This window comes from Camellia sinensis, chromosome 8 (genome assembly GCF_055761805.1).
Source record: "Camellia sinensis isolate YWXY chromosome 8, ASM5576180v1, whole genome shotgun sequence".
Classification (NCBI taxonomy): domain Eukaryota; kingdom Viridiplantae; phylum Streptophyta; class Magnoliopsida; order Ericales; family Theaceae; genus Camellia; species Camellia sinensis.
This window is the reverse complement of record NC_138968.1, coordinates 140,599,599-140,671,687: the sequence shown is the minus strand read 5'-3', so window position 1 is coordinate 140,671,687 and position 72,089 is coordinate 140,599,599. Positions and strand designations below refer to the sequence as shown.

At 37.1% G+C, this 72,089-nt stretch overlaps 2 protein-coding genes and 1 pseudogene across 2 annotated transcripts in view; 2 read left to right on the top strand and 1 right to left on the bottom strand.

The window, feature by feature from the left end:
• The first annotated feature begins 31,067 nt into the window (after positions 1 to 31,067).
• On the top strand, positions 31,068 to 31,946 carry LOC145789086 (disease resistance protein RPV1 pseudogene; annotated as a pseudogene).
• A 334-nt stretch (positions 31,947 to 32,280) lies between these two features.
• On the top strand, positions 32,281 to 33,204 carry LOC145798129 (TMV resistance protein N-like). Its single transcript, XM_082885609.1, has 2 exons — positions 32,281 to 32,578; positions 32,674 to 33,204. The coding sequence occupies exons 1-2, from the start codon at positions 32,384 to 32,386 to the stop codon at positions 33,202 to 33,204; spliced, it is 726 nt and encodes a 241-aa protein (XP_082741735.1). The 5' UTR covers positions 32,281 to 32,383.
• Positions 33,205 to 68,845: 35,641 nt separating this feature from the next.
• LOC145796692 (uncharacterized) overlaps positions 68,846 to 72,089 on the bottom strand; it is a 4,351-nt gene continuing 1,107 nt past the window's right edge. Inside the window, exons 2-4 of the mRNA XM_082881858.1 lie at positions 70,874 to 70,997; positions 70,033 to 70,082; positions 68,846 to 69,112 (exon numbers count right to left, since the gene is read on the bottom strand). Of these exons, the coding sequence (XP_082737984.1) occupies positions 68,993 to 69,112; positions 70,033 to 70,082; positions 70,874 to 70,985 (282 nt within the window). The 5' untranslated portion in view covers positions 70,986 to 70,997 and the 3' untranslated portion in view covers positions 68,846 to 68,992. The remainder of the gene's footprint in view (positions 69,113 to 70,032; positions 70,083 to 70,873; positions 70,998 to 72,089) is intronic.

The following is a 72,089-nucleotide window of genomic DNA, read 5'->3' as shown; positions in this document are numbered from 1 at the left end:
ACTAATGGCAATTTGGTAAATAACTCAAGTTGATGTAATTTAACATAATTTAATCCAATTTAGTCATACCAAATCAAATTTCAATTAAACATACCATAAAATCACATAAATTCTAATTAACATGAAACACTAATCAATTTCAGATTCGGCAGCCGATAAGGCCTTGTGATTGGACACTCTTCAGGACATCTTTATCGTTTATTAATTTTTTTTACTAAATAATTTTAGGAAGCTGATTTGGTGCCAAAGTAAAATATATTGAAATAAAGAGAGAAAAGGTAGGGGGGAAGAAAAAAACACCCATATATGTATCCATATACCTCTCATATCTATGTATCCTAAATTTCTATTAAAAAAAATTGTAAATAAAATATATAAAAAATATATTTATTGTCGTATTCCTGCCGTGTTTGTACCATAATTTTTTGAGAATCATGGTGTCTTGTATCCATGTCTATGCTTTATAGTTTCCGCACATAGTATTGTCACCGGTTTTAGCATTTGTAAAGATCCAAAGAGGCTAGAACTCGAGGCACTTGAATCTTTAGTGTTCATTGGAAATACTAAAATAAAAAATTTTGAAATTGTAAATGTGCTACACTAGTGCATTTAGTAGAATAGAAATAAATTTTCGCTCCTGGGATGCTTATTATTGTGGTGACTATAGTAAATTCTGTTGATGGTTGAATGGTTTATGCATTAATACAAATCATATAGACGACAGAAATTGCCTCAAAATGTGGCCAACACTTTTTACTTCAAAATTTTATGTGGTGGTTGCAGAGGAGGAAGCAAAAAGGAGAGCATGAAGAGCTGCAACAGCAACTCGAAGATGGAGAGAGTACTCAAGAAGGGGTGCTGGTAAACCTCCCACCTTTAAAATTCGAGGCTGTGTCAAACAATGAAAAATAAACAATAAATTCTGATCTTCTTGATTTTCTATTGTTAGATGTAATTCATGTATTCAAAATTTATTTGTTGAAGACATACAATGAATATTTAGATTTTATGTAAGATGTGTAAAATTCATATTGATCACACTGACTGTGTAACTGGGATTAGTTTAAGTGCAATGAAATTAGTAAATAATAAAAAATATGAATTATATAGAACTAGTATGCTATTATGTGGCATGTTCTTGCATGAATGAGCTATATTCATTTGGTTCTTGTTCGACCCTTTGTTTGGTTGTTGACAGAAAACTTTGTTAAAGAAAAGACAACAAAAGTTTACCGCTTTTTAATGTATAATGCTTTCTAAAAAGACGAAATATGAACCCGAGTGAATCAATTCCAAAAACTGTTCCTACTTGGGGACTGTTTTGGCTGTTTTCATTTTTTTTGGTTTTCATATGTCAATGTAGTCTGTCAATAAATAGATGTGGGTAAAACCCTTGTGTACTTTTTAATTTATTTAATTTTAAGATTTAAACCAAGAAAATGATATTTTAAATGCGAGGAAAAAAATGCAGAGTGAAAATGCTAGCAGTTTCAAGTGAAATTATTTATTTTTTAGGATGGAATAATAATTTTCCTTAAATGGGTAAAATGATAACTTAAATGTGAGGAAAAAATGATTTTTGCTTTTCATATTTTTTTTCTTATTTATTAATCATTTTATTGGTGTAAACCTTAAAATTAGGTCAACTAGAAAACAAATGGTAATATATATATTTTCATATTTAATAATGGATTGGACTACATTGACTTAATTATGAAAGTTGGATGGCCTAATAGAAAAAATAATTGTTTGAGGTTTACGCTAAAATGTTCCAAGGTTGCATTGAAAATTAAAACAGAGACAGCTTAAATAGAAGTGCCGGTATTGTTTCTCACATTCAGTGATTCTAATTGATGGTGCATGGAAAACAACTACTACAGATGCAGGTATTGCATGGATATGCCTGAATTCTGGGGGTCACAAACTATATCAACAGGCTTTAGCTGTGCAGCCTCTCCCTACTCCGTTGGCAGCTGAGGCAATCGCACATTGGGAAGCCTTAAGGTGGGCAAAGGATGCAGGGATTGAAGGGTTAACTATCCAAACAGATTGTCAGTATTGGTCACCATGCTTCAGCACAAGAAGGAAGTCCAAGATTGGAAAATTATGTATCTAGTTAGTGATATTATTAATTATAGTAAACAATTTAAATATGTTAGTATTTGTAAGGTCAGAAGGAATGTAATTCAACCAGCACATAAGCTGGCAACTCATGTTATTAAGTTTGGTATCTAATATAATTTGATGATTAGTACTCAAAAAAAAAAAAAAAAAAGTAAACATTGGAGGGTCATATTGAAAATTAAAACAAAGTTGGACTATTTAAATAATAATAATAGCAAAAAAAAGGTTTGGGGGTCACATTAAAAATTTGGTAAAAGTTAAAAGGATTAATTGTTAGTTTACCCCTTATTTTTATTTTTTTTGTTCTATTATGATGTTCGAGACTTGCTTATTATACACTTATTTATCTATCTATATTATTCATGAAGACCAAATTTAGTGTTCTTTGAAATCAAAACCATCGATCGGGTAAAGAAGACCTTTATCACTTGATTGTCATTTTTTTTATCTGATGCGTGTGCCAACTGCTAATTATATATAATATATATTATAAATTTTTGATGATATAAGATTGAAGTTGATATTATATTTTATAAAGGAATAAATTACTTGTGTAAATATAACTGAACCACTATTCTAACCTGAACCAAGGTGAACTACAACAGGTTAGTTTGGTTTGGTTTTGCTTCATATGGTTGGTTTGGCATCTAAAAATTTAGACATTAATAAAATCTAGAATAATATGACTAGTTTTGTTTTGTTTTAGTACTAACTGAATTGACCGTTAGAAGACTCCAACAATGGTTAGATCTCTAACCCATCATTTTTTGTTGATAAAATTGTGAGTAAAAAAATAATAATAATAATTAATTTTAATCCGCTTACTTCTCTTGATATATGGATTATTAAATTTTTTTTGGTCAGGACTATTAAATGAATTTGGCCCAATTAACAAATATTTGAATTTGGACTTTATAGCAAATGTTTGAATTAAATTCTAAAAAAAGAATATGTATATTATTGTTATTTTTTTTAATGTTTTATAATTTACATCTAACCAAATAATATAAAAAGTAGAATAAATTTACAAATGGCCGGACTAGGATAGGTTAGAATTCTATTCCAATCCTAGTTCAAAAATAAATAAGTTCATAATTTCAAGCTAATTCGGTCTTATGGACTAAAATATTTACATCAAGTCTTAATAGTATAAAGCTAGAACGCTTAGATCACCAAGCCAATGACCACCCCTAACCATGGGGTGGTGTTTTACTAATTATTTATTGATATGTAGTGAAGATTTTTGACTTTTTTGGTTTATGTTTTCTATTGTTGAAAAAGACGTGAGAAACATAGTGACAATTTTTCAATCCTTATCTAGTTTAATAGAAAAATAAAGATGTGTATTGCAATAGATAAGGAATATCAAAGCAGTAATGACAATGATAATGGAAATAGTAAAATAGTAATACTGATGATGACTCAATAAGTAGCCTCTAGCATATGAGAATTTTAAATATATATGTTCTTTTCATTGATTAAAAAAAATAATCAACGGAAATAGCAAAGAAACAACAATGAGAGTGGACCATATAGCTATATTATTATTTGGTAAATTACAAGATAATTAGATTGACTTCTCTTGAAATTATCTTTGTATCCAAAACTATTTATCTTCTTGTATCAGATGAAATAGAAATGATCACATAGGTAAAGAGATTATGTAGTCGTATGCGTATCTAATTTTAATTATCCTTATAATTATTATTCTTGTCATTGGTCTGATATATATCAACATGAAATTTTTAAAAGACAAAGACCTTATTGAAGTTATTTTAGCCAAAAAAATTATTAAAAAAGTATTTAACTTATATAAAAAATTAAAAATAAAAAATCCTTCTCCTTCATTCTATTTTTTTAACTCATATTTTAGTCAAAAAATTAAAAAATTACTAAAAATGCCACTTTTCAAACCAACCCAAAAAATAATTAATCAAGACCGTTGTTCTCTAAGAAGAAGAAGAAGAAGAAGAAGAACCAAACAAACTAATTGCACTGACGGTGGTGTGGTTTGTTAGGAAAGGAGAAAAAATTTATTAAACAGATATATGATAATTTTGGATATTTGACGGTGGTGTGTAAGGAAAGGAGAAAAAATTTATTTCAACGGTAATACCACAACAACATCTACATGTGTATATCTATAAACATATTGGATTTTTCACAAGCTGAATCTGATCCATTTAGTTATTTATTTATTTATTTATTTTTCAAACTATGTTTCCTTCATGCAAATTGAGGATTCTAAAAATTATGTTTGTAACCATAATGGAATAGAATTTATAGCGATCCCGGTTATCCCTTTACTGTTCTGTTGTATTCCGGACTCGGTTCCGTGAAGTTGGTAGTGGTATCTATCTTGTTGTGTCCTTTAATTCCACATGATTGAGTTTTAGGATGTTTTGAACAGGGTTGTTATAGGTTGGTTAGGCCTTGGTTTCAATTCCTTGTTGTTCAGTTTTTAGGCGTTCCGCTCGAGCGGGTCTTATTGCGCTCGAGCGGGTATTGCACACCTCCAGTATTTCGGGTTCCTGCAAAACTTCTGCAGATGTGATTTCTGCGCTCGAGCGGGTTTGTTTACGCTCGAGCGGTGGCGCTCGAGCGGGTCGTTTGGCGCTCGAGCGGGTAGTACTTTCTGGGTGTAAGTTCTGGGAGGTGGAAATCTGCGCTCGAGCGGACTGGTTTTCGCGCTCGAGCGGAAGTGCTTTGTTCTTGTGTCTTGGCGCTCGAGCGGGGCTTATTGCGCTCGAGCGTGTCCAGATTTTTGTTCTTGGCGCTCGAGCGTCGTGTTCTCCGCTCGAGCGGGTCATACGTATATGAGTTATCCGCTGGGTGATTTCAAATCACTTTTTACTTTTCTTTCTCTCTCCTACTTTTTCTAAAAACCCTTTTGAGAGCCTCTCTCTCTAGATACTCCCTTCTCTCTAGGGTTTGATCTAGTTAGAGTGTCCTCCTTCTCTTCGGCCTTTGTAAAAGTTGTGTTGATCGTCGAGGGCATCGTTTTAATCTGAAATTTTCAGAATTTGGAGCATTTTGGTTTTGGTCTTCATCTCCATTGGAGCTCAAACTTTGAGGTAGGGATAACCTACTCCTTTCTATGAACTTTGTCTTTAAATTTTGGTATTTTGAGATGTTGGGGTTGGTTTGGTAATTTGGTAAAAATTTGGGGCTTTTGTGTAAATTTACAAAGGTTGGGGTTTTAGCTAAATAAAGCCTAGATGCATGTTTGACATGGAAAAAGTGAAATTAATGTTAAAACATTAATAAAAAAATGGAACCTAAGGGTTGTAATGTTAATCATGGAAAATGCCCTAATTACATTGATTAGTTAATTTGTATAATTAATTGTTGGAAATGAGGAATTGAATTGAGAATGTGGGAATTGGAAAGGGAAGGGGTTAAAGGGTGTAGTTGGATTATTTATCGCTCACCTAGTTGAAATGTTGATTATATATTCATTGTTGCATTTATTTTCTGTATAGAAATAACTGCTTTGGGCTATTGGTGGAGGATAGTCGTGATTGTTGTAGACAATGCATGATGATTAGACAAACTGAAACTAATCGTTAGAATGTGTCATTGAGATTGACGATTGAAAGAATACATTAAATTTATGTATTGTGTGATGATGTGTATAATTGTTGTTTATATGCATTGTGTTGTGTTGGAGGAGATAGGGGATGTACTCCACGGTTTAGGGGAAAATAGGGGATGGACCTCTAAACCGGATGTGTTGGGAGGAGATAGGGGATGGACCCCATAGATAGAGCTCATATGCTTATCTATTAATGTGTTGACAGAGCTCATATGCTTGTCATTGGAAGTGTGATAGTGCTCATATGCATATCTGTGGAAGTGATGATATAGCTTGTATGCTTATCTATTATTGTGTGATATAGCTAGTATGCTTATCTATTATGAAATGGGAAGTGTTTGATATGAGTCACCATCTCATATGAGTTGTTTGGCCAGGTTCTGAGCCATGGTTGTAAATTGAGAATTGAAAGAAATTGGAAAATGGACTGTGATATGGACTTGTATGTCATGAAATCGTAAAGTGTGATAAAGGAAAGTATCTGTGTTGGCCATCTATCAATTGCTAATCTTTTAGTCATTGTTCATATTTGGTTTAGTGTATTTCTACTGGGCTGTGGCTCACCCTATATGGGAATATCATTTTCAGGTACAGGTAGCATGCCACCTCCAAGGACGTAGCTTGGGAGGCTAGAGGCGGACACACTTTTGTTGTCTTATTTTGATGTATTACATGTATATTCAAGCCAAGGGCTTAATGTGTAAATGAGTTAGCACTCCTTTGTTGTAACCAAGTGTTAACTTGGAAAGCTGTAAGCCTCTAGGGCATTTGCTTTTATTGTTAACATGTAATACTTTTTGTAATGAAACTCTGATTAATGGAATAATGTGGAATTTTTGTAAATCAATGCATGTCTATATTAATGGGTTTTATGTTATTTTTTTTGGGGGCGTGACAGAATTTGAGAAAGATTCATCACCAATATTATAACAATATAAATTAAACTAAAAAAAATCATAAATATTTCATAAAAATATATATAATAATTCCAAATTTGGACAGCTTATATTCTAATAATTCCAAAAAAAGTTGATCTTCAACTTTTCAAACAAATTATATATTTCCCTTTTTCTTTTTCTTTTTTTTTTTTATTTCACTTCCTATACAATTTTCACTTTCCAATATCAATTTTCTTTCTAATCAAATAGGCCTTAGGAAGAGTTTGGATATTGAATTTGTAGATGAATTTATGAAGATAAAAAAATGAGAATGGAAAAGAAACAAAATTTTAACTCTTATTTCATTTAAAAAAAATATTATAAAAATTGATAATTGAATTGGAGTTTTGAATATCCGATCCGTTTAATAATTGGATTAAACGGATTCAAATTATCATATTATTGAATCGGATTTTTCTTTAACGAATTTGGATAAAATCCAATTTGTTGACAGACCTATACACCTTGTATTATCATTCAATCATAATCTCCATTGTAAGCATGATAAATTCCACAATATAAATGTGGAATGTTAATGGGATGAGTTGGAAAGATAAAAACAATTACACTATTAAGTGGTGATGTGATATCACGGGTCAATGTAAATGATTGTTTGCTGGTGAAGTGGTGGTGGAGATTTGGATCTGAAGACAATGCTTTATGTAAACATTTGATTTGCAGCATTTACAGAGTTGAGGGAGGTAGATGGTTCCCATCTTATGGACCTTCTGCTTTTTCAAGGATTTGAAGTGGCATTATTTCTATTGCTTTTTCCAATCCTTAGAGTTGGTTTTGCTGATCACATTAGATGGGTTGCCTCATCCTCAGGTCAGTTTATGGTGCATTCAGTCTTTATGTGGTGTGAGTCTGCCCTTGGGCTGAATGTCCCTTACACTATTAAGTCTTCAGAGTTTTTGCAAAAAATTGCTGTGCTGATTTTGAATGCTAACACTTCCTGTGTATTTTGTAATTCCTGATGCTGAAACTCTGAATCATATTCTGCTATTTTGACATTTTGTTTGGAAAGTTTGGTCTTAAATGATGAGTTGGTGGGGGGTTTCAATGGGTAATACCAGGGTCAGTGGAAGGCTTACTACAGTGGTGGCTAAGGTTTAAGTTTAGAAAGTTCGAATTGTAGATTTAGAAAATTGTTCTGTTCCTATAGCGGTACTTTAGTCTGTTTCCGGGTGAACCGTGTGAGCTTGTAAAAGTAAGAGTAGCTTTATGGGTAAAGCTTCATTCATCTGATATGTTCTTCTCGGCGAATGATTTAATCTCGAATTTGGAGCAGGTTACATTTTGTGTGAACGGTGGTAGGTGATGTTGGGGGTTTTATGTCTCACGATGTGGTCAGCTGCTGGTGTTTTTGGCCTAAATTGGTAGCAGTACAGTTTTTGTGTGTGTGCGCGTGTGTTTGGAGTTGGAATCTCTTCAACTCTGTTCTTCGTGTTTTGACAATGATACATTTTTCTTTTGTAGCCTTTGCTTTTTGTATGCTTTTGTTCTTGATGATTAATTAAATTCTCTTCTTTGTTTGCTGATAAAAAAAAAAAAAAAAATGGAAAAAGTAACCTTCTCCCTCCTTTATTATTGAGGGTTATGTTTAAACCAACTGCCTAAGATGTAAATTTTTGCTGACTTCTTATGGTTGGTTTGCTTTTGGTTTTTTGTTTTGAGTGGGTCTGCATTCTGCTGCTTTGCTTTGGTAATCTGGGTGCCTGCTGTTGGGTGATGATCTGTTAATCTGTTGGGTTTAAGCTATCTGCTAGTCTGATATGGTTGGTGCATTCTGTTGCTTTTTGATCTGTTGGTTTTTTCTTTTGTTTTGTTCTTGTTGGTTTCTCACCAACTGGAGCTTCGAGCTTCAGCTAGCTCCGTGCTTCTCTTCATTGATGTACTCTAATCATATTTAGTATGTTTTCATCAATAAAAATTTATTTTACCGATAAAAAAAATAAAAAATAAAAATTTAGATCTCAGGGAAGCAGCACAAATGGCTGCACATGGTAATTGCCTTCAATTCCAATTAAAAAATGTTACTTTGGCCAGTCGATCAATGAGAAACAGCGACAAGACCAGGCATGTTGTGGAATGAGCATGTCAACGGACTTGTTAGGAAAGAAGAATGACCCATGTGCCTCTACCAAGAGTTTACTCTTTCCATGAATCAACATGAGGATGCCTATACCTGTTGAATTAAATTGAAATATTATTATTATTATTATTATTATTATTATGGCAATTTTTTTTTTGAATTTTAATTATTCTTGGATCTTCAGTAATAAATGAGATATAAATTTGATTTGTGGGACTTATTTGATTAACTCATATTTAATCATTTTAGTTCGTATTTAATTACGTGTAGGGTGAGGACCACCTTGAGTCTACTTAAATTATTTTATTATTTAATTTCAGATGGAGATTTATTCTAAATTATTAAATTTCATTCATTTTAGACCCAATTGATTAAATCATGACTTGTTTGTAACCATATATTATTGTTGTTGTTGTTATTGTTATTATTATTTATTTTATAATCTTGAGAGAGTTACAAATTTTTATGGGGTGCACCATCAAACAAAATATATTTTATGGTGTGAAAAGATTATATCATTTTTATTATTTATGCTACTAAATTTATAATGATATTGAAACATACTTTTAATTGATATATATATACATATAGATGTATATATATTGATAGATATTTGTATTGATTTAAAAAAATAAAAAAAAAAAAAAAAAGGGACAAACCCCACGTGGGTTGTCCAACCCTTGTCACTAAAGTCTTTGCATTTTCCAAAGCTACCTAGCTCTCTATCTCCCACTTTCGGTTCTCTCTCTCTCTCTCGGCTCAGTTCTCTCTCCCTCATATTTTTTTTTTTTTTTTGTTTTCTCCTTGGCATTCATCATGTAAAACTTTTGATCCACCAAAATCTATTAGGTTTTAGGTCATAGTTTTTAAGATCAAAGTGAAGAGTTTGGTGAGAACAACGTTTTGACCAGTGGAGATCGAAATCCAACAAAGTCGAAAATTGGGGTTTTTGCTTGTTTTCTCTTCTAGCCTGAGGTAGCGATTTTTCCTATACTTCTTTATACACTTTTACTTGATTATAGAGAGCTTAGAATTGTATATAATTTAATGAGAATTAAATTTTTTTTTGATTTATTTGCTTAAAAGAGAAATTTTGAGAAAAATAAAAAGTTGATGCCGTTTTGATCAGTGTAAACTTGGAATACGTTTGTAAAGTTATGAAAGAGTTATGTTTTAAATTTGAACAAAAACGGACTTCGATTCGATTGATTTAGAAATTTTTACCGGTTTGTGACCAAAAGAGCATTTTTGAAGAAAACAAAGGAATTACGTTTAACTTTTGGGGCTTTCGATCAAAATAGGATGTCATAATTGAATAATGCTTGGAGAATGAGTTTAGAAAGAAAATGATGTTTTCTTGGGCATTAACGATATTATTTTGTTTAATGTATCTGTTGGAATAAAATCGACACGGTTAGAAATGGACCTTGAGAAGTTACCGGATGTGATTGTGATATGAAAACTAGTGCAGTTGTTCATATTTGATGAGATGTGGAATAGATTGCATTTATCGGAATTTTTTTTGGAATTTAATTGTTAAATATCTGTTTAGAAATATCTGTTTTGGGCTATCGGTGGAGGATAACCATGATTGTTGTAGAAATACATGAGACTTAGGTAAATTAAACCACATTCCTCATTTGTTGCATTGGACATTGCCTTACATTCATTTCATTGGAAATGTATCTATTTTTTGAGAAATGATTGAAAATGTATGAATACTTGGTGAATTTGGGTAGGGGGTGTAGAATCGCGCGGTTAGGTATCGAGCCTTCCAGTTTACTGGTAAAAATGACAATGGTAGTGCATTAGGGCTATAGCGACCCCGGTCTTTTCCCATTTGATTATTGTATTCGGACTTAGGTTCCGTAGATTCCGTCATTGTATAATTGTTGTTGTCATTCATTATTTTCTTATTTTGAGTCTTGGGTTGTGTTGGGAAGATTTGGAGCAGGTTGGTTGAGCTTAGGAACCAAGTCTAGTTGCCCAGATTTTGGCTTGTCCGCTCGAGCGGGGGTTTGGACGCTCGAGCGGGGAATACACCTATCCTGTATGTCCTGTGTAGTGTTGGCCGCTCGAGCAGGGTATTGGACGCTCGAGCGGGAAGTCGTGAGTGACGCTCGAGCGGGGAGTTGGGCGCTCGAGCGGGGACCTGTCTGCAAAAACTTCTGGGAGTGTGCAATCGCCGCTCGAGCGGATGTTTGGCCGCTCGAGCGGGAGTCTGTGAGTGCCGCTCGAGCGGGGGTTTCCACGCTCGAGCGGGGCGACTGGTATAAAAATCCGAGATCCGACTTTCTGGATCATTTTTCATCTCCTTTTTGTTTTTAAAACCCTAGAACCGTCTTCTCCCTCTCCCTACACACCTTCTCTCTTAGGTTTGATCTACTTAGAGTGTATTTCTACCCTAAGTCCTTTGTTAAAAAGATAGAGTGGGTCGAGGGCTTCCGTTTAATCTGAACAATCTTGGGTTTGGAGCACTTTGGTTTTCGTCATCTTCTCCATTCGAATTCTTCGCTTCAAGGTAGGGATTTCCTACTCCATTCTATAAGTTTTGTCCTAAGTTTTGGTATTTTGATATGTTGGGAGTACTTAGGTAATTTTGGGAAAAACCCTAGTTGTATTAATGAATTAATTCGTATAATTAATTTAAGGAGATTTGGGAAATTGGTTAAATGCATGAAATTGAGGAATTCAGTGATTAAAAGGTGTAGTTGGATAATTAAAATCACTAGCCTATTGAATTGTTGATATATTTATTTCCAGTCTAGAAATAACTGTTTTGGGCTATCGGTAGAGGATAGTCGTGTTTGTTGTAGACATTGCATGTGGATTAGGAATAACTGAAACTAATCACATTGGTTAAGTCATTAATGTTGACTATTGCATTAATGCAGAAAATACGTGTATTGATTGAGCATTGCATTTGCATATATTGTTTTGTGTGGGAGGAGATAGGGGATGTACTCCACGGTTTAGGGGAAGATAGGGGATGGACCTCTAAACCGGGTTTTGTTTGGGAGGAGATAGGGGATGGACTCCATTAGCATCACTTTTATGTGTGCTTATTTATATTGAAGTGTTTTATTTGATACAGCACTAAAATGTGTATCAAACTGGAAGTATGAAGTGTTTGATTTGAGCCTGAGTCTCATTTGTTTGTTGACATTGGAAGAATGTGAATATAATATATCTAGTTTACTGTTGTAAGTTTGGCCAGGTTCTGAGCCATATTGATAAAGTTGGTAAGTAAAAAGTGTCTTAGACAATATTGTCATGAGACTATAAAATGATGTAATTGATTATCTTGGTTAACCATCTATTGAATGCTAATGCTTTATTCAATGCTTATATTTGGTTTAGTATTTTTCTACTGGGCTGTGGCTCACCCTTTATGGGAACATCATTTTCAGGTTCAGGTGATAAGCTACCTCCAAGGACTTAGCTTGGAAGGATTTAGCTTTTGGATTCTGAAGACCATCTTTAGTCATTTGTTTTTATTTGATTTATAATCAAGCCTAGGGCTTTATTTGTATTTGAGTTAGAACTCATAATTTGTGTCCAAGTGTTGGCTTGGAAAAATGTAAGCCCATAGGGCATTTAATTTGGTATTACATGTAATGTTTTTATTTAATAATACTCTGATGAATGGGATAATGAATTGTTTTCTTTTAATATTGCATGTCAATGATGTAAATATAATGGGTTCATTTTGAGGGCGTTACAACTTGGTATCAGAGCGTACCGGGTTTGAATACTTTGGGTACGTGGGAAGTGATTAGTATCACAATGGGGTCGTCTCGTTTGATAGAGACTTAGTGTAATGTTATATGTTTACATGATAACATGTTTATGTGACTATGTGGGTATGGAATGTAGTTTCTAGGATGTTAATTGGACCCTTGAGTTTCTAGTAGTCTTGTTGGAAAGGCACTTGATCACTGCTGCTTCCAACCGGAACTATAGCAACGCATTGGGACTATCATTATCTAGGAATGAAATTCGTAGGTGCTTATGTGACTATGTGCTTACGTGGAATGAATTATTGTTGTCCAATGTATTAGGACGCGAGTGTTTAGTTTCGGCACATTTATTAATGTGCTAACGTCTTTGTTTCCTTTATTAGGATGTCAGGACGAGGACGAGGACGCGGTAGGCGTGGTAGGCCGAGTAGGCAGGAGGTGCCTGTGCCAGAGGAGATTCCGGCAGTTCAGGAGGGAATTGGCCAGGCCAATGTGGCCGAGCCAGTAGGCCAGCAGGCTATGGGCGCTCTAGCCCGAGAGATAGCAGAGGCATTCAGGGAGTCAGTAGGCATTCTCAGAGCTGAGAATCAAGCTCGGGTTGTTGTTGCGGATGCAGGACCTTCCTTTCTGAAGAGGGAGTTCTTCCAGTCTAACCCGGATGAATTTGTGGGTGATCCTAAAGAGCCGCTTAAGGCAGATGAATGGCTCGAACAGACAACGAAGACGTTTGAGATGCTTGGCATCGAAGACGAGGGGTTGAAAGTGACCTTGGCATCTTTCCAACTGAAGGGAGATGCGGGTCAGTGGTGGAAGTTCACTAAGGGTCGCATAGGAGGTACATGGGAGGCTTTTGTGAATGCTTTTCAGGATAGGTTCTTATCTCCAGCAGTTAGGGAGAAGCTGAGAGACCAGTTCTGCCAGCTTAAGCAGTCGAGTTCTTCAGTGGCCGAGTTTGAGGCTGCATTTACTAGTTTGTCCAGGTTTGCACCTGAGTTGGTGGCGTCTGAGGAACGCCGTTGTATCGAGTTTGAGAAAAAGTTGAGGCGTGGACTCAAGCTGCGAGTTGGGGGAACTATGATTCGGGATTATGGGCGTATGGTTGATGCTGCAGCTCATAGGGAAATCATGATGCAGGAGGAGGAGGAAGGACAGAAGGGCTCCAAGAGGAGTCAGGATGGTCAGGGTGATGGTAGGAGACAGAAGGGTTTTAATCCTCAACAGTCTCAGGGTAGCTTTTCTAGATCGACTTTTCCTGTGCCGAGTGCTAGTTCGGGGAAAGGCAGTCAGGGAGACATTACCTGTTTCAAGTGTGGCCAGATGGGCCACAAGTCTCCAGTTTGTCCTCAGAGGGGAGGAGTGCAGAGAGCAGCAGCATCATCTTCGGCTCGATCTCAGAGCCAGAGTTAGGGTAGAGGCCAGCCACTCTCGTGTTATCAGTGTGGTCAGCCGGGGCATATGAAGAGGTATTGCCCGCAGTTGGGTGGCACACCTGGTGCATCTGGTTTGAGGCCGATTCAGGGTCAGCAGCCAGTTCAGTCGGGTTAGGCCTCGAGGGCCAATCAGGGGGCTTCATCGTCTCAGTTGGTGCAGCAATCTTATGCTCCTAGGGGTGAGCAGGTTGATCAGAGGTCGTCTGGGCGCGTGTATGCTGTTACCGCGCAGGATCTTGTGCCGGCACCATCAGTTGTGAGAGGTACCTTCTTGTTTTGCAACTCGGTTGCTAATGTTTTGATTGATACGGGTGCATCCCATTCCTTTGTGTCTGCTGCATTTGCATCTGTTTTGGAGTTGGAGTTAGCACAGTTAGCATCTCCTATTTGTGTAGTGTCACCTCTTGAGGGTGAATTGATTTTGAAACAAGGTGTTAGGAGTTGTGATATAGAGGTTGATTACCATAGAATCCCATTTTCCTTTGTAGTTATGCCTATGAGGGGTTTTGATGTTATTTTGGGTATGGACTGGTTATCGTCATATCGGGCAGTTATTGATTGCTACCGCCAGAGGGTCACTTGTTGTACCGTGAGTGGAGAGTATTTTCATTTTCTGGGGGATCGGGTTGGTAATGTGTTGCCACCGGGGTATGTTCCGCGAGGACGGAGTGAGCTTAGTGGTCTACTTGCTAACCTTTCGATTAGTGAGGATGATGAGACTCAGATTGTGTTGCCAAGGGTGGTTTGTGAGTACTCGGACGTCTTTCCCGAGGATCTTGTTGGTTTGCCACCGCATCGAGAGATTGAATTCTCTATTGACTTAGTGCCCGGCACGGCGCCGATTTCTATGGCACCTTATCGTTTTGCCCCAGCTGAGTTAGTTGAGTTGAAGATCCAACTCCAGGAGTTACTAGATAAGGGCTTTATACGTCCTAGTGTTTCGCCGTGGGGAGCACCGGCCCTCTTTGTTAAAAAGAAAGGTGGTGCTTTGAGACTTTGTATAGATTATCGGAAGTTAAATCGGGCTACGGTTAAGAATAAGTACCCTATGCCTCGTATAGATGATCTGTTCGATCAGTTGAAGGGTTCCCGTTGTTTCTCGAAGATAGATTTGAGATCGGGTTATCATCAGTTAAGAGTCAGGGAGAAGGATATTCCAAAGACGGCATTCCGTACGCGGTATGGCCACTATGAATTTCTGGTGATGCCATTTGGGCTCACCAATGCACCAGCAGTGTTTATGGATTTGATGAACCGGATATTCCGGGAATTTCTAGACCGTTTTGTAGTCGTCTTCATGGACGACATCCTTATCTATTCACCTTCGGAGGAGAAGCACAAGGAACACTTGAGAGTGGTGCTTGAGTTACTTAGAGCCCATAAGCTTTATGCTAAGTTTGGGAAGTGTGAGTTCTGGCTAGAAGAGGTCAAGTTCTTAGGCCATGTAGTTTCTGGGGAAGGGGTGTCTGTTGATACATCCAAGACTGAGGCAGTGCAAGATTGGGCACAGCCTAAGAGTGTGTTTGAGATCCGTAGTTTTCTGGGGTTAGCTGGGTATTATCGTCGGTTTGTGAAGGATTTCTCCAGGTTAGCTTCGCCTTTGACTAGATTGACTCGGAAGGGAGTCAAATTTGTATGGAGTGAGACTTGTGAAAAGTCGTTCCAGGAGTTGAAAGTTAGACTGACCACTGCCCCGGTCTTGATTATTCCGGAGAGAGGGTTAGGTTATGCAGTCTATTGTGACGCCTCACGAGAGGGTCTGGGTTGTGTGTTAATGCAAGAAGGGAAAGTAGTTGCCTATGGCTCACGACAGTTGAAAATTCACGAGCAGAATTACCCTACGCATGATCTTGAGTTAGCAGTTGTGATATTTGCCTTGAAGATTTGGAGGCATTACCTTTATGGTGAGAGATTTGAGGTATTCTCGGATCATAAGAGTCTGAAATATTTGTTTACACAGAAAGACTTGAACTTGAGGCAGAGGAGGTGGATGGAATTCATTGAGGATTATGACTTTGAGTTACATTATCATCCGGGAAAGGCCAATGTAGTGGCCGATGCCCTTAGCAGGAAACCTGTTGGTGACATAGCTAGTATAGCCATCCGAGAATGGGAGATGTTGGGTGCACTTGGGGAGTTTGATTTACTTCTGGGCGAATCCGTTGAGGCTGCGGCCTTGTTTTCTGTTGTTGTACAGCCTACACTCGTGACACCAGTGTTAGAGGCTCAGAGGGGTGACCTTGAGGTAGAAACCCTCCGTGAGAAAATTTTCGGTGGGAAGGTTGAGAAGGGTTTGACGGAGTATTCCGACCTGAGTGTGAGATACCGAGACCGTCTGTTTGTGCCGGAGTCTTGCCAAGAAGAGGTACTCCGAGAGTTCCATCATTCACGCCTTGCGATGCATCCGGGAGGCACTAAGATGTATCGGGATTTGGGTCGCCAATTCTGGTGGCGGGGTATGAAGAGAGATGTGGCAACTTTCGTATCTAAGTGCCTTACTTGTCAGCAAGTGAAGGCCGAACATCAGAGGCCAGCGGGTTTGTTGCAACCCTTGCCTATTGCCGAGTGGAAGTGGGAACATGTCACTATGGACTTCGTTGTGGGTCTTCCGAGGACACAGCGCGGTAGTGATGCTATTTGGGTGGTTGTAGACCGGTTGACTAAGTCGGCGCACTTCATTCCTATGCGCGTGAGAGATTCGGTAGATCATCTTGCCGACTTGTACATTCAGGACATAGTGAGGTTACACGGGGTTCCAGTGACGATCGTCTCAGATAGAGATCCTCGTTTTACTGCCAGGTTGTGGCAGAGTTTGCAGAGTGCCTTAGGCACTAAGTTGACCTTTAGCATGGCTTATCATCCTCAGACTGACAGGCAGTCCGAGCGTACTATTCAGATCCTTGAGGATATGCTGCGGGGTTGTGTTCTAGACTTTAGTGGGTCGTGGGAGAGGCACTTGCCGTTGGTGGAGTTTTCCTACAACAACAGTTTCCAGTCTAGTATCGGTATGGCACCGTTTGAGGCCTTGTATGGCCGACCGTGTAGATCTCCTGTTTGTTGGGCCGAGGTGGGTGATGCACCTTTGTTGGGTCCGGAGTTGGTGAGGGAAACGACGGAGAAAGTTGAGCTTATCCGTAAGAGACTTGTTACAGCACAGAGTCGTCAGAAATCTTATGCCGACCGTAGGAGGAGATCTTTGGTGTTTGAGGCGGGTGATCATGTCTTTCTGAAGATATCACCTAGACGGGGTTTGATGAGATTTGGGAAGAGCGGGAAGTTGTCCCCTCGGTTCATTGGTCCTTTTGAGATCCTGGAGAGGATTGGCGAGGCTGCCTATCGTCTAGCTTTGCCACCGCAGTTGTCCGGAGTACATGACGTGTTTCATGTGAGTATGTTTCGGAAGTATGAGCCGGATCCATCACATGTGTTGGATTGGACCGATTTAGTGGTTGATGAGGATGTTTCATATGAGGAGAGACCGGTTCGGGTCTTGGATAGGCGGGATCAAGTTTTGCGAGGCAAAACCATCCCTTTGGTCAAAGTTTTGTGGAAACATCACGGAGTGGAGGAAGCTACTTGGGAACGTGAGTTGGAAGTCCGCGAAAAATACCCGGACATGTTTGTCGATTTGTAATCTAGTATTTAGATTCTGTAATATTGTTAAACTTAAGAGCTTTACATATGTCTTAAGTTGTAAAACGTGAGTATGTTTTGATAAATGGGTGTATCTTGAAACTTGCTTCATTGTAGAAGTTTAGTGTAACATTGCATCTGTTGAGTACATCGTTGAATGTGTTGTTTATATCATGCGATTGAATATGATATGGGAATTGTTAACATTAAAAGGAATAATCCATAATAATGATACAGGTTGAAATATATGTTGTTTTATATATATATTGTGAGATACCCCTTGATAAAGAGATGAAGTGACCAGTATTGGGTCAAGATGTTTATTTTTGTTATACAATATCTTTGAGAATTGAGAAAAACTTGTTTTTATTTACAAACTTATGCTTAATTTTGGGGACGAAATTCTTTTAAGGGGGGGAGGTTATAGCGACCCCGGTCTTTTCCCATTTGATTATTGTATCCGGACTTAGGTTCCGTAGATTCCGTCATTGTATAATTGTTGTTGTCATTCATTATTTTCTTATTTTGAGTCTTGGGTTGTGTTGGGAAGATTTGGAGCAGGTTGGTTGAGCTTAGGAACCAAGTCTAGTTGCCCAGATTTTGGCTTGTCCGCTCGAGCGGGGGTTTGGACGCTCGAGCGGGGAATACACCTATCCTGTATGTCCTGTGTAGTGTTGGCCGCTCGAGCGGGGTATTGGACGCTCGAGCGGGAAGTCGTGAGTGACGCTCGAGCGGGGAGTTGGGCGCTCGAGCGGGGACCTGTCTGCAAAAACTTCTGGGAGTGTGCAATCGCCGCTCGAGCGAATGTTTGGCCGCTCGAGCGGGGGTTTCCACGCTCGAGCGGGGCGACTGGTATAAAAATCCGAGATCCGACTTTCTGGATCATTTTTCATCTCCTTTTTGTTTTTAAAACCCTAGAACCGTCTTCTCCCTCTCCCTACACACCTTCTCTCTTAGGTTTGATCTACTTAGAGTGTATTTCTACCCTAAGTCCTTTGTTAAAAAGATAGAGTGGGTCGAGGGCTTCCGTTTAATCTGAACAATCTTGGGTTTGGAGCACTTTGGTTTTCGTCATCTTCTCCATTCGAATTCTTCGCTTCAAGGTAGGGATTTCCTACTCCATTCTATAAGTTTTGTCCTAAGTTTTGGTATTTTGATATGTTGGGAGTACTTAGGTAATTTTGGGAAAAACCCTAGTTGTATTAATGAATTAATTTGTATAATTAATTTAAGGAGATTTGGGAAATTGGTTAAATGCGTGAAATTGAGGAATTCAGTGATTAAAAGGTGTAGTTGGATAATTAAAATCACTAGCCTATTGAATTGTTGATATATTTATTTCCAGTCTAGAAATAACTGTTTTAGGCTATCGGTAGAGGATAGTCGTGTTTGTTGTAGACATTGCATGTGGATTAGGAATAACTGAAACTAATCACATTGGTTAAGTCATTAATGTTGACTATTGCATTAATGCAGAAAATACGTGTATTGATTGAGCATTGCATTTGCATATATTGTTTTGTGTGGGAGGAGATAGGGGATGTACTCCACGGTTTAGGGGAAGATAGGGGATGGACCCCTAAACCGGATTTTGTTTGGGAGGAGATAGGGGATGGACTCCATTAGCATCACTTTTATGTGTGCTTATTTATATTGAAGTGTTTTATTTGATACAGCACTAAAATGTGTATCAAACTGGAAGTATGAAGTGTTTGATTTGAGCCTGAGTCTCATTTGTTTGTTGACATTGGAAGAATGTGAATATAATATATCTAGTTTACTGTTGTAAGTTTGGCCAGGTTCTGAGCCATATTGATAAAGTTGGTAAGTAAAAAGTGTCTTAGACAATATTGTCATGAGACTGTAAAATGATGTAATTGATTATCTTGGTTAACCATCTATTGAATGCTAATGCTTTATTCAATGCTTATATTTGGTTTAGTATTTTTCTACTGGGCTGTGGCTCACCCTTTATGGGAACATCATTTTCAGGTTCAGGTGATAAGCTACCTCCAAGGACTTAGCTTGGAAGGATTTAGCTTTTGGATTCTGAAGACCATCTTTAGTCATTTGTTTTTATTTGATTTATAATCAAGCCTAGGGCTTTATTTGTATTTGAGTTAGAACTCATAATTTGTGTCCAAGTGTTGGCTTGGAAAAATGTAAGCCCATAGGGCATTTAATTTGGTATTACATGTAATGTTTTTATTTAATAATACTCTGATGAATGGGATAATGAATTGTTTTCTTTTAATATTGCATGTCAATGATGTAAATATAATGGGTTCATTTTGATGCGATCTAACAAGACATTCCAGTTTGGTTCCAAATCAGAAAATACACTTTCAACTTCAAATTGGGATACGTGAATGTACCTTTATGAAATTAAAACTTCTTTGTAGACTATATTTTTTGTGCAATTCCTTTGACCTTTTTTTTTCTTTTTTTTTCTGATTCTATTTTAATAAGGATTCTAGTTGTTGCCATTGAAGTTCCATGAGATAATGCGATGTATAGTTGGCCATGAGAGAACACATGAACAAGTAAATATACTCCTACATAGGGTATAATTTGTCCTTCAGCCTTGTTTATCGTCATTGCAAAACACAAACGAATTGGAAATTGTGTACTTTTGAATTGAAAAGGATAAGACTCATTCTCAGCTGGTAAGAGTGGAATTCTGGGGAGTAGAACCTGTTTTCCAGCATGTTGTCCTGAAGTTATTTCTGCATGAATCGTATTTGGCTCAAAACCTTTACATACCATTCTTGTCCCATTACATAGCCCATCTGATGGATTCAGATTTCTCAACAACATTATTGGGCAATTAAGTTTAAGAACTAATTCATGTGGGGAAAGTCCATTTGGAATTAATGTATTAAGGAACTCCTCTGGATAATAATTATGGGTTTATCATCAATTGCCTTGTCATAACTGGAATATCTCCATTCTTTACTTGGGAAGTTTGATACAAGTTTCTCATTGAGCATATCAATTGATTCATTCCTTGTAGCTAGGATAGCACACTTGGTTATGTATTCTACTGAGTAAGCATCTCTTTTGCTGCCTCATACGTACAAATACGACAGAACTCTTCTGGTATAACGGGGCAAAAGATAGAATTGAGCACTTTACTATTCCAACTCGAGTTTTGATAATCAATTGGTTTGGGGATATCAATACCATCAATGGTAACCATAGGTTCACTCCACCCATAGATGACAGAGTGCCAAGCTTTCTCATCAATAGATTTTAAAAATGCCCTCATACTAGCTTTCCAATGAGAATAGTTTGTCCCATCAAGTAAATGGGTTTTTTAGTGTTAAATAAGTAAATAAATGTTGTTAGGTTTTTATTCTTGGCAATCCCGTTTGACAAAACTCTTTTGAGTTGTAATTTTGTTCGCACTTTTATTTCAGTGAGGCTATGAGTTTTTAGATACAAATCCAACCCGAATCGTGCCTTGCAGAGAAGTTTGTGGTGTTTAATTCTTTCAAGATTGCCACTTCGCTGACTATGATGGGGATCTAGCTAACATTCCCCCGTTCGAGCGGAGAATCCTTGGTTCCAAAAGTTTGATCGCCTGTAAAAATACTGGATGTTGTTTTTTCCCGCTCGAGCGGAACTTTTTGCACTCGAGCGTTGGTCCGCTCGAGCGGCCATTCTGACGCTCGAGCGGAGATCGCGGGACGGATTTCTATAAATACGTGTTTCAGTCCAAATCTAGGGTTACTCCTTTAGATCTTCTTCTTGGGTTCTAGGGTTTATATCTGGGGCTATTTTGCTAGTTTTCTTTGATGTTTTGATTGAGCATTCAACTCATGATTTAAGAAGTATACATCAAAGGATTGTTTGTTTATTCTACATAATAGAGAGAGTTGTTCTTCGGTGGATTCTGAAGAATTCGAGCCTGAAGCTTTGGTGGATTATGGAGTGGCTCATCGTCAAGACAATTCCGAGGTGAAGACGGGGTTGGAAGAGGCACATAGGGGTTGGTTTAATTCGGGCGTGGATTCGTTAGGTAATTGAGAGTATACCTGTGTAATTCCTTTATGTCTTTTTAGTGGATTGTTTTATGACTTTTGCCCGTGGTTTTTTTATCACAATTGGAGGTGTCCAATTGTGGTTTTTCCACGTAAAATCGTTGTGTCGATTTGTCTTGATTGTTTGATTGGGATTGTTACATACTGCTTAAAATTGATACATAATCACAAATCAACATCTAGGGGATTTCTAGATTTTTCAAATGTTAATGTTTATGTTAAGAAGCAAAAAAAGGGAAAGAAAATTAGTTTATATAGGACTCTTCATGACTTTTGTACATGATGCAGTGGTTTAATTTAAATCCAAAACCTTTGGGAGGATATTTTTGGAATACGTAAAAAGTAGAAAACACTCAGGCTTATTCAAACTTTTAAAATAGTAGTAGATAGATAGTTGATTTATGTCTAATAAATTATAAGTAAAATCTGCACCAAATAGTCTAACACACAAACTCTTAAAATAAAAAACTATAAGAGCATCTTTATCAAAGTAGTTAATGTTTAGCCAAATTACAGTTTAGATAAATTGCACAAAATGGTGGTCAGGGACCATCCTACCATTGGGTCGTGTGTGGCTGATTATTTGCTAACTAGTGAGACAGTCAAATGCCCATAATGAAAGACTGTTATAAGATGTAAAATCGTTTTTAATTGTAATTGGTTGTTTGATTTGATAAATATTGTTACCAATAAAAGAAAAATTCAAAATTTTTAGACCTTTCTTTATATTTAATAAAAGAAGATGATTGAAATATGTGCATAGTAACATGCTCAACCAAAATAACAATTGTCAATATGTGAACATCATGGACTGTAGTGTGTGCTACATTATATATACAAAAGTTCAAAGTGTAATTTAAGTTCAGTTTAGACAAACAAATATAATCTGAAAACAAATATAATCTATCATGTGCATAGCTGTTGGTGAAAAGAAATATAATCAAAAATAAGATTCTCTTCGAAATGCTTCCCAAGAGTTGCTTCATGAATCACAGGCCCACCATTGCAGTTTATAAGAATTTCTTCATACATATGAAAATTGGATATTTTAAATCAGAGCCGCTTGTATTTATCTTCTTAATGAAATCATTAAGAATAAAAAAAATGTCCATTAATATTTATCATCTTAACTATTGAGAGTCTTTCTTTATTTACCATATGATAAGTTGTTTTGTTTAGAATTGCATGAAGACTTATCTAAAATGGATAAAATAGCCATTAATTTAAGGAGAAAATAAAAATTATACTAAAGAAAAGTAGAGATGTACCTTGGGTTGGGTGGAAGTTGACCAACAATTGTTGAAATTAGGGGCTCTTTCAATGAGAGATACTTTGGCTTCTTCGATTTTCTTCAAATTGGAGCTCTTGAAGTCTGATGCTCAAAAGTAAAAATGTTTATGAGATGGGCTTTTGTCATTTGATGAATATACTTGCGTGTTTCAATAAAAAATTTCAAATAAGTAATCTGCATATATAAATCAATTTCAAATTTTATGTTTCTAAACCGTAAAAGTCACGCAATGTATAAAATAATGAATTAAATGTTCTGGGTTTTTTTAATCTCGAATCCTTACTTTGGAGATAGATTCCAAGTTCTTGCTTTCGTAAGCTCTCAAACCTCAGAGCATCCAAAAACCTATACTTGGGGATTATACAATTGCAACCAATAAAAATTTGGTAATAGTTCTAACATTTTTCGAGAACACGAGATAAAAAAAAAAAAAATGCTCTAAGCTTACTAATTCAAAAAGTGAGCCAAAAGAAATGAAATTAGAAAGCGTCAACCAATATTGGTATAGAAAATTCCAATTTTCAACCATTCAAAAGTGGAAATTAGTAATGCAATGAACTTGACTATAGAGCAGATGCACAAAAGATTTGGGAGGAAGATTATATATAGAGAAAAAGAAAAATGTTAGGGACCCCAAAAGTTTTATCAAATTTTCTACCAAATGTCTCACATGGGTGTGAAACCAACACCATGTGAGTCCCGCGCCCATGTGAGACATTTGAAAAAAAATTTAGTAAAATTTTTGGAGTCTCTATCATTACTCAGAGAAAAATGGCAAATTGTAAAATAGTTTAGGAACAATAAGAAAAACTTGTGTTTAAATTGAAATTGAAATTGGTATGATATTACTACTGAGAATCAACAACAGATTAATATCCCTTTGATTCGCAAGTTTTTGAATGATTAAATAATGGCTAAGATGAGCATCTGTTAAGATAAGATGTTCATAGATTGTGGCTTATTATTCAAGAAAACTAACGATTAATTAGCTCTAAAACATTCATGGCCAACTTTGGATTAGAAAAATAACCACCGGACATAGAATAATGGATGGTTAGCAAGGCTCCTCTTCATTTTCAGCAATACTATAAACCCCACACCTCCCCCCAAACACCATAAAAAAATAAATAAATAAAAGAGAGAGAGAGAGAGAGAGATTACCCATAACCTAAAATCAAAGGCCAACATTCATTCATGATGTGACCCATAACAAGAAGTTTAACTATACATCCTGGTTTGAAATTCTAGGTAATTTCATGATATCATTTTTCTGGGTGCATAAAATTTTCACTTCAAATATATATATATATATATATATATTTAAATAACTTATTTTTCTTAGATTTAGAAATTTTAGATTATCAGATAGAAACAGAGAGTACCTAATATACTTATCCAAAAATTATGTTACCTATTATCTAAACTTTCAAAAGCAACGCCACAATCAAGCAAAAGGAAAGCCAAAAACAAACCCAAAAAAAAAGTAAGAAAGGCAAATTAACTAAGTAGCCATCAATCGCGATTCCATTTCTGATCCAAAAATCGTAACTTCGTTTGAGACTCAATGTTTTCAATAGGGAGCTGAATGGGGTTGAGTTAGTATTCCGTCATTGCTCCGGTTGAAGATCGAAAAATTCTGAAGGGTTTTGAGAGGGAGAATAGAGAAAGCGAAGGAAAGAGAGACTTACAGGGCAAAGCAAGAAATCCGTATAATCCGTAATCCGATACGGTCCGGTCCGGTCCGGTCCAATCCAATCTGGTAGGTTTGGATTGGTTTTTTGAATCCGTGGTTCGGTTCTGGATTGAAAATTTAAAAATTCGTATCAGTCCCGGATTGAACCCCACGGTTCCAGATTATAACCGATCCGGACCGTATACAAATAGTTTATATTTATACTATAGACCCTCCCACATAATATTATTTCTTATTCCATATAAAAGCTAAACTAGTTTCGTTATTACTTTTGTTTGATGTTATGTTTAGTTTTAATACAGAGGAGAACTCTGTTTTGTATAATGTGTACCCAGTTTTATTGCTTTTGTTTGATGCTATGTTTATGTTTTTATGAAATGAAAATGTTATATATATTTTTTTGTTATTTAATTATGTGAATCTGTGGTCCTAAATCGATCCAATTCGTGTTTAAACGGATTAGTTTGGATTGGTTCCACGATTTAAATAGATTGGATTGGTTTCAATTTTTCAGGAACCATAGATAACGGATGGGTCTTGGTTTTACCCCAATCTGGACCATGCTCACCCCTAGAGACTTAGGTAGCATTTGGTAGAGTTTTCTAAATATGATTTGAGAATAGAAGTTGTATTTTGAGTATGTGAGTTTTAGAATTATGATTTGAGGTGTGGAAAATGTGTTTAGTAAATAAGTTTTGAAAAGAGTTTTTGATTGAGTGAGAAATTTTTGATGTGACATGATATTTGATATAAAAACTTACAATTCATAACTAAACACATAACTCAAAATTCTATTCAAAACTTATTAAAAAAAATTTTAAAATTTCGATTTTTTTTATTTAAAATATAAAAAATAACAGGTGCCAATTGTAAATAAAAATAAATAAAAATATTACACTGTACCGGTCAACCGGCCGGACATCCGGGAGGACGACCAGTTAGCCCAAAATTTCTACCTTCAACAGAGTTTTCAAAAGTGGATGTGAAATTAATTTTTGAAAACGGTAACCAAACATCACGCGCAAATTAAGAGGTAGAAATACATTTTTAAAACTCTTCCAAACAGAGCCTTAATAGGGAGCTGTGGCTGGCTGTTATTGGTGAAAACAGTGGGTTTCACTGTTTGTTTATTTTGGAGGCAACAACTGAATACTTATCGAAATATGAATGTGATGGAACAATACTTCTGGGACAATGAATAATTTCTCTTGTGGCTAATTCAATGTAATGAAGAGATAATCCAATGTAAAATTTTCTTCCGAAATTACCCCGCAGTATGTGAACCAGAATTAGCCACGCACTGATGAAGATTGGAAAAATAAGGGTAAAAAGTCATTTTGTCTAATGTTGCCCTGAATTCAGCAGACAACAAAATTACTCTTATATGCTCATATTATTCTATTTATACCATCTCCTAAGTAGCTGAATTTGGAAGTTGAACGAAAGGGTAAATAAGTAATTTCATAGGATACGAAAAAACACTATTCAATACCTCCCGCTTTATTTACGAGTATAGATATAGATATGCGACAATTTTTTTTTTATTCTTGCTTTTTCTCTTTTAAGCATTCAGCTTTTTAAATCCTTTTGATTGTTTAGAAAGTGTCAAATTAATATATTTCAACAATACTACATATTTCTTAAAAATACAACCTCACAATTTCCACTCACCTGTGATTAGTTCAGAAAGAAAAAAAAAAAAAAAAAACATAAACACATAATTGATCCACATGTGATTGGAGGTAATGGAGATCCCCATAATTGGGGTCTTACTAATTTTTCATATATTTTTTTGTAACGCCCTCAAAATAGTACAAAACAACCATTCACAAATTGTCACAAACATGGGAGAAATATCATCTCTTCGTTCATCAGAGTTTCCTTTACAAAAGACATTACATGCATTACATTTTCATAAACATTAATCTTGAAACTATAGCATGTAATTCTAACTTCTAAACAACAAAAATAAGTGCCCAAAGGGTTTACAGTTTTCCAAGTTAACACTTGGTTACACAAAAGAAGAGTTCTAGCTCTTTACACATAAAGCCCTTGGCTTGATATTTTACATTTAACACCAAACAAAAATATACAAAATGGAGTCTTCAACCCCTAAACCTCCCAAGCTATGTCCTTGGAAGTGGCATGTCTCCAGTACCTGAAAAATGGTGTCCCAAGTAGGGTGAGCCAAAGCCCAGTAGAGATATGCTAAACAGCATATGAGAATTAACTAAAACATTAGCATTCGATAAATGTGTAACACTTGCCCACCAACTTACATCCTTTCCATAACCAATCAACATTTACATCCATATCCATTTATTTATCCAAAACAATTCATTGACATAGTTCATTGATATCTAAACACTTTAAAATGAGACTACAACTCATATTATCAACACTTCAATCATAAACATTATTCATACACTTCCATTATCTTGCCATTTTACGGAACTACGTCTGAGGGAATTGGCACCCAAATATATATAAGATTTTGGGACTTTCACCCTAGACACTCCAGCCAACTTAATTACCAACGGAGTCCATCCCCTATCTCCTCCCAAACACTGGAGTACATCCCCAATCTCCTCCCTATCAAGATACATATGCAATGTATTTAAACACATTGTCATATACAATGATCATTTCAATCACATATACAATGTTTTAATCCAACCGTCATATATAACCCAATTGATTAGTTTCAATTCATCTAATCATCATGCAATTTCTACAACAATCATGGCTATCCTCCACCGATATCCTAAAGCAGATATTTCTAGACAGGTAAATAAATCTAACAAAAGATAATTTATCAACTTTTCCAAAGATAAGTAATTCATAAATTCGACTACACCATTTAGTCATATGTTCCTTCAATTCCAAAATTTCCAAACCAATCTCGTTATTTATACAAAATAACTTATTTAATCAAATTAGGGCAAATTTCCCCCTTTATCAAATATTATACCAAAGACCAAATTTCATCAATTCTTTTCAAGTCATAACATGTTCAAGACCCCTCGTGCCCATAAGGAACTCAAATAGAAAACCCCTCTTTTATATACATAGGAACTAACCAAAAATTTACCAAAAACCTTCTCAAGTCACACCATCTATACAAGATGACAATATCTATGTTAAAACCCATATAGGAGAGTAGAATATCCCTACCTCAAGCTTAGAAGAGGAAGAAGGAAGAAAAACCCAAAAAGTCGACAGAGGAGAAACCAAGCTTTGCACTGATCAAAATGAAGCCCTTGACAAGCTCTACACTTTATCTCAAAGGAGCAAGGTGAAGAGAGGCCTTCAAGCAAGTAGATCTAAGAATCTATGAGTGAAAAACTGCTTTTCGAGAGAGAGATATAGTGTTTCACGGCTTAGAGGGAGGAAAGAGAAGAAAAAGTAAAGGAAAGGGTTAAGTGAGGACCTATTTATAGTACTAGGTCAAAAATAGAAATAAGCCCCAAAGTCAACCCAAAATATCTAGTCAAAATATCCCCAAAAAGTAGGCCCAAACCGACAAAAAAAATATGGATAAAGTCGGAGGTGTCGACCCCCCTGCAACACAGGTGTCGACACTGAAGAAGAAATTCTGGAACACTAAGTTTGACTGCACTGCAGGTGTCGACCCTTCCTCAGGCTGGTGTCGACACCAAAATGTAGTGAGCAATTTCAGAACAAGGGTTGACTCTTCCTCAGATTGGTGTCGACCCTGGCAGCCAACAAAAAGAGAAGGTGTCGACACCACCAAGACCGATGTCGACACCAAAATGCAGTGAACAAATTCAGAACAAGGGTCGACCCTTCCCAGATTGGTGTCGACCCTTGTGGCCAACAAAAAGAGAAGGTGTCGACACCACCAAGACCGGTGTCAACCCCAGAACATGATTTTCAAGTTTTCAAACAACTTTTCAACGCGAACAAGCGTGAACGAGCAATCCCAACAAGTTTAAATCAATTTGTACACCTCCAAAACTAAGGTACAACAACACCAAAGATTCCCAAAATAAAATAAAGGGTTCAAATACACTTACCAAAAGCTTTAAAGGACACAAGTGCTACATTTTTGATATTTTATAAAATGAAATATGAGTTAAAATTAAAATGATATAATAAAAAAAATAATATGATTTAAATAAAAAATAATATGACTTAAATAAAATAATTACGACTTCAATAAAATAAGAATAATGTTATATGCACTAATTGATACACTAATTAGTGTATTAATAGATGGTGTGACATAATTTTAGAAATTTTGAATATGTGTAATTTGTATAATAAGTTGGGTTAATAATAATAATATAAAATATATTAATACACTAATTAATATATCAATTGGTACATATAATACCACCGATATGCCAAACGTGTAATTGCAGTAACCAAGAAAGAGCAAAAAAGCAGAGAAAGAATAAATACCTATCAAGAAAGTAAGACAACACGCGTATTGCAGTAAATAGGATAGTCACATTAAAAAAAACAAAGAGAGAGAGAGAGAGATCCTAGTTTTTGTGCACGGACTAAATAAATAATTAAAAATTAAACAATAATATAAAATTTATTTAAAAACTATAGAAAAATAATTTAGAATGAATTAAATTTTAACCATTATATTAGAATATATATTGCAGTTGTTATGTTATTAATTGTATATTTTAAATTTACCATAAGAAATAGATGTCATAATTTGATTGGTAAATATGAAAAAAATAGAAAATTAAAAAATATATATATATTGATAAATTTCATTTTATAAATTTTTTAGTTTTAGTTTATTCTTTGTTAAAGTTTGTCATAAAACTTAAACATACCTTTTAGAAATAAGACAATATATATATTGATAAAATTGTTAAAATCGGTTAAAAGACTAACTAACTTATACAAAAATTAATTAATTAAAACTTTTAAATTTTATTTTATTTTAAAATTTATACTATTTTCAACTAAAAGATGCACAACACTATAATATTAAATGGAAGCATAAGTTTACTTTATATAACTGAAACAACTCACTTTTTCTTTCTTTTTTCAATGTGGGATTGTGTAAAATAAAAATTAACACTTGTTTGGGTGGAAAATTTATTTCGAATCGAACAATATAAATCATTTAATCTTTAATTTGGTTAATCTTTAGTTTATTTCGAATCAAACAAATCTAACTAATATATTTTGACAAAACCGTTAAGATCGCAGTTAAACTAGCGAATTAGTCAAACAAAAAACAGTTTAGCCTAATCGGTTAGGTCAAAAGACCAATCAACTTATACAAAAATTAATTAATCAAAACTTTTAAATTTTATTTTAATTTTAAAATTTAAACCATCTTGAATTGAAGCATGTACAACACTACAATATTAAATAGGAACACAAAATTTATTTTATATAAGTGAAACACCGCACTTTTTTCTTCTTTTCCCAATGTGGGATTATAAAATAAAAGTTAACAATATTTGGGCAGAAAATTTATTTCTAATCAAGCAATCAGTTGTTCAATCTTTAATCAGGTCAATCTTTAATTTGTTTCGAATCAAACATCTAACCAATGTATTTTGATAAAACCAATAAAATCACGGTTAAACCAATAAATCAATTAAACCAAAAATGATTCAGCATAATCGGCTAGGTCAAATGACCAATCGACTTATACAAAAATTAATTAATTAAAACTTTTAAATATTATTTTAATTTTATTTTAAAATTTAAACTGTCTTGAATTAAAGCATGCACAATACTACAATACTAAGGTTCACTTTTTATAAATGAAACAGCTCTTTTTTTTTTCTTCTTTTTTCGATGTGAGATTATAAAATAAAAGTTAACAATTATTTAGGCGGGAAGTTTATTTCTAATCAAGCAATCTCAGTCGTTCAATCTTTAATCAGATCAATCTTTAGTTTATTTCTAATCAAACAAATCTAATCAATATATTTTGAAAAAATCGCTAAAATTGCAGTTAAACTAATTAGTCAAATTAAAAATGATTCAGTCTAATCGGCTAGGTTCAAAGATCAACCAACTTACAAAAAAATTAATTAATTAAAATTTTTAAATTTATTTTAAAATTTAAACTATATTGAATTGAAACATGCACATCACTACAATATTAAATGGGAGTATAAGATTCACTTTATATGAGTAAAAAATCTCACTTTTTCCTTCTTCTCCTGATGTGGGATTATCAAATAAATCATAAACTAATTAGAGTTTTATTTTTATATGGTTAAATAGAAGCTAATCAATGGAGATTTTTTTAATTGTTTAAAATTAAGAAAATCAAGAAAATTAGTATGAGATGTTAAAACTCTTACAAGACTCCTCACTAAAAACACCCTTTTCTTTATATAATATATAGATTTCAATTGCAATGAGTAAAATCAATCACATTTGACCAAACAAATGACATTTTTGCTTCTTACAGCTCTTTTGAGTTCTAATGAATAAATTTATTACTATTTCCCTAAATTTGCAAGCCTGAATCAATGCTCATCCAAAAAGTTGTCGGGTTACTTTTTGGAAAATTAAGTCATACATATTCAAGCATTGGCGAAGATTTAGTTGGGATGGACTCTCGTATGGAGAAAGTGATTAAATTGCTAGGTTTAGGGGTGGATGACACTCGTGTTGTAGGGATTTGGGGAATGGGTGGAATAGGAAAGACTACTATTTCCAGAGCTTTTTATGACTGCATCTCTTGCCAATTTGAAGGTTACAACTTTATTGAGAATGTTAGAGAAGTTTCAAAAAAATGTGGTTTAAAAACTTTGCAAAAACAACTCATCTATGAAATCTTAATGGAAAAGGATTTGAAAGTAGGAAGTGATGGTCGTGCAGTACATATGATAAGGAACATGGTATGTCATAAAAAAGTTCTTATCGTGCTTGATGATGTAGATGAATCAACCAAACGCGAAAAATTGGTAGGAGAGCACGATTGGTTCGGTTTTGGAAGTAGAATCATTTTAACGACTCGAAATCAACATGCATTAACTAGATATGACATAGCACATATTTATAAGGTTGAGGAATTAAGAGAAGATGAAGCTACAGAACTCTTCGAATCGAAAGCCTTCCAAAAACACCAGCAAATGGGACGCTATGGAGAGCTTGTACGTCATGCAATAAAGTATGCTAAAGGAGTTCCTTTAGCTGTCAAAGTTATAGGTTCTTTTCTTTGTGGTCGAAACAAAGATGAATGGGAAAGTTCATTAAAAAGACTAAAAGAAAGCCCTATGAAGGAAGTTCAAGAAGTAATCAAAATAAGTTACGATGCATTGGATTGCCAAGAGGAGGAAATATTCTTAGATATTGCATGTTTTTTCAAAGGGATGGACAAAAATGATGTAACCAAAATACCATAAAGTTGTGACTTCCACCCAATTATTGGAATAGATGTTCTTGTTAAAAATTCTCTTATAACTATCTCCGAAAATAAGCTGCTGATGCATGATTTGATACAAGAACTAGGGTGGTATATTGTTTTCCAGCAATCACCTAAAGAGCCTGGAAAGCACACTAGGTTATGGCGTGATGAAGATATAAAACATGTACTGATGGACAATATAGTAAGAGGTCTTATAGAAAATCTTGAACACTCAAAACTTGTTTAATTAATAAAAGCTAGCTCTGCATGATTTTTCAGCCTTTTAATATTATTTTCTTCTTGTTTTCTTGTGGTTATTAAGGAACAAAAAAAGTGAAAGGCATAGTTGTACAATATCCTGACCCAAGTGGTCTAGATTCAAAGGAGTTTTAGTTTCTGAAACAATTGAAGTTGAGGCCTAAAGCTTTTGCAAAGATGTCGAACTTGAGGATTCTCAAAATTTGTTGTATGCACCTCTCAGGAGACCTCAAATATCTTTCTAACAAGTTAAGATATCTTGATTGGTTAGGGTACCCTATGAAATACATGCCTTCAACATTTCAACCAAAGCATCTTGTTGAACTTCACTTAACCTATAGCGGCATTAAACAACTTTGGGAGGGAACAATGGTATGGATATGCATTTTCTTTAATTACTTTGAATAAGGTGTAAAGTCCTTGACGCAATAATTTCTTTAATTTTTACTTTTATTTTTGTTCAACAGCATTTAGACAAATTAAGAATCATGAATCTTAGTCACTCGACATACCTAACAAAGAACCCAGACTTCACAGGGGTCCCAAATCTTGAAAGACTGATTCTTGAAGGCTGTACAGGTTTGGTTAATCTTCATCCATCCATTGTAGTTGTCAGAAGGCTTATTTGTTTGAACTTGAAGGACTACAAAAATCTCAAGAGTCTTCTATGTGGCATTCAATTGGAATATCTTGAAGTTTTTATTGTCTCTGGGTGCTCAAAGCTTGACAACATTTCAGTCAGCATGGGATATATGAGATGTTTATCAAAGCTTCGTTTAGATGGGACTGGTATCAGTGAACTTCCACCTTCAGTTACACATCTTACCAACCTTGGTTTTATTAGTCCGAGAAATTGTAAAAACTTGAGAAGTATTCCGGACAGCATTTGTCAGTTGAAAGCTCTTGAAGATTTAAACCTCTCTGGTTGCTCCAAACTTGACAAACTACCGCAAGACATGGGTGATCTGGACTGTTTCAAAGTGCATCGTGCAGATTAGATTGCAACTAGAAAACTCCCATCCTCCATTGGACTTATGAAGAAGCTTAAAATACTATCCTTACAAGGGTGTAAAGGAATGACATCTAATTCATGGTGTTCTTTATTCTTGCCTTCCATTTTACGAAGAGAGAGAGAGAGAATTCCAGTGCTTTGGAACTAGCAGCTTTGTCAGGGTTAGAGTCTTTATGGAAACTGGATCTCAGTTACTGTAATTTGAAATCTATCCCCATAGCCATTTGTCACATCTACTCATTGCGACATTTATATCTAAGCGGAAACAATATGGAAAGTTTACCTGCAAGCATGAATCAACTCTCAAGGCTGTCAGGCTTGTATTTGAATGGTTGCAAGAAGTTTCAAGAATTGCCAAAGATTTTATCTGAAATAAGGGACCTACGTGCTAATGATTTCCCATCATTAAGAACAATACGGAGTTCATCCAAATGCAATAAGTTTGCCATACTTTCCTTCAAGAATTGCTTCAAATTGATTGAGAATAAGCAAAACAACATCTGAATACAAAAATTTCTTTTAAATCAATTTCAGGTTCTCTCTCTCTCTCTCTCTCTCTCTCTCTCTTTGTGGCACTGTGTACTTTTTAGCTAATTAAAAACCCAGAATTTTTTTTTTTAGAGTTAATTACCTAAAAATCCTATTTACAAATGTTATGATAGTTCAAGTCCTATTTAAGATTTTTTGAACCAGTAAATCCTATCTAGTAAAACTGAGAATATTATCAGTTTTTTTTTTTCAATTTTTAAAACTAAGAACATCATCAATTTTGCATAGTAATATTTTAGATAATTGTTTCACTAACTGATGAAAAAAAACATTGAGATTAAACGTTTTTGCATTTCTACTTATTGATTTGATTCAACTATCCAATAAAACCGAGAACATTATCCATTTTTTTTTCAATTTTAAACCTGAGAATATTATTAGTTTTATAATTTTTGAAGTTTTTGTTCCCCAGTTTTGCACATCAATGTTCCATCATCATGCTCTTTTATAGACACAAAATTTTCAGTTTTGCACCAAAAAAAAAATTTAGTTTTTTCAAAAAAAAAAAAAAAGTGTTTTTTTTTTTTTTTTTGCACATAAGTTTTTTTTTAGTTTTTTCAATTTGAAAGTTGATGTTTTAAAGTTTTGACAATCAAAATAAATGAAAAATTATCATGTTCTTTTATAAATAATCATAAACGATGAACAATTATTATTTGAAGGGCAATTCCGACTGTTAAAAATTTAATGGGATTTGAAGGTCCAAAAAATCTTAGTTACGACTCAATGGAGCATAAGTTTATAAATTAGGACTTGTGTGTAAATGCTTTTTTTTTTTTTTTACTACTAATGTACATGTTTAACAAGTTCTCCCATTGCAATTTTACTACTAATGCAATGTTCAACAAATGTTTTTACTACTAATGTACATGGACTTTGAACACTCTATGTGTCTGTCAATTTCTGACCACACTGCCAATCAAGCACTCAGCTGGAGAACAATTGAAGAATATATTAAGCCCGAACGACCTGTCACAAAATGAAGAGATTCCGACGGTGGCTCGTCCACCCGGGGGCACTCCGACGATCAAGTCAGTTATCTTTCAAAGATAGCAAAAGTGCTTAACTCACTATTCAGAGCATAAAAAGCATAACTTAGACCCATGGGGGGTGTCTCCCTTTTATAGCCAACACAATCCTAGTCCCAATAGAAGCCTAACTTCAATGGACTTAGGATTACTGCTAATCTTGGACTCCCAGTAGGATTGGGATAAACTCTCTAAGAGTTTTATCTTAATCCAAACTGAAGTCTTCTCTCATTCTAGGACTCTTGTCCCTTATCCGCTCATCTCGGATTCCGGTATCTCCGGAGATAACCTCGGCCTTGACGAGATCACCTCGGCGTCATGACCAGGACACGTGGCACCTCGGCTGGCACTTCGGTGACACCTCGGCCACATGTCGTTATTCAAAATTTATGTCCTCACAACTGCCCCCTAGGTTCTATTACCTCGGCATCCTGAGGTGATGGAACCTATATCATTTCCATTTAGCACATTAGCTAAGCTCACTCCATTATTTGTTGCCGAAGTCAGAACTCGTCGACTCAATATGACCAAGACCTATAGTCTGCTTTCATCAATGTTTTGGAACTAACAACCAAGCTTTGTTGAAGTTTCTTAGCCGAAACCGTCCTCGTAGCCGAGGTATTTGCTTCATTGAATCAAGAACTCCAAGAGTGTCATCACGCGTGAAAGCTGTCACGCACAGCAACCCAACCGTTTCAGCCATGCGTCTTTCCCTCACTGGATTGTACTTTGTTTTTCTTTTTGCAGTAATGTAAATTCTTTACATCGCCGACGTGCCTTTAATTCAACTCTTTTGTTTTGAATGCCTATATGTTTACCTTGTATGCTTCCAAACTTAGAATATTTCGCATATCTTTAATATGCACTTCAAGCCTTGTGCAACCTTCTCGGGGTGACGCACCTCGGTTATACAAACTGATGATTTACCTCGGCAAGTACCCAAGTACCTTTCTTGGCACAACCATGGTTTCCACTTGTAAATTTTTCATAAAATTTCAACAAGTGTTTAGCCTTGGTTCAACTTGTAAACTTTTCAAGTTTCAACAAGTGTTAAACAAAATCTCGGTCTAACTTCAACTTGTAAACTTTTCTCAAGTTTCAACAAGTGTTAAACATCATCTCGGTTTAACTTCAACTTGTAAACTTTTCTCAAGTTTCAATAACTGTTAAACATAATCTCGGTTTAACTTCAACTTGTAAACTTTTCTCAAGTTTCGACAAGTGTTAAACATCATCTCGATTTTACTTCAACTTGTAAACTTTTCTCAAGTTTCAACAAGTGTTAAACATCATCCCGGTTTAACTTCAGCTTATAAACTTTTCTCAAGTTTCAACAAGTGTTAAACATCATCTCAATAAGCTCTTCTCTTCTCGGACTTAATCATCTTAGGCCGAGATCTTGTCTTCTTGGATCTGGGATCCGAGATCTGGAATCCGGGATCTGCTTACTTGGGCTGAGCTTTTGTCTTCTCATATCTAGTGCTATCGCGGCTTCGCTACGGCGAACCATTTCTCTTCTCTGGTTTGGACGCCTTTGTCCCCGGCGTGTCCTCCTCGGCTCTGGCATACTTTTCTATCCTGGCCATCAGCTCCTCCATGCTTTTCGGCAATGTCTTCGTCAGTGATTTTCGAAGCAGGCAGTCATCCTTCAAGCCGCTTTTAAACGACACGACCGCCACCTCTTGGTTGCATCCTGGTATTCGGTTGAATACCTCATAATACCTTTTGGCATAGGCCCTAAGGCTTTCATCCTCGCCGATCTTCAGGGCCATTAGGTCGTCCAACCTCAATGGCTGTAGCTTGTTTGTCACGAACTTGGCCATAAACATCTCGCCAGGCCTTCCCAGGTCTTCACAGTTCCTTTCGGCAACTTGTGAAACCAATCCGATACAATTTCTCCAAAGGATGAGGGGAACACCTTGCAGAGCAACGGCTCGTTCCCGGTGTACAATGCCATCGAGTTCAGGTATAGGCTGACGTGAAAGTTCGGGTCTGACTTACCGTCGTATATCTGGAACCTTGGCATACTGAAGCTTTTCGGGGCCTCAAATTTGTCCAATTCTATCGAGAACGGTGTCCTCGGCTTGACAGGTGAGGTCACCTCGGCATCTTGTCACTTTCTCTGGAGGTAATCCCTCAGGTCCTCCTTGGTTCGTCCAGGAGCTCGGCTATCTCCGGACTTCAGCCTCTTTGGTGCACTACTTCCTGTGTCATTGCGAGTCCTTTTGGACCTCCCTCCATTGGTCGCGTCGAAACAGAGTTCCTTCCCCTGAACATGCCGATGTTCTTTGGAGTCAGCTTCCTTAGTGCGATGTGTCCTCTGGGAATCTCCCCTTCTTGATTCTCCTCGTCCGACCTCCCTTGAAGGCCGGTGAGAATGTTCCTGGGTCCTATCGTGCTAAGGAGTCGTAGGAGTTGTCTTCTGCCCCCCTTCCTGGGCATCTTTCTTGGATGTTAGAATCGGCGTATCTTGTGATGGGAACGGTGGTTGCATGACGTCGTTCTGTATCATGAAATTGACAACCGTTTGTAGTTCTACCAATTTGTTCGCCATTCCCTTCATCTCGTCGTCCCTTCCTAAGCATCTTTCTTTCCATACCTGGAGGTCGTCCTCGTTATAATACTCGCTTCGGTCTGATTTCTTCGACACGTCACGCTCCTGGCCGACGTCCTCTACTCCGACTCTTTTATCACGAGTTTCTTCGTTGTAATTGTCTTCTTCGACGTCAAGGTCAATGTGTTTCCCACTCTCAGTAGAGGTGTTGTCCCCAACCTTCTCTTTCGGTCTGTCGTTGGCCATCTATTCTCCTTTCATTCCCACAGACGGCGCCAAATTGTGTGTGTCAATTTCCGACCACACTGCCAATCAAGCACTCAGCTGGAGAACACTGGAAGAATATATTAAGCCCGAACGACCTGTCACAAAAAGAAGAGATTCCGGTGGTGGCTCGTCCACCCGGGGGCACTCCGACGATCAAGTCAGTTATCTCTCAAAGATAGCAAAAGCGCTTAACTCACTATTCAGAGCATAAAAAGCATACCTTTGACCTATGGGGGGTGTCTCCCTTTTATAGCCAACACAATCCTAGTCCCAATAGAAGCCTAACTTCAATGGACATAGGATTACTGCTAATCTTGGACTCCCAGTAGGATTAGGATGAACTCTCTAAGAGTTTTATCTTAATCCAAACTGAAGTCTTTTCTAATTCTAGGACTCTTGTCCCTTATCCGCGCATCTCGGATTCCGGTATCTCCGGAGATAACCTCGGCCTTGACGAGATCACCTCGGCGTCATGACCAAGACACGTGGCACCTCGGCTGGCACTTCGGTGACACCTCGGCCACGTGTCGTTATTCAAAATTTATGTCCCCACAACTGCCCCCTAGGTTCTATTGCCTCAGCATCCTGAGGTGATGGAACCTATATCATTTCCATTTAGCACATTAGCTAAGCTCACTCCATTATTTGTTGCCGAAGTCAGAACTCGTCGGCTCAATATGACCAAGACCTATAGTCTGCTTTCATCAATGTTTTGGAACTAACAACCAAGCTTTGTTGAAGTTTCTCAGCCGAAACCGTCCTCGTAGCCGAGGTATTTGCTTCATTGAATCAAGAACTCCAAGAGTGTCATCACGCATGAAAGCTGTCACGCACAGCAACCCAACCGTTTTAGCCATGCGTCTTTCCCTCACTGGATTGTACTTTGTTTTTCTTTTTGAAGTAATGTAAACTCTTTACATCGCCAACGTGCCTTTAATTCAACTCTTTTGTTTTGAATGCTTATATGTTTGCCTTGTATGCTTCCATACTTAGAATATTTTTCATATCTTTAATATGCACTTCAATCCTTGTGCAACCTTCTCGGGGTGACACACCTCGGTTATACAAACTGATGATTTACCTCGGCAAGTACCCAAGTACCTTTCTTGGCACAACCTTGGTTTCCACTTGTAAATTTTTCATAAAATTTCAACAAGTGTTTAGCCTTGGTTCAACTTGTAAACTTTTCTCAAGTTTCAACAAGTGTTAAACATCATCTCGGTTTAACTTCAACTTGTAAACTTTTCTCAAGTTTCAACAAGTGTTAAACATCATCTCAGTTTAACTTCAACTTGTAAACTTTTCTCAAGTTTCAATAAGTGTTATACATCATCTCAGTAAGCTCTTCTCTTCTCTTACTTAATCATCTTAGGCCGAGATTTTGTCTTCTGGGATCTAGGATCCGAGATCTAGAATCCGGGATTAGCTTACTTGGGCTGAGCTCTTGTCTTCTCATATCCAGTGTTATCTCGGCTTCGCTACGGCAAACCATTTCTGTTCTCTGGTTTGGACGCCTTTGTCCCCGGCGTGTCCTCCTCGGCTCTGGCATACTTTTCTATCTTGGCCCTCAGCTCCTCCATGCTTTTCGGCAATGTCTTCGCCAGTGATTTTCAAAGCAGGCAGTCATCCTTCAAGCCGCTTTTAAACGACAGGACCGCCACCTCTTGGTTGCATCCTAGTATTCGGTTGAATACCTCATAATACCTTTTGGCATAGGCCCTAAGGCATTCCTCCTCGCCGATCTTCAGGGCCATTAGGGGGTCCACCCTCAATGGCTGTAGCTTGTTTGTCACGAACCTGGCCACAAACATGTCGGCCAGTCTTCCCAGGTCTTCACAGTTCCTTTCGGCAACTTGTGAAACCAATCCGATGCAATTTCTCCAAAGGATGAGGGGAACACCTTGCAGAGCAACGGCTCGTTCCCGGTGTACAATGCCATCGAGTTCAGGTACAGGCCAACGTGAAAGTTCGGGTCTGACTTACCGTCGTATATCTGGAACCTTGGCATACTGAACCTTTTCGGGGCCTCAAATTTGTCCAATTCTATCGAGAACGGTGTCCTCGGCTTGACAGGTGAGGTCACCTCGGCATCTTGTCGCTTTCTTTGGAGGTAATCCCTCAGATCCTCCTTGGTTCGTCCAGGAGCTCGGCTATCTCCGGACTTCAGCCTCTTTGGTGCACTACTTCCTGTGTCATTGCGAGTCCTTTTGGACCTCCCTCCATTGGTCGCGTCGAAACAGAGTTCCTTCCCCTGAACATGCCAATGTTCTTTGGAGTCAGCTTCCTTGGTGCGATGTGTCCTCTGTGAATCTCCCCTTATTAATCCTCCTCGTCCGACCTCCCTTGAAGGCCGGTGAGAATGTTCCTGGGTCCTATCGTGCTGAGGAGTCGTAGGAGTTGTCTTCTGCCCCCCTGCCTGGGCATTTTTCTTGGCTGCTGGAATCGGCGTATCTTGTGACGGGAACAGTGGCTGCATGACGTTGTTCTGTTTCATGAAATTGACAACCGTTTGCAGGTCTGCCAATTTGTTCGCCATTCCCTTCATCTCGTCGTCCCTTCCTAAGCATCTTTCTTTCCATACCTGGAGGTCATCCTCGTTATAATACTTGCTTCGGTCTGATTTCTTCGGCACGTCACCCTCCTGGCCGACGTCCTCTTCTCCGTGACTTATATCATGAGTTTCTTCCTTGTAGTTGTCTTCTTCGACGCCAAGGTCAATATGTTTCCCACTCTCAGTAGGGGTGTCGTCCCCAACCTTCTCTTTCGGTCTGTCACTGGCCATCTATTCTCCTTTCGTTCCCACAGACGGCGCCAAATTGTGTGTGTCAATTTCCGACCACACTGCCAATCAAGCACTCAGCTGGAGAACACTGGAAGAATATATTAAGCCCGAACGACCTGTCACAAAATGAAGAGATTCTGGCGGTGGCTCGTCCACCTGGGGGCACTCCGACGATCAAGTCAGTTATCTCTCAAAAATAGCAAAAGTGTTTAACTCACTATTCAGAGCATAAAAAGCATACCTTAGACCCATGGGGGATGTCTCCCTTTTATAGCCAACACAATCCTAGTCCCAATAGAAGCCTAACTTCAATGGGCTTAGGATTACTACTAATCTTGGACTCCCAGTAAGATTGGGATAAACTCTCTAAGAGTTTTATCTTAATCCAAATTGAAGTCTTCTCTAATTCTAGGACTCTTGTCCCTTATCCACTCATCTTGGATTTCGGTATCTCCGGAGATAACATCGGCCTTGACGAGATCACCTCGGCGTCATGACCAGGACACGTGGCACCTCGGCTGGCACTTCGGTGAGACCTCGGCCACGTGTCGTTATTCAAAATTTATGTCCCCACAACTGCCCTCTAGGTTCTATTGCCTCGGCATCCTGAGGTGATGGATCCTATATCATTTCCATTTAGCACAATAGCTAAGCTCACTCCATTATTTGTTGCTGAACTCAGAACTCGTCGGCTCAATATGAGCAAGACCTATAGTATACTTTCATCAATGTTTTGGAACTAACAACCAAGCTTTGTTCAAGTTTCTCAGCCGAAACCGTCCTCGTAGCCGAGGTATTTGCTTCATTGAATCAAGAACTCCAAGAGTGTCATCACACGTGAAAGCTGTCACGCACAGCAACCCAACCGTTTCAGCCATGCGTCTTTCCCTCACTGGATTGTACTTTGTTTTTATTTTTGAAGTAATGTAAACTCTTTACATCGCTGACGTGCCTTTAATTCAACTCTTTTATTTTGAATGCTTATATGTTTTCCTTGTATGCTTCCATACTTAGAATATTTTGCATATCTTTAATATGCACTTCAATCCTTGTGCAACCTTCTCGGGGTGACACACCTCGGTTATACAAACCGATGATTTACCTCGGCAAGTACCCAAGGACCTTTCTTGGCACAACCTTGGTTTCCGCTTGTAAATTTTTCATAAAATTTCAACAAGTGTTTAGCCTTGGTTCAACTTGTAAACTTTTCAAGTTTCAACAAGTGTTAAACAAAATCTCGGTTTGACTTCAACTTGTAAACTTTTCTCAAGTTTCAACATGTGTTAAACATCATCTCGGTTTAACTTCAACTTGTAAACTTTTCTCAAGTTTCAACAAGTGTTAAACATCATCTCGGTTTAACTTCAACTTGTAAACTTTTCTCAAGTTTCAACAAGTGCTAAACATCATCTCAGTAAGCTCTTTTCTTCTCAGACTTAATCATCTTAGGCCGAGATCTTGTCTTTTTGGATGGGATCCGAGATCTGGAATCCGGGATCTACTTACTTGGGCTGAGCTCTTGTCTTCTCATATCCAGTGTTATCTCGGCTTCGCTACGGCGAACCATTTCTCTTCTCTAGTTTGGACGCCTTTGTCCTCGGCGTGTCCTCCTCGGCTCTGGCATACTTTTCTATCCTGGCCATCAGCTCCTCCATGCTTTTCGGCAATGTCTTCGCCAGTGATTTTCGAAGCAGGTAGTCATCCTTCAAGCCACTTTTAAACGACACGACCGCCACCTCTTGGTTGCATCCTAGTATTCGGTTGAATACCTCATAATACCTTTTCGCATAGGCCCTATGGCTTTCACCCTCGCCGATCTTCAGGGCCATTAGGGCGTCCACCCTCAATGCCTGTAGCTTGTTTGTAACGAGCCTGGCCACAAACATCTCAGCCAGGCCTTCCCAGGTCTTCACAGTTCCTTTCGGCAACTTGTGAAACCAATCCGATGCAATTTCTCCAAAGGATGAGGGGAACACCTTGCAGAGCAACGGCTCGTTCTCGGTGTACAATGCCATCGAGTTTAGGTACAGGCTGACGTGGAAGTTCGGGTCTGACTTACCGTCGTATATCTGGAACGTTGGCATACTGAACCTTTTCGGGGCCTCAAATTTGTCCATTTCTATCGAGAACGGTGTCCTCGGCTTGACAGGTGAGGTCTCCTCGGCATCTTGTCGCTTTCTCTGGAGGTAATCCCTCAGATCCCCCTTGGTTCGTCCAGGAGCTCGGCTATCTCCGGATTTCAGCCTCTTTGGTGCACTACTTCCTGTGTCATTGCGAGTCCTTTTGGACCTCCCTCCATTGGTCGCGTCGAAATAGAGTTCCTTCCCCTGAACATGCCGATGTTCTTTGGAGTCAGCTTCCCTGGTGCGATGTGTCCTCTGTGAATCTCCCCTTCCTGATTCTCCTCGTCTGACCTCCCTTGAAGGCCGGTGAGAATGTTCCTGGGTTCTATCGTGCTGAGGAGTCGTAGGAGTTGTCTTCTGCCCCCCTGCCTGGGCATCTTTCTTGGCTGCTGGAATCGGCGTATCTTGTGACGGGAATGGTGGCTGCATGACGTTGTTCTGTATCATGAAATTGACAACCGTTTGTAGGTCTGCCAATTTGTTCGCCATTCCCTTCATCTCGTCGTCCCTTCCTAAGCATCTTTCTTTCCATACCTGGAGGTCGCCCTCGTTATAATACTCGCTTCGGTCTGATTTCTTCGGTACGTCGCCCTCCTGGCCGACGTCCTCTTCTCTGTGACTTTTATCACGAGTTTCTTCTTTGTAGTTGTCTTCTTCAACGCCAAGGTCAATATATTTCCCACTCTCAGTAGGGGTGTTGTCCCCAACCTTCTCTTTCGGTCTGTCGTTGGCCATCTATTCTCCTTTCGTTCCCACAGACGGCGCCAAATTGTTTGTGTCAATTTCCGACCACAATGCCAATCAAGCACTCAACTGGAGAACACTGGAAGAATATATTAAGCCCGAACGACCTGTCACAAAAAGAAGAGATTCGGCGGTGGCTCGTCCACCCGGGGGCACTCCGACGATCAAGTCAGTTATCTCTCAAAGATAGCAAAAGTGCTTAACTCACTATTCAGAGCATAAAAAGCATACCTTAGACCCATGGGGGATGTCTCCCTTTTATAGCCAACATAATCCTAGTCCCAATAGAAGCCTAACTTCAATGGATTTAGGATTACTGCTAATCTTGGACTCTTAGTAGGATTGGGATAAACTCTCTAAGAGTTTTATCTTAATCCAAACTGAAGTCTTCTCTCATTCTAGGACTCTTGTCCCTTATCCGTTCATCTCCGATTTCGGTATCTCCGGAGATAACCTCGGCCTTGACGAGATCACCTCGGTGGAATGACCAGGACACGTGGCACCTCGGCTGGCACTTCGGTGACACCTTGGCCACGTGTCGTTATTCAAAATTTATGTCCCCACAACTGCCCCCTAGGTTCTAGTACCTCGGCATCCTGAGGTGATGGAACCTATATCATTTCCATTTAGCACATTAGCTAAGCTCACTCCATTATTTGTTGCCGAAGTCAGAACTCGTCGGCTCAATATGACCAAGACCTATAGTCTACTTTCATCAATGTTTTGGAACTAACAACCAAGCTTTGTTCAAGTTTCTCAGCCGAAACCGTCCTCCTAGTCGAGGTATTTGCTTCATTGAATTAAGAACTCCAAGAGTGTCATCACGCATGAAAGCTGTCACGCACAGCAAACCCAACCGTTTCAGTCATGTGTCTTTCCCTCACTGGATTGTACTTTGTTTTTCTTTTTGAAGTAATGTAAACACTTTACATCGCCGACGTGCCTTTAACTCAACTCTTTTGTTTTGAATGCTTATATGTTTGCCTTGTATGCTTCCACACTTAGAATATTTTGCATATCTTTAATATGCATTTCAATCCTTGTGCAACCTTCTCGGGGTGACACACCTCGGTTATACAAACTGATGATTTACCTCGGCAAGTACCCAAGTACCTTTCTTGGCACAACCTTGGTTTCCACTTGTAAATTTTTCATAAAATTTCAACAAGTGTTTAGCCTTGGTTCAACTTGTAAACTTTTCAAGTTTCAACAAGTGTTAAACATAATCTCGGTTTAACTTCAACTTGTAAACTTTTCTCAAGTTTCAACAAGTGTTAAACATCATCTCGGTTTAACTTCAACTTGTAAACTTTTCTCAAGTTTCAACAAGTGTTAAACATCATCTCAGTAAGCTCTTCTCTTCTCGGATTTAATCATCTTAGGCCGAGATCTTGTCTTCTGGGATCTGGGATCTGAGATTTGGAATCCGGGATCTGCTTACTTAGGCTGAGCTCTTGTCTTCTCATATCCAGTGTTATCTTGGCTTCGCTACGGTGAACCATTTCTCTTCTCTGGTTTGGACGCCTTCGTTCCCGGCGTGTCCTCCTCGGCTCTGGCATACTTTTCTATCCTGGCCATCAGCTCCTCCATGCTTTTCGGCAATGTCTTCGCCAGTGATTTTCGAAGCAAGCAGTCATCCTTCAAGCCGCTTTTAAACGACACAATCGCCATCTCTTGGTTGCATTCTGGTATTCGGTTGAATACCTCATAATACATTTTGGCATAGGCCCTAAGGCTTTCATCCTCGCCGATCTTCAGGGCCATTAGGGCGTCCACCCTCAATGGCTGTAGCTTGTTTGTCACGAACCTGGCCACAAACATCTCGGCCAAGCCTTCCCAGGTCTTCACAGTTTCTTTCGGCAACTTGTGAAACCAATCCGATACAATTTCTCCAAAGGATGAGGGGAACACCTTGCAGAGCAACGGCTCGTTCCCGGTGTACAATGCCATCGAGTTCAGGTACAGGCCGACGTGAAAGTTTGGGTCCGACTTACCGTCGTATATCTGGAACCTTGGCATACTGAACCTTTTCGGGGCCTCAAATTTGTCCAGTTCTACCGAGAACGGTGTCCTCGGCTTGACAGGTGAGGTCACCTCGGCATCTTGTCGCTTTCTCTGGAGGTAATCCCTTAGATCCTCCTTGGTTCGTCCAGGAGCTCGGCTATCTCCGGTTTTCAGCCTCTTTGGTGCACTACTTCCTGTGTCATTGCGAGTCCTTTTGGACCTCCCTCCATTGGTCGCGTCGAAACAGAGTTCCTTCCCCTGAACATGCCGATGTTCTTTGGAGTCAACTTCCTTGGTGCGATGTGTCCTCTGTGAATCTCCCCTTCTTGATTCTCCTCGTCCGACCTCCCTTGAAGGCCAGTGAGAATGTTCCTGGGTCCTATCGTGCTGAGGAGCCGTAGAAGTTGTCTTCTGCCCTCCTGCCTGGGCATCTTTCTTGGCTGCTGGAATCGGCGTATCTTGTGACGGGAACGGTGGCTGCATGACGTTGTTCTGTATCATGAAATTGACAACCGTTTGCAGGTCTACCAATTTGTTCGCCATTTCCTTCATCTCGTCGTCTCTTCCTAAGCATCTTTCTTTCCATACCTGGAGGTCGTCCTCGTTATAATACTCGCTTCGGTCTGATTTCTTCGGCACGTCGCCCTCCTGGCCGACGTCCTCTTCTCCGTGACTTTTATCATGAGTTTCTTCGTTGTAGTTGTCTTCTTCGACGCCAAGGTCAATATGTTTCCCACTCTCAGTATGGGTGTCGTCCCCAACCTTCTCTTTCGGTCTGTCGTTGGCCATCTATTCTCCTTTCGTTCCCACGAACGGCGCCTAAATTGTGTGTGTCAATTTCCGACCACACTGCCAATCAAGCACTCAGCTGGAGAACAATGGCAGAATAGATTAAGCCCGAACGACCTGTCACAAAAAGAAGAGATTCCTGCGGTGGCTCGTCCACCCGGGGCACTCCGACGATCAAGTCAGTTATCTCTCAAAGATAGCAAAAGTGCTTAACTCACTATTCAGAGCATAAAAAGCATAACTTAGACCCATGTGGGTGTCTCCTTTTTATAGCCAACACAATCCTTGTCCCAATAGAAGCCTAACTTCAATGGACTTAGGATTACTGCTAATCTTGGACTCCCAGTAGGATTGGGATAAACTCTTTAAGAGTTTTATCTTAATCCAAACTGAAGTCTTCTCTCATTCTAGGACTCTTGTCCCTTATCCACTCATCTCGGATTCCGGTATCTTCAGAGATAACCTCGGCCTTGACGAGATCACCTCGGCATCATGACCAGGACACGTGGCACCTCGGCTGGCACTTCGGTGACACCTCGGCCACGTGTCGTTATTCAAAATTTATGTCCCCACACTCTGCAATGAGTTTTTTGAATTAAAAAAAATTACAAAAAAAAAAACCCCAGGGTTGGCCTTTATAATAAAATAAATCCTAAATTTTTAATTTTGTCAATTTAAATCTTAAACTTTTGATTTGTTTTCAATATGAATTACTTGCCTATTTTAGTCATTAAACTCAAAGAAAAAGAATATTTAAGACATTTTATGTATATCTACATTTAGTTTAATAAGTAAAATACTATTTTTTTGATTGATTTTACTTAGCAAAAATAGGTTAATAGTTTAGATTGAAAACAAATTAAAGGATTACTCTTTAAATTGACAAAATTGAAAATTCAAATCATGAGATTTTTTTTTGTAGTTGTCCCAAAAAAAAAAAATCATGCAGGAGCAAGTCCACTATTTTTTTTCTTCTTTGTATATCAATATCGGTATATACTATAAGTGGTGCTTGCACTTTGCTACTGTGCAAGCATGTTTGCTTTTTACCATCTGTTGCCGAAATTGTCCTTCTATGACTTGTGAAAAAAAGATTATGCTTATCAAATTTGAAAGGTGCTATAAATATTTCATGCCATCTACTGTTATTACCTGCTATTTGTTTTACTCTAGGCCCCGTTTGTTTTCAGAGTTAGGTTAAGTGATATTGTTAGTGTGGGCATTGTTAGTGAGAAGATTGTTAGGTACCGTTTGTTTGGCCGCTTCAGTGGCCGGATTGGAGTAGGATGGCTGTTGGTCCCAACCACAACATGTTTGGTGATGATTTAGAAGGCCGGCTTCATAGTCTGAGAGGCTTAGTAATCACCCTCAGTAGGGGGATTAACTTGGCTAAAAAAAGCATGCGATTAGGAAAATAGTGAGTGGATTGAGTCTATCTGGTCGTCTGGCTAGTTGACCAAACAATGCTCTATTTATTTATTATTTTTTTTTTGTGGCAATTGCAACCTAAGGCTTGGTTTGGTTTGGTTTGGTTTGTGTGGCAATTTCAACCTATTATTTTTTTTTAAAAAGAAGAATTTATATTTTGTTTTAGATATTTTTTTTAATATAGAAACTTTTATTTATAGATTTTTTATAAAAATAATTTAACAATCCCATCGCTAACCATCTCCCACATTATATCATCAAAACAAACACACTTTTACCTAATCTCCTCACTAACAATCCACACTTAACAATCTCTCCAGTAACCATCCCCTTACTAACAATCCCATCTAATCTAATCCGCCAAATAAACGTGTCCTCAGTGTGTGGATTGTTAGTGAGGAGATTAAAAAAAATTATATTTGTTTGATGACCACCAGACTAGCAAGAATTCATGTTTGTTTTCTTATTCTATGATAGGATTAATTATATGAAATTCCATAAATACCCTTGGTGTTTTTGATATATTTTAATATTAAAAATTATATTTTGATACTATATTATTTTAGTATTGTATTTTATGTTGATATTTTTTTGGGTATAAATGTATTATTGTACTATTATTTTTTTAATATTAAAAATTATTTTTGTAAAATAAGGGACAAAATAGTAATTTTATCTCTAATCCCATAGGATTGGATTTGAATACCACCTCTCCCATGGAATTACTAGTCCTCTCTTTGGAGGGGGGTTTCACAATCCCTAGACTCTTAATCCCATAACAAATTTTCAAAACAAATATCATATTGTGAGTCCAATTCCACCCTTCATCTCTGAAAACAAACAGTCTTTGTAGACGAGTGTTCTGTTGGCTCATGGCTAGAGACAACAGAGTGCTACTTCAATTATTTTATAATAATAATAATAAAAAATCTTGCACCAATCCCAAATAGTTGTCTCTCTCTCTCTCTCTCTCTCTTTGGAATTGTTTTGGAGAAATAAGAAATCAGTAATACTTTTAAAAAATAATTATGGATTCATAATAAATTTTACAAATTTTAATAATTAAAGTCATAAATTTTTTCATGATGAATCTATAATTATTACGAAAGAAATGCCACTAATTTGTAATTTTTTCAATTTTTTTTTTGTACTCATGTAATAATATGTGATTTTATTTATGTTATATTTTTAATATATGAGAAATTATAACATATAAAGTCATCTTTTCTTTCTTAATTACCTATTAGTATGTCTCACTCATAAAAACTTTCGACCACATGATTGATTTGCCACATTACATATCACATGGTATTTCAAAACTACCGAATAATTATTCATTGTTACCTCCTAGACACTATATGAATATGTAGATCTCACTATTTAGGCCAATCACAATAAACATTTGATATAACTTATTTGCTTAAAAATAAATAAATAAATAACTAAAGGTGTTTGGTTGCAATTTTAGATTATGACCTATTTGATTTTTTCAATTCATTTGGCCAGATTAATATTGTTTTTTTTAGTTACAATTTGAAACTTTTTAAGTTTATTTTAAACCAATAAATACATACCGACAAGAGAGTCTCATCTTTTTGTCCTAATGATAACTTTTAAACATATTCTGAATATTTGCACAACAAAAAAAAAAAAAAAACATGTGACAACTTATTTAATAAAACATATTTATTTTTTTCACAAATTATCAAAAGTTATACCAAACATTTTTGTAACTTATTTACTTGTTAAAGTTAATAATAAAAAGAAAAAGTTACAATAAAAAAAAATTATACCAAACATATCATCAAAAAGTTACATTGTTTTGATGTTAGTATGTTAGTATTTTAAATTACAATAATATCTCTATGTAGAGATTTCCTCCCTTCATGGAGACTTTATCCTTCCTACGTGGAAGTTTATCTTTTTTTTCCCTACGTGGAGATTCTTATCCTCCTTGTGTGATGGCTCTTTTTATCCCTTTTGAGATCTATTTTGTACTTCGATATACTTTATTTGATGACTTATTATTGGATTTACAATGTATTAAGTATTGTGATTTGCAATAAAAAAAAGAGAGTTTATATATTTTGAATACTCAAGATATGTACTTTAAAAAAAAAAAGTGCTGAGAAAGTGAAGATATCGTCTATTTTTTTGGAGACAGAGATGATAAAATGAAAATGTTACAATTATCGGATCGAACTAAATTTTTTCATAGATAATATACATTGAAGGCCCTACAAAATAAACGGTTCGTATTATCAAAATGAGACCTGTGGTGGGGCCCATGACCTCTCAAGTTCTATCATATTATGATGTGAACATAAGAAAAGCCAAACACAAATTTAAAATAAGAGATTTAGGAGAGTGAATGATAGATATACATAAATGTGATTTTTTTTTATACAAATTATAATTTAAGATTTTGGATGTTTACTCTAACTAAAATTTGGAGCAGCTAGCCACTGATTATGTTGTGACCAATCTCTATTGTACTGAGAAATTCCTGTGGAAGGAATTGTTTTAGCATTGTTTTACGTGGGAGAGAGATTTCAAAGTGGTTCAGCCATCAAAGTAGGGGGTGTTGGATATCTTTTCAGTTGCCTCCACATTGGTTTAATAACAACTTCTTGGGATTTGCTTTCGCTGCTGTTGGAATCAACAATAAATACAAGCCTTTGCTTATTGCTATGAGGTTTAAGAGCCTTGGTACTCAGAGGATAATCACAAAATGCTCTAAACGTCAAATCATAAGTCTTCCAGCTGTGAATTTTGGAAATTTGCCGGTTAGGTATGTCTCACGCAGTGAATTTCTAAGAAACATGGAAGATGATATGGAGCAATTAAATGAGGGTGGAATTGAATTTCAAGCTTGTTTATTTGGAGTCTGTCGGAATTGTTCATCAGGAGAATATCAACTGGCTTTGAAAGCAGCTGAAAGATATTGCTTTGGCGAAAATGGATTGGAAGGGAAGAATTTTGTTAAGGTTGAAAAGTTCAGTGTAACGCCCTCAAAATAATAACATTAAACCCATCAATAAAGATATGCATTGATATGTAAAAGTTCTACATTCTTCCATTTATCAGAGTCTTCATTACAAAAAGTATTACATGTTAACAACAAAAGCAAATGCCCTATGGGCTTACAGCTTTCCAAGTTAACACTTGGTTACAACAAAAGAGTACTAACTCGTTCACACATTAAGCCCTTGGCTTGAATTTACATGTAATACATCAAAAAGTAAAACGACAAAAGTATGTCCGCCTCTAGCCTTCCAAGCTATGTCCTTGGAGGTGGCATGCTATCTGTACCTGAAAATGATATTCCCATATAGGGTGAGCCACAGCCCAGTAGAGATACACTAAACCAACCATGAACAATGACTAAAAGATTAGCAATTTATAGATGGCCAACACTGATACATTCACATAAATCACATATTTATGTAATACGACTTATGAGTCCAAGTTACCTTTCATTTTCCCTTTTTCAACAGATAAGCATGTTAGCTCTATCATTACTTCAACAGATATGTATAAAAACTATATCCCACATTCACAGATAAGCATATAAGATATATCCACACTTCACAAAGATAGGCATATAAGCTCTATCTTCACTTTTCTAGACAAGCATATGAGTTGTATCTACGGAGTTCATCCCCTATTTTCTCCCAACACTATCCGGTTTAGAGGTACATCCCCTATCTTCCCCTAAACCGCGGAGTACATCCCCCATCTCCTCCTCTACACATAATGTATACAAACACATTGGTTCTATATACAATCACTCAATACATACAGTTAATGTATTCTATCAACCGTCAAATTCCATGACAAATTCCATTGATTAGTTTCCGTTTGCCTAATCATCATGCATTGTCTACAACAATCACGACTATCCTCCACCGATAGCCCAAAGCAATTATTTCTAAACAGAAAATAAATGCACAAATGGATATTCAATCCACATTTCATTTCCTCATTTCTCACAATTAATTATCCCAATTAATCAAACAATGTAATTAGGTCATTTTCCATAATTACCATTTCAACCCTTAGGTCCCATTTTCATCAATGATTCAACATTTATTCCATTTCTCTATGCCGAACATGCATCTAGGTTTATTATAAATAAAACCCCAACTTTGTAAAATTACACAAAAGCCCCAAACTTTCACAAAATTACCAAACCAACCCCAACATCTCAAAATACTAAAATTTAAAGACAAAACCCATAGAGAGGAGTAGGATATCCCTACCTCGAAGTTTGAGCCAAAAAGGAGATGAAGACTCGAAGATCAACGTGCTCCAAACCCACACTTTTTCAGATTAAATCGAAGCTCTCAACGCCCTCTATCTTTTTAACAAAGGCCCTAGGCTAGATTCACACTCTAGGGAGATCAAATCTTAGAGAGAATGTAAGTTTAGAGAGAGAGAGTCTCGGATCTAGGGTTAGAAAGAAAAGGAAGTGAAAAAGTGATGTTCAAAAACGCTACTGTCCGCTGATATAAAACACGCTCGCTCGAGCGAAGCCTTTGTCGCTCGAGCGACCAGACACAGAAAACTCTCGCTCGAGCCAAGAAGTTCTCGCTCGAGCCGAAAACTCAGAAGTGCGCTCGAGCGAAAAGATGCTCGCTCGAGCCAACAACTCAAACCCTCAGGTCTGCAACCAGAAGCACGCTCGAGCGACAGACTTCTCGCTCGAGCGAAGAACAACCAGACCGCTCGAGCGAAGAAAGCTCGCTCGAGCCAAGAAATGCAACTCTCAGGTCCAGAACCAGGCGCAATCGCTCGCTCGAGCGAAGCCACCCTGGCTCGATCCACCAGACACGAACTCAACTCTCGCTCGAGCGACCAACTCCTCGCTCGAGCGAAGGTCCAAAAATCTGGGCAGCAGCACTAGGCTCCCAAACACAACCAACCTGTACAAACCTGCCCAACACATCCTATAACTCAATATACAAAGTAAAGAGGATGCAAACAAGATAATAAACAACTACCAACATCCACGGACACATGTCCGAATCACTGTACAACAAGGGTAAACCCGGGATCGCTATATTCAGTGTCCGTTTAGTATACAAGGAAGCTAAACAACAAGCATTGACTATACACAACTCCGCAGATAACAACAATATGGGTGTGTTCCATGGAGACTTGGACAGATCAGCAGGAGTACAAGTTGCTAGTAGTGCTACTACATCAAAGAGAAGACGAAACGACCTTAATGACAATGACTACGATGCAGCAGCAAGATCCAGTGGAAGTCCTGGAATTGATGATCAAGAGGACCTCCTCAACCTCAACAGCAAAAGGCTTAGGTAAGTATCTCTTATAACTCAGTTACAGTTTACTCCAAATAAAAATGCCATCAACTCACACTCCCACTGCAAATTAGAAAATAAAATTAGAATAGACATAACCCATTTCAAATGAGTCAAAATTGGTCTAATTTCAAATGTACTGTCTAATTCGTTTACACAATAGTAGTAAACTATACTTGTGGTTTTCTAAAATATGTGCACTCTGTATCACCATTTTCTTCAGTTTTTAGTTTTATCTCTTTGGTCCCTAAGCATATAATATATATGATGAAGATGAAGCATGGTCTTATAGTGTTCAGCAGTGAAACTAATAAAATTGAAATTTGGGAACAAAATGACACATAATGCATACTTTAGGGAAAAATTGTGTATTTTATAATTATTCGGTTAATTATTTAGAGGACCGTTTGAAATTAGACCAATTTGACTTGGATTGAAAATTTTATAAATGAAATTGACAAAATTGAAATTTGAAGGACTAAAGTAACATGGTAAACATACTTTAAGGACTACAATATATATTTGTCCTTTTTATTTATCTCATTGTTATTGAGAATTTCCCATTTCTCAACCAACAATTTTTCTTCAATGCTAAACTTTGGGTTATGTTTGGATGACATTGCTAGGAATAAAATCACATGTCGATGTTATTCAAGTGTTTTGTTTGACTAGGAATTCTCTACGAGAAGATTATGAAATTTTAATTATTATGGCCCCATTTATTTCTTTTACTCTTATTGAGGTTATGGGTTCGAACTTGAAGGCAACCACTTTATACAATTATGCCAAATAGTAAATGTAGTTCTTTACCTAATTAGGCATTGTATATATATATATGGGTAAATTACACTGACACCCCTTGACGTTTATGCTTAATACAGATTTCCCCCTAACATTTGAAATCTGACATTAGCTACCCCTGAGAATTTCTGAAATTCTGAAAACCTCTTTAGCGTTTCTGGTTTCAGAATTATTTAACTACCCTAATATGAAAATTGTTTGAAAATGATCTCTTCTGTGAAGATAAATGACGTTGTAATTAACACAAAAGCCTTTTCCTTAATGCTTATGAGATTTCTATTACTTAATTTTTCATTTGTGAGTGGTTAAGACATTATTCCTTGTCTGGTGAATGCTATTTTTAGATCTTTATTTAATTTTGTTGGAGTCTAGAAACAAGGCTGGAGGGATTCTACTTACTCTTGATATATAGCCTTGTTAGTGTCATGCTCTGTAGCAATCTATGAGTTATGATACCTTTGGAATTACAATATAACAACTTTTTGTCCACAGGTTGTAAAACTTGTGCCAATGTAGCCCCGCCAATGTAGCCCCAGATGTATTTGGCATTGAGGAAGATTTTGGAAGAGCCAGAGCATATAGTCAGTGCGGGAAACCTGAATTAGTTCAACAAGCAATAGATAGTTGGTAAGTTCCTGATCAATGGTTATGGCTGTGATGCACTAATTATGGTTTGCTCAGGCGTACTGTCAGAAAGTGAAAAAGTTACAGGCATTTTACTTCAATCATCGAGTATTAACTTTATCTAGTCTGGCAAAAAATGAATCAAACCCTTTTTGCACTATTGTATAGCTCTTAAGTTGTTACTTTTATTTGTCATTTAGTGACATAGATTAGAGACACAAAGCATTGTTATTTTAACAAGACGTCATTTTTTAAGATTTTTTATTTTTTGTGTTCAAGGAATGAATCTGATATTTCTATCTTACTTTTTTCTCTGTATTTTGCCAATTATCTTTAGGTAATATACTTATTTTTCTTTTACACATTTCTCTTAACATTCAAACACCCTTTAACAAATAGACCAAAGAATCTTGGAGAGTTGGTGCTTATCTTTTTTGGAGTCTGCTTTTCATGATTTACAATTGTTGTGTAATTGTTCTATAGAATTTGCATTAACTTGTAAGAATGATAAACTTCCCTGGCATTTATAGTACATATATTAGCTTATTTAAGGTAAGGGAAAACCCAGTGATCTTTGTTGTTAACACTTTATGTGAATTTTTTAATGGATGGTGTCACTTTTCACTACAAGAATTTTCACTTTTGGCGACTAAATTTTTTGTCGCCAAAAGTCATTTTTTAGTCGCCTATAGTCTTTAGCGACTAAATTTTTTGGTCGGAAAATTAGTAGCCGAAGAGTAGTCGGGAAAGCTAATTGGCGACTAAACTTCGTTTAGTTGCCAAATGTACTCATTTGCCGATTAAATATTTAGTCGCCAATTGGTTGAAAAATTAATTAAACAATACATTTTTGCCGACCAATTTTTTTGTCGCCAAAAGCCAATAATTTAGTCGCGAAAAAATTTTTAGCTACTAAATTTTTAGTTGCCTAAAGCAAATACAAGTATTTTGGCTACTAAAATTTTAGTCGCCTAAAGTCAATCTTTTTTGGCAATTAAAATTTTAGTCGGCAAATAGTGTTTCTTTTGGCTACTAAAAATTTAGTCGCCTAAACTTTCACATTTTTGGCTACTAATTTAGTCGCCTAAACTCTCACATTTTTTGCTACAAAAGATTTTAGTCGCCAAATGTTTGATTTTCTTTTGGCTACAAAACTTTTAGTAGCCAAAGGTTTGATTTTCTTTTGGCCACAAAATATTTAGTAGCCAAATGGTTGTTTTTCTTTTGGCTACAAAAAATTTAGTTGCCAAATGTTTGATTTTCTTTTGGCTACAAAACTTTTAGCAGCCAAAGGTTTGTTTTTTTCCCCCCTCCCCCCCATTTTTTTGGCTACAAAATGTTTAGTCGGCAAAAACATGATATTATGTTTTATTGCAAATATTATAATGTGTCCATAACCTGACTGTATTCTATGCAACCTGTAATACGTATATAAATAAAAGGGATTTTTATTGATAAATCCATCTTAGAGTTGTTATAACCCATTAAGTTCACAAAGGAATATTATAACTTGATTAGTCTCATATACTTTTCTTTTTATTCCATAAAGTCTATTTTTCTAATTTTATATTTTTACATGGACTATTATGCCCTTATATATATATATATACACACTGTGTTAATACATAACACGTTCCTGTGATTTCGTGATTCAGTTTTGACAGTTTTTATCATTCTAATTCAAATGGATACGTTTCTATCTTGCATGCTATCGTTCTATCGTTCTGAGGCTTTGATGTGCTAGGGTTTCATTGTTGCTCTGGTTCGGTGATTTTCAAGTGAAGACGACGAATTTCATATTGTTCGGTTCTCACATTTTTTGGAGTATAACTACGTCAAAGCGGTTGTTTTCAAGTTTCTGGACAATTGTAGGATTGCATGATTAAGGTTAGTATCATTTTGGTTATGAATACTTGTTCACTTTATGATTTGATTTCTAGGATGGATCAGATGCTCTGTTTTTTGAATATTTTGGATCGAATGTTCTGTTTTTTCAATTACATGCATCATACGTGGTCCTGTGGAGGGGAGGTCATTCAGATTATGTGAAGAATATTATAATATTCCTTTCACGTTGATGTATCCATAATGAGGCTCTGTGTGAGTGATATAATTCAGAGTATATGGATCAATGTGAATGTTTACATCGTGGTCCTGTGGAGGGGAGGTCATCAGATTAGTGATGAATGTGGATCTGCTATAATTCAGAGTTTGTGGAACAATGTGAATGTTTACATCATGTTAGTATTACGTGAAGAATGTGGATGTTTGCATTTTACTTTGATGTTTGCTTAATGAGGCTCTGTGTGGGTGATATAATTCAGAGTATATGTGTCAATGTAAATGTTTACATCGTGGTAATATTATGTGAATAATGTGGATGTTCTTACTTTACTTTGATGTTTGCTTAATGAGGCTTTGTGTGGGTGATATAATTCAAAGTATATGTATCAATGTGAATATTCACATCTTGTTAATGTGAATTATGGATGTAACACTTGAACTGTACACGTATTCATCTAATTTTTGTACAATGTGAATTTTCATATCAATTTGGATTATTGTTGATTGTTGTATTGTTGTGTTTTTACAGGAGATGGATACCTTTATGTTGTTGGTGTGCACATATGGTTGCAATACCACTGTAATCAATGCTGCCCGCGCATTGTGTTATTCGCGTTTGGTGGACTGTTTGTGTGAAAAATGGGGGAGTTGTCTGCTGGTTCTATTTCATTGTTTTGTCGGTTACCTAGGATTAATAGGTGTGATTTGGACAATGAGGAAGAATTTCAGAACATGTTACTGCTTGCTAAATCAATGGGGGTAACATATGTAGAAGTTGTGGTTGAGTTGAAAAGTGATATTGGTCAGTCCAGTAGCTTGGGATCACTGTGTGTGGGGGTTGAGGAAGATATTGATGCGCTACGGAGATTTTGCCACCATAAGGAGAAGGTGTTATTGTCAGCCCCTTAGGCAAATGGCATTACGCATGTGGGACAACGGTTTGTTGGAGGTGCACAAGAATTTTGTGACGTTTTATGTAAGTATGCCATCCAATGTGGGTTTCAGTTTACGTATGTCAAGAACGAGACAACAAGAGTTACTGCTGTGTGTGCAATGCATGAGGAGAGAGGCTGCTTGTGGGCTATACATTGTAGAGCACAACGAGCAAATGGTTTTTTCTACATCAAGAGGTTAGTGATGTGCATAGTTGTGGTACGGATGTCCGAACATCGAAGAATCCGTGAGTTAGTTCGGATTTGGTGTCGAGTACCATATATGAAATTGTGAGGGACAAGCCTTTGACTCAGCCGTGTGAGGTGGTGACTATTTTGAAGAGGGATTATGGGCTAGATGTGAGTTACCATGTCGTATGGTTGGGTGTGGAGAAAGCAAAGGCTGGTATTCATGGAGATCACTCATTATCGTTTGACCAGCTGCGGTGGTATTCGGATGCTGTGATGCGGTACAATCCGGGGAGTTACGTCAATATTGACTATGATGCGAGTAGTCAACAGTTTTGTTGTTTCTTTGTGTCATTCGCTGCATGTATTTCTGGGTTCAATTCTTGTCGGCCTTTATTATTCCTGGATGGAACATTCCTCAAAGGAAAGTACAAAGGTCAGCTATTTGCGGCAACAGCGAAAGACGGAAACAATGGTTAGTATTTTTTTTAACTGTCTATTCATGTCAATATTCATTCTCTGTAGCATAGTCTGGACAAATGAGTGATTGAGAAATTATAAGTAATGTAAACATTGACATTAGTATGCACTGATGTGAATGTTCACATCTGTGTCTGCTAATGACAGTAATGTGAACATTCACATTAGTATACGCTAATGTGAATGTTCACATCAGTGTATACTAATGTGAATGTTGATCCATTAATGAACATTATTGTGAATGTTCACATTATCAATGACTCAACAATCAACAATGAATTATTGATGGTCGTTAATGTGCATGTTCACATCGTTGATGTTTACGAACCCAAATCCAAAAATAACAATAGTAACAGGGCAATGTAGATATAAACATTCACATGACCTGTTTCATTTATACTGTTTTCTATTCACTTTGGAATATTGTGAATAGTTGTGTATTAGTGTTGTGTTGTAGGTCTGTTTCCTGTTGCATTTGCGATTGTTGATTCAGAGACCACGGCCAATTGGTCGTGGTTCTTGCATAAACTTAGGAAGGTTGTTGATGGTAAGCGCCAGATTACTTTTATTTCGGATCGTAATCTTGGTCTGTTAGAAGCTATGCCAAAGGTGTTCCCATCGGCTCATCACGGTTATTGCTTACAACACTTGAAGAGCAATTTAAGAGACCGAATGAAATGAATTGATAATGGATTCAGGGATCACCTAGTAAGTAGTTTGGGTGACTGTGCTTACGAGCCAACTGTGGTAGGATTCCATGAAAAGCTTGCAAAATTAAAAGAGGAGGGTAAACAACGAGCTCATAATTTTTTCAAGGACTTGGCACTTGAGCACTGGGCAAATTCGTACTTCAGGTAATAATAGTTTCCTAAGGTGTTCCATTTGTGAAGTTTAGAATGGTAGCGATGTGAATTTTCAGTTTAGAATGGTAACAATCTTCTAATTGTGTTTCATGTTCAATGCAAATGATCTGAATGTTCACATCTGCTAAAGATGACTGATGTGAATGATGTGAATGTTCACATCTATTAATTTGTCAAACATTCATGCAATGTATTACAGATTTGAATGTTGACACCTGTCATATTTTGTTGTTGTTAACATTCACATCTGTCTATCATTTAAGTTGACAACATAATAAGCATATAATGTTCACTGGGAATGATGTTAATGTTCACATCTGTCAACGTGAATGTTCAGACCTGTTAAATTCCGTATTGTACAATGTTTGTGATGTTGTGCAGGGGCACGCGTTATGGGGAGATGACATCCAATGCGGCAGAGTCATTTAATAATAGGATTAAAGACGTACGTAATCTTCCTATCACTCAAATGGTGGACACAATTCGTACTCAGTTGATGCGGCAAATGTCTGCACGGCGTGACCAAGGAAACAAATGGAATGAACTTATTTGTCCTACATTCGAAACATGGCTTATGGATTCGTTCAATGACAGCAGGTCTTGGCAAGTTAGCAAAGCCAATGAGGATGTGTTTGAAGTTCATTCGATACCATCTGTTACTGTTGATGTTGCGAGGCATACATGTTCTTGCTTCAAATGGCAAATCAACAGATTTCCATGTGACCATGCTGTTATTGCCATTTAGAAGAGCCGCTACAATCTCAATGATTGTGTGGAACATTACTTTCATGTAGAGACATATCGTGCAGCCTATTCGGGTGCCATATTCCCTATGCCATCGGTGGAGAAGCCGCATTTTGATCCCACAGACTTCACTATATACCCGCCAGCTATGAAAAGACCACCCGGAAGGCCGAAAAAGAATAGGATCCCATCAAGGGGTGAGAAACTAAAGCAAATAAGGTGCGGGAGATGTGATAAGTTGGGGAGCCATAATCGGAAATCATGCACGAAACCGATATAGGATGTACATTTTTCATTTCAACATTGTGTTTTACATTGGATTCTTATATTCATTTTTGAAATAAGATTGTGTCGGTTGGCAAAGATTGTGTTGCAATAAGATTACGTTGCGTTGGCAAACATAATAATGCATTAGTATTTGATTTGTGTTTTGTTTTTAATTTTTTAAGGTACCAATTTGACATTTATGTTGTTGTGTTTTGGATGAATGCATGATGTTAACTTTCACACTTGTGTAATATAATCACATTCTGTGAATAATTGCACATGGGTTGGACTTTTAAACATTTCTGTGGTGTGAATGTTCACTTTCTTGTTACTGTTAACAGCATCAAAGTAGATGACATGAACGTTTACATCAATGTAACCATTCACATCATCAACTCATAAGATGTGAATATTCATGACATCGTTGCTGCCATTCAAATAATCAGAAACTATGATGTGAATGTTCAAATCATCAAATTAATAGATGTGAATATTGACTTGTGTTAAGAAATATCATATTCACACCTGTCATATTGTGTTACACGAACACTTTAAGCAATATTCATATCCATGTAGTATGGTTTAAAACATAAGAAAGTGTACGATCATTCTGTGATGTGAACATTCACATCATGTCATGTGTCAAAAAAAAAAATACAATCTCAATGTGCATGACCAACGCAAAATAGGCCTGAAAATGCATATACATATATTGACTGAAAAATATCTGTACAAGCAGTGATATAGACTTGATTTACAATTAAGCTAGTCTGCTCCAATATGTAAAACCTATTGACACTAAATTGTCTTAAATGTGGATAACAGATTTGGGTAACAGTGATAGGTGGACACCCCCCACCTATAGGTTTTCACATTACACTGTCTTTCTGTGGTTCAGAAAAAGGTGTACTAATGAGTCTCTTATTTGACACCATTCAATGCGATCTAGGCTGGCAACAATGTCTTCACGGTATACATGCGCCCTCATGATGTAACAAACTGCAGGTCCGCAATCCACCCTAAAAATGCAAAATTCTTGTTAAATTTTGAAAATTAAGTGAGTAATGGTTGTGGAACATGTGTACAAATCGATTTTAGGCTTACAAATTTGATACTTGCTGAGGGCAGATGTCTACTGATATGATTGTTTGCGAAGTATTTTGGCTTGATAATTTGGTCCATAATTGTGATGATGGTCCAATATTGCACACCAAAGCCTCGATGTAATCCCTTTGCCAACAATGAAATTTCATATTAGGCACCAACCAATACAGTGCATACGTCCAAGTTCTAATATTACACATCATACAAGTATTATATGTGTCAGCCAGTTACCACTATTTGTGCTTTGCCAATATGTGGGTCATGTATGCCTTCTCTTGGGCGCAGCGAGTTATAATGCCTCCATACATTCTCTGTCACGTCGTACACAACAATTGTCCAGTGGAAGTTGTCGTGTATTGGGAAGATTAAGAATCTCTGGCCTTGATACTCCTTGATGTGTACATCAATCAATTTGTTTCTTTTGTGGGGGGGGGGTACTCTTGCATGATTTTCCGCACACAAAGGGCGTACAATGATGTACCTAGTATTTATATCAATGTTCGATGTGAATGATGTGAATGTTCACATCTGCTAATGGTGAGTGATGTTACTGATGTGAATGTTCACATCTGTTAATGTGAGTGATGTGAATGTTCACATGTGCTAATGGTGAGTGATGTGAATGATGTGAATGTTCACATCTGTTAATGTGAATGATGTTACTGATGTGAATGTTCACATCTGTTACTGATTAGTGATGTGAATGTTTACATCTATTAATTTGTGAAACAGTCATGCAATGTATTACATATGTGAATGTTCACACCTGTTCTATTATGTTGTTGTTAACATTCACATTTGTGTATCATTTAAGTTAACAACATAATAAGCATATAATTTTCACTACGAATGATGTTAATGTTCACATCTGTCAATGTGCATCTTCTCATCTGTCATTTTTATGTTGTTGTTAACATTCACATCTGCCTATCATTTAAGTTAACAATATAAGCATATAATGCTGAGATGAACATTCACATCTATTGAAACATAAACAAAGCAAAAGTCTAGTGGTTACCAAACATGTGCTTGTAAAGATGAATGTTGAATCCTCCAAACTTGGGTTGACTAGCCCTTGTAGTTCAAGTAGAATTTCACCATATGCATCTATCATCTGCAGAAACAAAGGGGTGGCAGTACATTATTTACAGTGTCTTTACAGTGTGTGTGTGTGTGTGTGTGTTTTGTACACATTTACAGTTGTCATACGTTGTTGGTTATTGATTCTTCCTTGATGATATGTATGATGTCATCAAAATACACATCTTTAGTCTTTGAGTCCCCTCGCCACACTAGCAACCTGTGCATTGTGATTACAGAAAATGTTAATGTCAACATTGCACATTTATGAAATGATCTAATTTATTAAGTATGTATGTGAACTAAACATGAGGAAGAAAAAAAAAATTCAGTTGGGGATATGTAAGACCACTTACTCATCACCGACGTTCTTGTGCAAATTTTGGACCTTCTGCTTGTTGAGTTTGCTCATGCTAGCCCAAACCTTCAGTTTGTTGTTCAAGGTTAACTTCTTTTTTTTTGTTGGCTCCTTTTTCTGTGGATGCTTGTCTAAATCTTGTGCAATTTGGACTGCATGGGATTGTTTTTCGGCTCCCTCTTTCCCTTTCTTTTGACCAGGCAAGTTGGGGTATTCAAACTCATCCAACCGGTGCTCTTTCCTTACTTTCTGCTTGATGCGCTTTACCCTCGATGGTGGGTTGATAATGTGCTCAATGCTGCAGTGGGATGCTTCTTAAGGCTGTCCTGAGCCTTTTGTGCTTCAACTTGAGTGATAATGTGGACGGACTGATCGTCAAAAAGGTCTTGAAGAATTATTTTTTCACATTCCAAGTTCACGACCAACTTTGTCAGCCGCTGAATTTCTTTATCTTTCCACTCCATGCAATTCTTCATGTCCATGTCCATATTGGATGGGCCCGATTGGTCAAATAGTTTGGCTTCAAAGGCAGCAATCACCCTTGCCCTCAACTCCCATGATTCTTCCAACTGTTTGTATTTCGCTTCCCATTGTCGTACCAGGCCCCAAGCTTTTTGGTTTTCTTTTATAAGTACATCCACAATGTCCGACTCAGTTGGTTGTGCTATGATGATACCTCTCTCAGCATTGGGGGTGTTACAGCTGGGGTTGATATCATGTCCAACTTCATTCAGGTCCATTGCATCGACAGAAAATCCATCATTGTCGTCACTGGGTTGACTGTCTTTGCTTTCATGATCATTGCTTTCATCTTTCTTTGCTGGTGCACTTGACAAAATCTCAAGTTTGGGCGCCACATTCAATTTTGTATGATGGTACATGTTCGCTTTAGTTGGGGATGCCATTAGCTCGCCGCCATATACCTGCAGTTGGAGACATTATGTTAGTTAGATAGTTCCTTGTCTCACTATGTGAATGGGCACAATATTTTTTGTTGTACTTCTACCTCATTTAAACCAAGCTTAGCCAAAGATATGGACTTCGTGTTGCTATGTAAGGCTGTGAGGTCCCACTTTACACATCGCGGAATGGCATTGGGGTTGCAGGGTTGCAAGATTGTTGTATGCTCACACAACCAGTACTGAAACAAATAACAAATGTCAGTAATGTGAATGTTCACATCAATTAACACCGATGTGAATGTTTACACCAGTTGCCAGTAATGTGAATGTGAATGTTCACATCAATTAACACTGATGTGAATGTTTACATCAGTTAACACTGATGTGAATGTTTACACCAGTAGCTAATAATGTGTGTTCATACATTACTGAACAGTAATATGAATGTTCACATTATTTATGTCAACTTCCACACCATTGCCTAGTAATGTAAATGTTCACATCAGTTATGTGAATGTTCCAAATTTGTTTTGGTGCTACCATCACATCAAACTACACTGATGTGAATGTTTACAGCAGTGTCTACTAATGTGTGTTTGTACATTACTGAACAGTAATGTGAATGTTTACATCATTGATGTCAACTTCCACTCCATTGCCCAGTAATGTGAACATTCACATCAGTAATGTTCATATTAAATATAGAATAAGTTTTATGAGATTTACCATTAACAACATCAGACATCCGGTGGCGCGTCCTGGTTTTCCACAGTTTTGGCCCAATGAACCCATCAGGGTTGCCCAGATGCTCTCAGCCCAATCATACTCGATCATGTTGTCTAATGGGTCCATGTATGAGTAGAAAGCCCATCAAATTGTTTCTCCGGACGTAGAGAAGAATAGCTTGACGCATGCATACATGCAAACTAATCTTGCGACCTCTTCATTGTCTTGTTTCTTGGTGCCCTTTAATGCTTCGCTCAGAATTTCTCGTATTTTGGCAGCACTTAACCGACTAACATCCTTGCACATCCGATGTATGATGCCGATTGTTGGTTTTGCACCATAAGAGAGGTCCATCGACTTGGTGCCGCAGTACACCCCAAAAATCAGTGATATATCGCTTCTACAAATTTGGATGTTCTTATCCCCAATGTAAAACCTCCTACTAGATGGCTTGAATGTCAGCACTATACGTACAATGACATCATCATATTTCATGCAGTGGTTGAGGTCGACTTCATTACTGATCAAGCAGTCAAATAATGGCCAAAACGGTGTTTTTCTAAGGCACTTCAATTGGCCACTTGTAAATTTGGTATCCTTTAACAGTTTGACCAATCCAGTTAAATTTGACCGGTAGTTAACTTTTTTCATGTTCACTTCTTCAGGAACAACTGTTTGATCAGGTTTGGCTTTGACACGGGATTCCCCTCTCTTTCGCTTGCCATCAAATCTATGGGGAAGACCTGGGTGTTCAAATAAGAACATTTAATTGGCTGAAAAACAGAGGATGGAACCAAAAGTACCAAACAACATTCAACAATCAACAGTGACAGTAATCTCAACATTCACATCATTGTACACTGATGTGAATGTTCACATCAGTGTATACTAATGTTAGTTTACCCAGTATAGTACTGTGAATGTTCACATCATCTATGTTTGCAAAACCAATTCCGAAAACAACAAAAGTTATAGGGCGATGTAAATGTTTACATGGGTGATCACATTGTGTTATAATTGGCTAAAAATCAAAGGGTGGAACCAACAACACCAAACAACACAAACAAGTATGACATTGATGTGACAATGTGAATATTTACATCATATTCCATCACATTGTTGAGTGAAGATTGGGAGTTCTATGGACATCAACAATCAACAATATCAACAGTGACAGTAATGTGAACATTCACATCGTTATACACTGATGTGAACGTTCACATCAGTGTCTACTAATGTAAGTTTACCTAGTAATCAACACTAATGTGAATGTTCACATCATCTATGTTTACAAAATCAATTCTGAAAACAACAACAGTTACAGGGCAATGTAAATGTTTTTATGGGTGATCACATTATATTATAATTTGCTAAAAATCAAAAGGTGGAACCAACAGCACCAAACAACACCCAACAACACAAACAAATCTGACATTGATGTCACAATGTAAATATTTACATCATATTCCATCACATTGTTGAGTAAAGTTTGGGGGTTCTGTGGACATCAACAATCAACAGTGACAGTAATGTGAACATTCACATCGTTATACACTGATGTGAATGTTCACATCAGTGTTTACTAATGTAAGTTTACCCAGTAATCAACACTAATGGGAATGTTCACATCATCTGTGTTTACAAAATCAATTCCGAAAACATCTATGTTTACAAATTCAAATCCGAAAACCAGAAGGTGGATGTATACATCGATGATCACATTATGATTGAAAAGCAGAAGGGGGAATGGCATTGCTTACTTTTGTTCCTCATGGTGGGTGGGTATGGTCACTCTCAGTGGATGAAATAAACTCAATACAACAACGAAGAAGCACCCTCCTTCCGATGTGAACCTTCGCAGCTGTGAGATGAAGAGGAATCTAGGATCGACGGTGGACGGTGGACGACGACGACGTTGGTGAGGCGATGTGAATCTAGTTTCGTGGATTTAGTTTTTGTTTTGGAAATTTTGTGGATTGAATAGTTGGAATGGGAATGGGTTTTTGCAAAACCGATTACACGTGGGAGAGGCGGAGGGGTATTTCGTCCTTTTACAATTAATGGACCTAATGGAATATTCAGAAATAGTTTGGGTTTTATGGAATAAAACAGTTACAAATAGGATTTATCAAAAAATGGCCTTAAATAAAATGATACATAAACTATCAATAATTCCACAATCTATACAAAAAATAAATTACTTTAACTGTCCAAGTACATACAAACCAACTATTGTCCAAACTAAAATAATAATTCCATACAAAATATAGAATCATACAAAAAGTAAAGCCCTCCATATACAAAAATTACATTTACTATACCATGTGAAATGACCATTTGGCATGGTACAAATTCCCATCGTAATCTGTACCACGACAAAAGGTGATGTATGTACCAAGCCAAAAGTACATCTATGTACCACGACAAAAAATCATATATCTGTAGGGCGACGAAAGATGATCTATCTACCATGCCAGTAATTACCTGTTGGCTGCCAAAAGTTTTATGTATCAGTAATAGTTAACTACACAAAAGCCGGAGATGACAAAAGTATTATATTACTTCTATACAAAAGTACAATTTCTTCTCCATACACCAAAACATCTCTGGAAGTCCACGCACCAAAGTCATCTACAAAAAACGAAAAAAAAAAAATTAGAATTGGATCAAAAAATGCCCAACTTCACGAATGAATTTGGCAACAAGTGACAAATAAAAATAAGTGAGAAGCAACCTTCCATGATGAATCAATTATCAGTCATTCTACAGTCTTTCTAAAGTCTTTTGTTATAAGGGACATTGTTAAATACAGAACAATCATTACTAAATCTTTCATTAGTAACATAAAGCTAATGTAACAATCTTCTATTTGTATGCAACATATATCCAAATTCTGTGGCTAAACCAATATCAAAACCCAATGTGAATAGAAAGTATTCTTTTTACCAACTTCCTCGTTATTTCTTTCCAAAAGGCACTTGAAACATTAGATTGGATATAAAACCATCGCTACTTATTAATGTATGTCAGTACCATTTCAGAAAGGATATTAGAACATGTGATAAAAATAATAACAAAAATAAATTTCAATCATAAAAGGAAATATGTAGAAATGTATGTTGAGACACCTATAAATGGTTCATTAAAGAAAGAATACTTGATATCTCATGACGCACATGGCCTCAGAAACACCATGAGCATGTTTCATACTTGTATGAAAACTTAAATATAATATAACACATGTGTGTACGTTCAAAAAATTAGCAAGTTTATAACAAGGCATAAACTGAGTTCATATTGGTTTCTGAATATTTTTCCCATAATTTTCCATTACTATATATCTACAATACATTCCGTCAGTTGTCACAAGTCCTATTCATAATAGGGACGCTGCCCGTGAGAGTCAGACAGATGTTCGGGGGCTGTTTTCAAGTTTCGCGCCCGAAACGCCTTTTTTCGACTAAGTTTTGGGCGTATTCGGCTCTAAATCCCAACCTACGGGTCCGAATAACATTCCGTCGGTTGTCACAAGTCCTATTTGGCATGGGGAACGTGTTCGTGTCGGCCACACGGCGGTTCGGAGCTTGTTTTGAATTTTCGCCCCCGAAACGTCCTTTTTCGACTAAGTTTTAGGTGTATTCGGCGCTAAATCCCAACCTACGGGTCCGAATAACATTCCGTCATTTGTTACAAGTCATATTTGGCATGGGGAAAGTGTTCGTGTCGGCCACACGGCGGTTCAAGGGTTGTTTTGAATTTTCGCCCCCCGAAATGCCCTTTTTCGACTAAGTTTTGGGCGTATTCGGCGCTAAATCCCAACCTACGGGTCCGAATAACATTCCGTCATTTGTCACAAGTCATATTTGGTATGGGGAAGGTGTTCGTGTCGGCCAAATGGCGGTTCAAGGGCTGTTTTGAATTTTCGCCGCCGAAACGCCCTTTTTCGACAAAGTTTTGGCGTATTCGTCTCTAAATCCCAACTTATGAGTCCGAATAACATTCCGTCAGTTGTCACAAGTCCTATTTGGCATGGGGAAGGTGTTCGTGTCGGCCACACAGCGGTTCGTGGGCTGTTTTGAATTTTCCCCACCGGAAAGTCCTTTTTCGACTAAGTTTAGGACGTATTCGGCTCTAACTCCCAACTTACGGGTCCGGATTACATTCCGTCAGTTGTCACAAGTCCTATTTGTCATGGGGGAACTGTCCGTGTGGGCCACACAGTGGTTCAGGGGCTGTTTTGAATTTCCGCCCCTGAAACGCCATTTTCCGACTAAGTTTAGGGCGTACTCGGCTCTAACTCCCAACTTGCGGGTCCGAATTACGTTCTGTCAGTTCTCAGAAGTCCTATTTGTCATGGCGAAGCTATCTGTGCGAGCCACACGGTCGTTCAGGGGCTGTTTTGAATTTTCACCTCCAAAAAGCCCTTTTTCGACTAAGTTTAGGGCATATTTGGCTCTAACTCCCAACCTACGGGTCCAAATAACGTTCCGTCAGTTCTCACAAGTCCTATTTGTCATGGCAAAGCTATCCGTGCGAGCCACATAGTCGTTCGGGGGCTGTTTTGAATTTTTGCCAAGTTATCAATCACAAGTATTTATTGTTTCATTTCATATCCAAATATTCAAATTGGCAGAAGATAACAACTATTCAACGTTACCCAAACTCTACCTAAACACAAAATATCAGAGACATATTAAGCATAAAAAAAAAATTCAGCTTGTAACCAAGAGAAATACATTGTTCTAAAAGAATGCCATTCTATGTTTGTCATAGTTAAAATACCTTCACTAGTTGTGCCCCCTGTTAAGGGACAATTTACCATTTCTTTGAACTTTCTACGGAGCTTAGTGTAAAGTAGTCTTCTTCAAAACTTATTTAAAATACTATTTATGAATCATTTTTGAAACTGAAAGCTAAGGAAAAAACAAGAAAAGGCAAATCTACAACTATGAAGCAAACTACACATAACATCTGCCTGATGAAGGAAACTAAGTTACTGAAAAACAAAATAGGATCATTCAGATCAAAATTATGTGAATGAAAAATCAGTTCTGGAATTTGAGGATGGTCTTACCAGGCAAGGAAAAAGCTTGGCCTTTGAGTTTGTGTTTCAATAGAAGTCTTCTAACATGGGCATCCAGTAAAGGAATGTATATTCTCTTCACCTGGTTCAGGATTCCAAATCAAACAATCATAAGTACAACCAGAAATCAATTTCACATTTAAAAAATAAATAAATAAATAAAACTAGTTGAATTTGTATCTTCCATATATTGAAGTTTCAACCCAAGATATTGACAAGAGTATTGTTCAGATGTTTTGCCATGTCTTTCTTCCTTTTTCTTTGTTTATTTTAGTAATTTTTACTATATGACCAAGCATAGAGATTCATAATGACAATTCAATAGAACCATCAGAGAAGCAACAAGTGCTTCGCCATTTTCTCAAGGCAAGGTAGTATGGGACTTGGAAAATTAACAATTAATGCCCACTCATCCAGTTGGCTGATATAATTTGGAAGCAAAATCCAGACATCATAAACAGTCTTAATGCCTACAAAACGCTTTACCTCAATCCCGATAACAAAGCAACAGAAATTTGAGTTGGACCAAACCTAAGCATGCCTGATGGAATTAGCTCCTCCCACCATTCATCTCAAACACAACAATATACCCAAAATTTTCAACTCGTTCAGTTGGTACAAGGCTAAGGTTCCACTGGCTTTGGCATGATTTCCTAGGTTCTCATTATCTTAGTCCTTATCTAGGCAGTAGCACAATGTCCATGGCAATTTATGCATCTCACACTAGTTTCTACTTGCTAGTAGTCATTCAAAGAATGAAAGATGGTCCAGAAAAAGAAGAAAGTAAATTTTTCCTTTAAAAGAAAGGGCCTAATCAATGAATGTTAGATCCAAAGTTTCAAACACAAGACTCCAGTTACTTGCAACAATTACAATATTTTCATGAGATATTGCACATTAATATCGATTAATAAGATACATCCCTTTCAGTAAAATCTATCACTTATTCATACTTAAAGCTCCTAAAACAATCGCAGAAAGTTCATGTGACAGGACACTAACCAATCTCCTAAGAACTGCATCATCCAATTCTTGTGGCTTATTAGTTGCACCTGCATTAACATAACAGGAGTTAACAAAGAGAAAGATGAGGGTAGAATACAACCGGGCATAATACATTGATTAACATTCAGTAATATAAACCAGTGTCTGCTAGTCCCACCTCAGAAAACTATATGAAGGTTCTCTTCTCCTTAAATCCCAAAAATAAATTGACAAAAAAAATTCACATGAATATGTCATCCATCCATCCCTCAAAAAGGCAATGCTGAAATCCATTGATGTGATCTTAGCGTTATGAGGTAACATTTATATCAGTTGGTCATTAAATCCTCCACAACTAAGATTTAAGTATCAATTTGAAAGAATACTACAAGTACAATAAAAAAGGTCATTCAATGGTAAGCATGTATGCTTCTTCCCAGAATCCTTCCAATTTACATTCTATGAGCATTTGTAGACTAGAGAGATGCAGATGAAGGATGCATTACTACCAATTCCTGTTATTTGAATACGTACTCTTTTACTGCTAACTACTAAGGTTCAATTGTTACAATTCCACAGGTAAGAAGATCATGAAGCATTTATAAACTCAAGTGGACAGTTCAAACCCAAATGCCTAAAACCTTCAGATAAGCCTGACAATACCAAGTCAGCTGAACCAACCTCTTGAGGCAGTTAGTTGTCTTCTTATAGAATCACATTATACTAGAAGACATGACGCCTAAAAGTTTCTAAGCAATACAAGTATAGATAAAGAAATAGCATATAATAGTTTACAACTTTATATGACTGATCCCGAATAGACAATTTTGGGATACATTGAATTGAAATAGGACATTACCTATGACGATTACTAGATCATCGGAATTTGAGGTCACCCCATCAAACTGAACTAGAAATTTTGATTTTAACCTTCTGCTTGCATCATGCTCATTTGCCATCCTTGTTGACATGATGCTATCAATCTGTTAACAATATGAACAATAAAAAATTCATTTGTGAATATTGTGACGCAAAAGGATGAGAAATAATCAGGGAAAGTCTAGAAACAGATACCAACAATTGTAAGAAAACAAAGTACACTACTATGCCTCTTTTGCTTGTGGGAAGTTTGGAGAGGCAGCAGAAGAAAGCGAAAATGGTAAAATTGGTCTAGATTGCAAGTACATGCAGTATTCACATAGTTAAACACAGTCATGTAGCAGACATCATATGATTATTAATTATTCACCACTCAAGACATTCAGCCATAGCCAACTAGCACTAATCAATAGGATTCCAACCTCCAGTCCACAAAAATTCTCAAATTTGAACATTTCTGAATATAGACCTATTCAGGGCCCCTAAAATTTTCAAAGACGTTTATAGGACAAATTAGTTAGGTCCGTCAAGAACAATGCTTAACTTCTATTTTTGTTGAATAAGCAAGATTTGGTGTTATCAACTCACAATAAACATTCTTTTCTCCAAGTAAGTTCCATTTCCAAATGGAGACAGGATTATTATACACATGATGTATACAAAGCACTGGCACAAAAGCCTTGCCAACTACGTCTACATTAATTACTAGCTAACCAAAAAAAAAGTACTGGCCAGTGGAAGTACTTACTAGCATGAAAGCCTTGCTGATTATGTCTAAGTTAATTACTAGCTAACCTAACAAGAGAAGTACTTACTTAGCCAACCGAGCCTATCAGTAATAGATAGATGGGTAGAGAGCTAACTAAGCCATATTTTCCAAGTAGAATGAATGTATGCGGATTGGATGGTGGCTTTCCATCATTGGGGACCATGGAAAGTTAATAATTTTGGTTGAATCCTCTTCGGTCTTTTGTGGAAGCAAAGGTAAAGCAACCACATCTCTTTTTTCCTTTTTTTTTGGTTAAGTAAATATTTCATTTAGCAAAAGGTAAGGCAACAGCTTAGGTTGGTCAACCTCAGAATGAGTAGTTGCAAGCTTTAATTGAAGTAGGGCCAGCCCCTCATAGAGTGTTAGAAAGCGTCAGTTCTCATAGCAAGGTTTAGACTGATGAGGATAGGGCCACAAGATGATTCTA

Coding starts and splice junctions, on each gene's coding strand:
- LOC145798129 (XM_082885609.1), top strand. CDS start 32,384: ATGTCGAACTTGAGGATTCTCAAAATTTGTTGTATGCACCTCTCAGGA. Junction 32,579..32,673: donor AACTTTGGGAGGGAACAATG/GTATGGATATGC, acceptor TTTGTTCAACAG/CATTTAGACAAATTAAGAAT.